We start from the raw sequence: 54,906 nt of genomic DNA, 5'->3' as shown, positions 1-54,906 counted from the left end.
GTGCTATTTTTCAAAGCCAATGGAGCATCTGCAAGAGATAAAGATGGTGTCTATATTGTTTACATGGGAGCTGCAGGTTCCGCAACAAGAGATAACCATGCTAAACTATTGAATTCTGTGTTAAAGAGGTGAATATCATACCTAGTTTGAAAGATAATAAATTTGTGCACAATGAGAAAAGTATGGTTAAGCTCATTATACCGTATTTGTTGTGCAGGAATGCGAATGCTGTAGTTCACAACTACAGACATGGAATCGCAGGCTTTGCAGCGCGTTTATCAGCAGATGAAGCACGTTTACTAGCTCGAAAACCGGGAGTAGTATCAGTTTTTCCTGATCCTCTCTTGCAGCTGCACACAACTCGTTCATGGGATTTCTTGAAGTATATAACTGATATAAGGATTGATTCAACCCCCAGTTCGGACTCTAATTCTTCCTCGGACGACACCATCATTGGCTTTCTTGATTCGGGTGAATCCTCAAAAGGAAATCAATAAGTATTAGTACTTAGCTATAAACTATTTCGATCGTTTGGTGGTCTAAGTTGGTTGAGTTTGATTGTATGGAACATAGGAATTTGGCCGGAGTCAGAGAGCTTCAATGACAAGGGGATGAGTCCAATTCCTTCGCGGTGGAAAGGAATCTGCATGGAAGGGCCAGATTTCAATGCCTCAAACTGTAATAGGTACTCAATTCTGCGAAATATAATTGAACCTAAACTTGATCGCACCTTATGCTTAAGCAATGAGCCTTGAACAAAGTCACAGACTTTCCCTGCAATATGCTTCAAACCTGAAACATCCCGCAATGGAATCCTTTGTATTGCCTTGTCCTTAACATTGATGCCAATGAAGCTTTCTTCTAATCCATCTGATATAACTCATATTATTTCATCAGGAAGATAATTGGGGCAAGAGTCTATGATGACCCTAGTCGTCCAACTCAAAACTCCAACTCGGTGAGGGATGAAGTAGGGCATGGCACTCATGTAGCTGCTACTGCTGCAGGGAGAGCGGTTCAGTCTGCATCTTATTACGGCCTAGCAAAAGGCACTGCAAAAGGAGGTTCACCCGGATCAAGAATTGCTGTTTATAAAGTATGCGGTCGTTATTTATGCTCAGGCTCCAGCATATTAGCAGGATTTGATGATGCAATAGCTGACGGTGTTGATATTCTCTCTGTGTCGATTGGTTCAACTGCTGGATCAACTGAACTTAAAAATGATCCCATTGCCATTGGAGCATTCCACGCCGTGGCCAAGGGGATTACTGTGGTAAGCTCTGCAGGGAATGGTGGACCATACTTAGAAACAGTTGTGAATGATGCACCTTGGATCTTGACCGTTGCCGCCACTACCATTGACAGGGATTTTAAGTCTGATGTTGTCTTGGGTGACAAGTCTGTACTTAAGGTAATCAAGTACATGCTACCCAGTTCTTTCAAAATGACGGCATTTCTAATCAATATATGCTTGTTCTTGCAGGGTGAAGCCATAAACTTTGCTGACATTCAGAAATCTCCAGTGTACCCTCTGATATATGGCATGGCAGCCAAGAAGGCCAAGGCTTATGATTACGACGCAAGGTACGCAACATTAACAGTTTATAAGCACATCCTCAATGTATTAAACATGACTTGTTCAGGAACTGCCATCCGGGTTCATTGAATAAAACTTTGGTGAGGGGGAGGATCGTTTTGTGTGATAACGAAGAAGGTGAGGACGATGATTACACATTGGAAGACAGAAGCGAAGAAGTGAAGAGTACGGGAGGAGTTGGTGCAATAGTGCTAGATGATATGTGGAGATCAGTGGCACGGACATATGGTACATTTCCAACGACTGTGATCAGTTTAAAAGATGGCGCCAAGGTCTTTTCATACATGAACTCAACAAGGTGGTACAACATTAACAACCGACAACCGTTACCATTGAAAGTATATCATTGCCAGAAGCAACTTAATGCTAACAAGTACTTTTGTATTTCTGGCTGCAGAAACCCCATTGCAACAATTTTGGCGACTGAAATGGTAACAAACTTTAAGCCAGCACCTGCAGTTGGGTACTTCTCATCTAGAGGTCCTTCTGGTAACCAGTGGAACATTCTCAAGGTAAACCCTCTAAACTTGCACCAAAATGAGCAAAATTGAAAGCTAGCTATTCTTACTTAATGGTTTTGCAGCCTGACATCTCGGCACCGGGAGTCGACATACTTGCAGCATGGAATGGCAACAACACCAAACCAACTCGAAAGGGCAAACCACTATTCAACATCCTTTCTGGGACTTCTATGGCATGTCCACACATTTCTGGAGTTGCAGCCACAGTGAAATCTAAGCACCCCACATGGAATCCTTCTATGATCAGCTCAGCCATCATGACAACAGGTCAGGAATCAGGATCTAGTTTTTTGAAGTACAGAAATGAATACCAAACTTGAGCACTGAAGGTTTTCTGTTTTCAATCTACAGCATTCCAGACCAACAATCTTAAGGAACCAATAACCACAGATTCGGGTTCAATAGCCACGCCTTACGATTATGGTGCAGGGGTAGTAAGCACTAGTGGATCATTAAATCCTGGATTGGTTTATGAGACGACCACCATTGACTACCTAAACTTCCTCTGTTATTTTGGATACAATGAGTCCACAATTCAGATGATCGCAAACGCCACTGCCGCTAATTTTACTTGCCCGCAAAAATCGAGCAAAGACTTGATCTCAAATATCAACTACCCATCAATATCAGTCTCAAATTTCATAGGAAAACAGACCAGGACCATTAGCAGAACTGTTACCAACATTGCTGAGGAAGGTCACGCAACTTATATAGCAACTGTGGATGCACCTGTTGCACTACACGTCAAAGTGATCCCAGACAAACTGAAGTTTACAAAGACTGGTGAGAAGCATACTTACCAAGTGATCTTCTCCTCCAACTCCTCGCCCTCTGACAAAGACATGTTCGGATCAATTACATGGACTAATGGAAAGATTAAGGTCCGAAGTCCATTTGCTGTGAGCAGCAGTAGCAGTTGATGTAAGAAGCCAAGGTCATTGACTCATTTCTATGACTCCCAAGCTACAATAAGACCCAATATATGTTAACTACATATCTATGGAGCTATGTGACTGGAAACTGATACCTTTGATCAAAGTTATAACTGTAATGACCAAAAATTGTTGGACGAATTGATTAGTAAAATCTACGACTCCATAAGTTTGCTATTCCATTCTCCGACTTTTCTCTACTTCCTTCCACATTGTCTCTTACTTATTTTCGTTTCGACATCAACCCTCCCTCTCGTAGACAACAAGATTACACGTCGAATCGATGTCGACTACATCAACCCCACATCTTTGGCACCAGAGTCATACACCTTCGACCTTAATTCCCTAATCATCTCGACCTCAGCTCTCGTGATAGAACACCTCACCTGATAAGATTCCTGATCGAAAACAATCATTCCGTCTCTCACCTATATCCGAAAAATTCCCTCGTCATACGAACCTTGATCCTTGAACCAGTCACTAGTCAAGCTCCTGTATTATCAATCACCTTGTATTTGCCTCGAAACACACACTTGTGTCATCAGTATCAAACTATCAATAAACCAAAATGTTAGACTTCCTCTTGACAAAAAGTAAACTCCAGATCTGGTGCAAATCTTCATGACCTAGTTAAATCTGAAGATCTATTTCTCAAGGGAAAAGATCACAATCTAGAATCACCAGACCTCCACTATAAAGGGGGATCCCCTACACCAAAGGGAGGGGGAAAATGCGCCTTACCTATGAGAAGAAAGATATTCGTGATGAATCGAAACACCACTGACTTGACCGTCGCCGGAGCTCTTCCGGTCGAGGATTTTTTTTATATGAATTTCGCATTACTGTCGGTGGCCTGAGATACAAATCTTTGTTTCTACTTGTACTCACATGGAGCTGGGCTCAATGAACTCAAAACAAAATACTTGAATGATATGGGCTTTCAAGGATCTGGGCTTGTGAGCATGGGCACCCAATAAAATTTAGGTCCGATGAGGGGTCTCAATATAAAACTACTAGTATTCCTAATCTCAACCTACAAAACCACAAACCACCTTTTTTTTTATTTCTTAACCTACAAAATCAGTTAAATAGCATCAATGGAAAGTGGTGAAGGATACCTAAAAAGCAAAGCTTCGATTGAAAAACATAGAGTAGAATAGAATTAAATCATTAGTAGAAGGGAAGTTAAGTGAAGTGGTGTTATGGGAGGGGACTACTTTGCCAGTATCTTATTTGGATAGAATAGAGTTAATGAGAGTCAAATTACAAAAATATTTTTATTACAGTTGAAATTAATGAAAAAAGTTTACGAATGATCGTGGAGATGATAAACAATATTTTCTCTTAACTCATAAACCCCACAAAGTGGTGGTTACAAAATATTGAGTATAAGAATTAAGTTAGGGAGAACTTCTCCCTTCTTCATTCTACTTAACCATCTCTCCTATACTCCAAGCAAGGCGAAATTTCCCCTTCCTCCTTAACCCTTCTATTTTAACTCTTTAAAATATCAAATCAAAACAGGCCTTTAGTGGTAAGCTACCTTTGGTAAGTCATAATATATTGAAACCTACAATTATAATCCACTAATTCTATTGGGATTCTTTCTTCTTTCTTAGTAGCCAAAAATTCTATTACACAATCCCAAATTCTGTTTTCCCTTTAACCGAGAATAATATCATACAAATTTGTCCTTTGGATATCTTATATGAGTCTAAACTCGGACTATCAGACCCACGCACACATAAATTTTCCACATGACGACATGATAAGTTGAGCCAATACGTGACCACAAGGGTATTGATGCTAGTGAGAATCAAACTCAAGACTTCCTACGATTTGACCTCAAAGAGATTCACCAACTAGACAATCATTCAAATAGTTACGAACCTAGTTTCTCCACTAAAACGTGCTACGAGCCAAATCAGTTGACCCAAAGACTTGATTTCGTAATGTAATTGTAGTCACAACCCACTTCACATTTTTTATTGTACAGAGACCCAAAAGTCTTCCGATATCATCACACTTTCAATGAAATATAACCTTAATGACATCCGAGAAGTATATTCACAAGAGCTAATTTGCTCACTTCACCACATGGACGACAGCCATTTCATTTTGGAACTTTCGACCCACCATGAGCCTAACCTTGGACATGACCTACAAATGTTTCATATATTTTGTCCTTCTCCTTATCCTTCTTATGACCAAATGTAGATAGGGAATGTCCCCCAATCAAAATCACATGAAAAGCACACTTGATCTTCACTTTTGTTTTGTTCCAAAATCACTCTAAATGATTGCTCTCCAATTGCCAAATTAGTGACCACTTCCTCTTCATGGATATGGAGATAATATAAGCCAAATAGTGCTTCAATGAATATAGAAACTATTTGTCTTCAATCTTCACTTATCTCCCCTACCACCACCACCATTAATCCACCAAATCTCCACCCATCAATGGCATTACATATGTGACAACGCACTTTGTATGGACTAGAGAAGTGATATACACAACTCTTCCACTACCATCTCTGCTTATATATATATATCACTATATCTTAGTCCATCAGTGTACAAGCAGAGAGAGCATAAAGTAGTAAAACATGAGAAACCTTTTTGTTTTCTTCTTATCGTCTTTTCTACTTTTTGTGCTATTTTTCAAAGCCAATGAAGCATCTGCAGGAGACAAAGATGGTGTCTATATTGTTTACATGGGAGCTGCGGGTTCTGCAACAAGTGACAACCATGCTAAACTATTGAATTCTGTGTTAAGAAGGTGAATATCATACCTAGTTTGAAAGATAATATTTTGTGCACAATAAGAAAAGTATGGTGAAGCTAGACGTACCTTTGTTTTGTAGGAAAGCGAATGCTGTAGTGTACAACTACAGACATGGAATCTCAGGCTTTGCAGCACGTTTATCAGCAGACGAAGCACATTTGCTAGCTCGAAAACCAGGAGTAGTATCAGTTTTTCCTGATCCTCTCTTGGAGCTGCACACAACTCGTTCATGGGATTTCTTGAAGTATCAAACTGATATAAAGATTGATTCAACCACCAGCTCGGACTCTAATTCTTCCTCGGACGACACCATCATTGGCTTTCTTGATACAGGTGAATCCTCAAAAGGAAATCAATAAGTATTAGTACTTAGCTATAAACTATTTCGATCGTTTGGTGGTCTAAGTTGGTTGAGTTTGATTGTATGGAACATAGGAATTTGGCCGGAGTCAGAGAGTTTCAATGACAAGGAGATGGATCCAATTCCTTCGCGGTGGAAAGGAATCTGCATGGAAGGACCAGATTTCAATGCCTCAAACTGTAATAGGTACTCAATTCTGCTAAATATAATTGAATCTAAACTTGATCACACCTTATGCTTAAGCAATGAGCCTTGAACAAAGTCACAGACTTTCCCTGCAATATGCTTCAAACCTGAAAATCCCGCAATGGAATCTTGTGTATTGGATAGCCCTTAACATTGATGCCTGTAGAAATTTCTTCTAATCCATATGATATAAATGATATTCTTTTTCTGTCATGGTGGTGGTGGTTTGAACTCTCTCAAACTTTTGTGCACTCTTACATAGCCAAGTTTCATTGTCTTTACTGTCAAAGCTTGATTTCATCAGGAAGATAATTGGGGCAAGATTCTACAATGACGCTAGTCGTACAACCATAAAATCCAACTCCGCGAGGGACCAAGTTGGGCATGGCACTCATGTAGCTGCTACTGCTGCAGGGAGAGAGGTTCAGTCCGTATCTTATTATGGCCTAGCAAAAGGCACCGCAAAAGGAGGTTCACCCGGATCAAGAATTGCTGTCTATCAAGTATGCGGTTCTGGATGCGCAGGCTCCAGCATATTAGCAGCATTTGATGATGCAATAGCTGATGGTGTTGATATTCTCTCTTTGTCGCTTGGTTCAGCAATTGGAACAATCGAATTTAAATCTGATCCCATTGCCATTGGAGCATTCCATGCTGTGGCGAATGGGATTACTGTGGTCTGCTCTGCAGGAAATGAGGGACCATCCTCAGGATCTGTTGTGAATGATGCACCCTGGATCTTGACCGTTGCTGCGTCTACCATTGACAGGGATTTTGAGTCTGATGTTGTCTTGGGTGACAAGACTGTACTTAAGGTAATCAAGTACATACTAGCTGTTCTTTCAAAATCACAGCATTTCTAATCAGTATATGCTTGTTCTTGCAGGGTGAAGCCATAAACTTTGCTGACATTCAGAAATCTCCTGTGTACTCTATGATAGATGGCAAGGCAGCCAAGAAGGCTACGGCTTCTGACTCCGAAGCAAGGTATCTGACATTAACAGTTTATAAGCACATCCTTGTTCCAAGTATTGGCTTCATATATTAAACATGACTTGTTCAGGAACTGCTATCCGGGTTCCTTGAATAAAACTTTGGTGGAAGGTAAGATCGTTTTGTGTGAGAACGAAGAAAATGAGGATGATGATTACACAGTGCAAGACAGTAGCGAAGAAGTGAAGAGTCTGGGAGGAGTTGGTGCAATAGGGGTGGATGATCTGTCGAGATCCATGGCACAGACATATGGTACATTTCCAACGACAGTGATCAGCTCAAAAGATGCTGCCAAGGTCTTTTCATACATCAACTCAACAAGGTTGTACAGCATTAGCAACTCTTACCATTGAAAGTATATGACTGCCAGAAGCAACTTAATGCTAACAAGTACTTCTGTATTTCTGCAGAAACCCCGTCGCAACAATCTTGGCAACTGAAGTGGTAACAAACTTTAAGCCAGCACCTGCAATTGGGTTCTTCTCATCTAGAGGTCCTTCCGGTAACCAGAGAAATACTCTCAAGGTAAACCCCATAAACTTGCACTAAAATGAGCAAAACTGAAAGCTAGCTGTTCTGATTAGATCCTTTTGCAGCCTGACATCTCAGCACCGGGAGTCAACATACTTGCAGCATGGAATGGCAACGACACCGGACCAACTCCAAAGGGCAAACCGTTATTCAACATCATTTCTGGAACTTCTATGTCATGTCCACACATTTCTGGAGTTGCAGCCACAGTGAAAACTAAGTACCCCACATGGAGTCCTTCTATGATCAGATCAGCCATCATGACGACAGGTCAGGATCTAGTTTTCTGAATGAATTTCTTATTTTGTCAAACTTAAGCACTGAAGGTTTTCTGTTTCGATTTTTTTTCAATCTACAGCATTTCAGATCAACAATCTTAAGGAACCAATAACCACGGATTCAGGTTCATATGCAACACCTTATGATTATGGTGCAGGGGAAGTAAGCACCAGTGGACCATTAAATCCTGGTCTGGTTTATGAGACAACCACCACTGACTATCTGAACTTCCTCTGTTATTTTGGATACAATGAGTCCACAATTCAGATAATTGCAAGCACCACTGCCGCTAACTTTACCTGCCCGCAAGAATCGAGCAAAGACTTGACCTCAAATATCAACTACCCATCAATATCAGTTTCAAATTTCACAGGAAAACAAACCAGGACCATTAGCAGAACCGTGACCAACATTGCTGGGGAAGGTCAAGCAACTTATATAGCAACTGTGGATGCACCTGTTGCACTAAACGTCAAAGTGACCCCAGACAAATTGAAGTTCACAAAGACTGGTGAAAGGCAGACTTACCAGGTCATCTTCTCTTCCGACTCCTCGCCCTCGAATGGAGACATGTTCGGATCAATTACATGGACTAATGGAAAGATTAAAGTCCGGAGTCCATTTGCTGTGAGCAGCAGTAGCAGTTGAAGTATGAAGTCGAGGTCCTTTCCATGTATCTTTGATCCACATGAATAAGCAAACATAAACCTGTAGATCAATGTGAACTAAAAATTCTAAAGAACAGATATCATTAGACCGAGCTCCTTTCCCTCAGCTAATGTTGTCTAGTAAATTGCCAGAATTTTGGACTCCATCAGCAACTACACAAAAGGTTCTAAATTGCCTTCGCATCAAAATCATTTGTCAGCTTGAACCTTGAAAGCAATTGCAAGAAGTTACTTAACGCGTATAAAAATCTAAACTTCGAATAGGAACCGATACTCCAACAAAAACATTAGCAACCGACACTTCCAAGTTCAAAACTTCAAAAGAAACCAGGCATTTGTAGGGTCAAACCCAAGTTTCAGACAATGCAGTGACGAGGCACCAAAATGGCATATCATTTATGTTACCATGTAATAAACAAATAAACAAGGGTTGGTAAGGCAACCATAAAACAAAAAAAGAACTAAAGACAGATAAAGGGACAACATATACCACCATATTAACATAATTAAAGAGATCCAAGGAACATCAGAATCGACCAGTTTTTGGGGTGAGCACGAGCACCACGGAGGAGAATAGCAGTTGTTTTTCAAAAGAGAGCCCTAGCGCAGGAATTTAACCAGTACTAAGGAGTTTTACACAAGTCAACATTATGGAAACAGCCATCCATTTCCAACACCAAATGAATGGAACAAACAGTACAAATACATTTTTCTTCACTTCATGTCCTTCACTCAAAAGCCCATTGGTTCTCCCGACGAACCTCCTCCTCTTCCTCTGGTGTAAAGTCATTCTTGATGTTGAAAGTCTTGCGGATCTCCTCTGGTGTTTTTCCCTTGATCATATCTGCCACCGTCTGGCAAGTAAGGTCCAGCAAGCTCTTGATATTGAGATAGTTGGCAGCCTGCAAATCAGAGAAAAGCTCACCAATTAAAGATGGCGTGCCAACATAAATGCAGCACAATGATGCAGAAGCTCTACATGCCTACTGCAGAGAGCAGAAGAATAGACCAGAGATCAAAATAAACCGAATTAACCCAAATACTATGTCAATATCATGCATATCCAAACAAGCACAATGTGCATATGGCCTTGAGGGAACCTGATGTGAACGTTAATCTCATCAGTCAATTTCAATGAAGAAACCCAAGCAAAACTTAAGAAACAAGATAGAATATATACACCTGCCACGAGATGAGGAGCCAGTCCCAGAGCAAGTGGCAAAAGTATATTAGACGTTCCATAAGCAAGAGGGATACACAAGTGACTAATAAGTATACAAGCTCTGATATTTCCTCATACAAAATACATTGAAATAATATGTCATGCATGTACAATGACAGACGAGCCCATGATAAATGTTGGCAACAACAAGACACAGAAGAATCAAGCAAAAATGCAAGTTGAAGAAATACAGAAACACCCTACCCTACGAATTTTCTGTTGAATTAACAAGATGCCTTTTCCAAGGCTATTTCATCCTTATGCCTCTTTCGTCACAATACCTTGGTTTAATAAAGAAGAAACCTCCCCAATCGCTGGAAAAATGCTTTGATGAAAATGGAACCTTCTATAGCATTTGTTGCCACATTAAGTGAACCAGCATAAGATCTCAAAAATAAATAAATAAATAAATTTGTCCATGCTTAACATGGACCAACAATATCAGATTCATCTGTCACTATTTACACCCATTTTGATAACTAACCATAGCAACAGGAGACAAAATATAATCAATTAAACAATAGCTTGACCATTTAACACAACATAAAAATCACACAATTCAATCATTGTCAAAAGCTGAATCAGCTGACTTTCCTGCATGGTGGCTGCTTGAAAAAAAAAAATTTAAGACCATCTGACTCAAAGCAAATGGAAGCAATTCACGAATGTATACACGCTAGAGCCAAAAGAAAAAATGAATACTTTGACACTACCCTCCAAACACATATGCAAGTTCATTTACTAAAGAGGTTACATTCTACACATCACGTTTTAAAGCGTATAAGAGTAGAACACAAAAACCCATGATGGCTCTCATGATTTCAAAAAGTAAGTGCAAAAAAAATGTTGACAAAATTGACAATCCATGTTTCCAAGTTCACCAAAAGTACTAGTGTACTACCCCGTTTCTTTAAAGCACAAAAGATTGCAAGTAGCAACCCAGAGACTTTCAACTTTCACCACTAGAAATTGAACTTTCAACATAAAAATCACAATATCTGGAAAAACGAGAGAATACCACCACGAGGGTTATCAAATCAAAAGGGGATAATTCATAATCAGAGAGTATTACTACTGGAAACAAAATCGAAAACCCAAACATATGGATCAAAAGTAAACCAGCTCAGGCAACAAATAGAAACCCTAAAAAAGAGAGATCAACGAGGTACCGACCAGGATGAGATCAAAGAGGGTGGCCTGGTCGACCTTGACGAATTCGGCGTCCCAAGCCTTGAGCTCATCGTCAGCATTTGCCGGGCGCTCCTCGGCCTTTGCAGCGTCGACATGCTTTTTGCTGTACTCAATAACCTTCGAGAGGATCTTGCTGGTCACGTTGGGAAGCGGGATCCCGTTATCGGCACAATCGTCCTCGATCATGTGCTTAATAGTCTGCGATTCCAAGGCCACAGCCTCGTCGACCTCGAAAGTCTCTCCATCGGAGCTCTTCAGAGTGATTTTCCTGCTAGTCGACATGGTTGATTAGAGGAAATGTTTAAACAGTAAGAACCCTAACCCTAGAAGAGAAACAGAGAAGAGAAAGGGAGCTCGTCCAATAACGAGCGGACCGGATAAAGAGAAGAAATAAATAACCATCGGTTCACGGGGGCCGCGTATTTATAGACAAGAGTTTTAATTATAATAATTATTTGAATACATCTTTTGTCATGGCCTCATGGATGGATAGGATTTGCACGTAGGGATACACTCCAAAGTCCAAACAATCAATTTTATTGTATTATTCGTATTGGTGTTCCAATTTCCGTAAATACATAAAATTTATTTCTCCCATGCTATTGCAATAGTGATAATTTACTGGGCCAACAAAATTTTATATTGGGTCTCATTTCTATTACATAAAAAGTCAAGTCAAACACGTCTCTCAATACAACCACATCAACAAAACACATCTCCCAATATAACCACATCAAGAAAACACAAATTTCTATACATTTTCCTTCCCACCAAACATGGTGGCCAACAAATTCTCATGCCCTCCATGTTCTCCCCAATAAAACTACACCAAAACACAATCTTTCAATATAAAACACATTTTCCAATATAGCCACGTCAGCAAAACACAAAACTCAATACAACCACATCAACAAAACACAAAACCTCATACATATTTGTTAGCCTAGACAAAATAACATCATTGCAAGTGCTCTAAACCCCACTCACTAGGAAAAGGTCTAGTTCATTGTTTAAAGAAGGGTTTAATCATATATATCACTCGATAGACATGTATCTAATCGATGTGAGATTCCATCTCATAACATTGAAAGACTAGGCTAGGTGGGTAGCCAGCCAACAAATCTTGATAAATAAAACAATAATGATAGGGATCCCATACACAAGATTTATGTGTGGAATTCATGAAATTAACTTGAATCTTATACGTCTAACTCAACATCGGGAACAATTACGATATCAATTGTTGGGATTTTTATCATTTTCCAATAAACAAAGGCGAAGTTCCTATAAACACATTTTCAGGATCTGAGTAATTCACAAACTACTTAGTAGATCAAATCCGTGCATAGATCCACAACTGATAATACAGTTTGGGATTAAATTTTAACAAAAATTGCTTTGGTTTAACCTCTGGAGGCATCAGAGCTTCAGCCTCAAAGCTGAAACATGTTTAGATGCCATCCATAATAAGAAATAAGCTACTAATAAAACCCAGTAGGTGGCTATCAGAAATGCCCCAACCTGGAGCTCTTCTCCTGTACATACCAATAAGAAGCAGACTTATCAAGCATTTCTTCACACAGACGGTTCCCAAAAACAATATATTCAATCAGCACGCTGCCGGGAAGTCAAATTCATATGATAGTCTGTATTGTTGGAAGGATTTGGGAGAAAACAGCCTTGTACGCGACCTCAGTTGGATGAAGATTATCCCAAAATATATACTTTGTAGGATCTGGGCATGTATGGATTCATTGAGTTGCATACAGGTCCTATTGTCATACAGCATCCATTGTCCACAACTTCAAAACCTGAACAAAGAAAAAACATTATGTGAACGATCAATAAGTCAATCATATTCAATCACTACTTAATTTTGAACAACTTATATTACCAAAGTTTTGCGGATTTTGGCTAATGTTGTCAAGAGCACTGTATATATCAACATAGACAAACTTCGCGCCGGGGAGGTGACTGTTGAGGTTTTGTAGTGCAGATTTCAGCTTGTCATTGAACAATTGTGCTGCGTAATTTGCATAAACGTTGCAACCTCCTCCCAACTGTCTGTCTTGCATTCTCCCCCCATGGTAGGCATCCGAAAGGTAATGTACTAAAGAAAGCGACTCTCCACACTCCAGATCTGAGGATCATATAAATCCTGCACAAATATCGGTTATTTAGCATTGATCATCTCTGACCACCTCGTCCATTCTCGATTTTTCAAAAACTAGAGAAAATGTGTGTACCTTGGTGAACTGTGAAGCCCACACTGCCATTTGGTCAGTGTAGGTGAATAAGTTGAAGAGCTGAGATGATTGACTAGGCAAGGCGAACATGATGTCATTATTGCCTGATGATACAAGAGCTAGGCTGTTTGATATAATTTGGTTTGCTCTGTCTTCTCCAACAACCCCTTTTAGTCTTACCACATATTGCTTGAACGTATCTAATTGTGCCTCAATTGATGGAATTGACTTCATAAAGAGCCAAAAAAATGACAAAATCATGAAACATGGTATTGATTAATGAAAACTACAACCAAATATAAACTATACACACACACACCCCCCCCCCTGTACAGCAGCAGTATGAGGATCAAGTCCAGAGCCACCTGAAGCAAACCCTACCCCTGTCAACAGATCTTGATCTTTCAGTCCAGGATCACCGGATGCTGGCACAGTATCTTTCACTCCCAAAACTTCAGCTGAAGATCAAGTGTATATGCAATTAAAGACATAAGTATATGTGTATATAAAATGAAGTATATATATGTATCGTTTTGTACCAATAAAGTCAGTGGGGACTTTCCCATTGCTCCATCTTCCAGTAGCTACTCCTCCAGGGAAATCTTTTCCATACAGAGGGAAATTGCATCTTGCAAAAGTTGCAAGAAAGGTGTTGGTGCCTTTTTACAATGCATATAAATACATACACTGGTATAGAAAAGTATCTGGGTTGGAATTGCAAATAACGATTAATTAATTACCATTTTGAGGACAAAATTCTGATTTTTATGTTCCATTTTTTCCCCCAATTGAGAGATTTCCAGAAACATATACACATAGGTTCACACACTCGCACACACATATATATGTAAATACAAATCGAGAGAGAGATAATTTAGTACATAATAGGTCTGGGGGCACTTAGCCATTAGAGAACCTTCCAGTTGGTTGTCCTCCCATAAAATCTCTCCCATAAGGAGGGAAATTGCACTTACCTACTAGGTCCGCAGGTGGTTATTGTTCCCTGTGTCAACTGTGAAATCTCCCAACGCAAAAAGCACTGGAAATGTTTGACTTTGATCAAGCTCTATTGCAGCTTTAGCTGACAAGGCGCAGTAAAACAAGAGGACAGCATACAGACTCGTTGAAGAACAAAAATAAGTCTTCTCTATATACAAGAATTGCTTAACTTTTCTTAAAGATTTATGGCTCCGAGCGTCTAGCTTTATAAAGTTTAATTTATGGTACATGTTAGCATTCACACTTGAAGTTTCTTACATGTTTCATGGTATTGAAAGCAAGCCAAAAACACATATATGGGCCTCAATCCTCCAGTTTTTCTTTTGCTATTGACTTTTTCTATCTATGAGAAAGTTTATGCGTAGTTCATGAAAATAAGCAAATAAATAACTGGGCTAGTTGATTGGCAAGATACTATAGGAAATTAGGAATCCCATCCTGCAGATAATATGCCCCAACTCACAAGCATTAAATATGAATGCATAATAAACAAACATCTAACACCCACTTGAGCTAAATCAACAAGGACGCATCTGATAATTTCAAGCAAGCATTTCATCGAACACATGGAAGGAAGTTCAATAACCACCAAAAACTAAAGAGAACAGAATTCAAATAGATAACCCAACAAGACAACACTAAGAGCTTAACGCTAAACAAACTACCAGCACATCCAATCAACAATAATACAACTCATAACATAATACAAATGAAGTTCTCTAAAAGCAGTATTCTTGAAGTACAGAACATGGTGAAGCTTAAGGCAAATCACCTGCACTTGTACCGAAGCACAATGAACAACTGATAGCTGCAAAACCCCAAACTTCCTTCCATCGATTTTGACGCTGAAGAATAAGCGCACCGAAATCGAACCAAGTAAGCAAAAGAGTTGAGAATAGAGACCAAGTATCTCGCAACTCCAATCCAATAGAGAGGATCCACCATTCTCTGTACAGATTACAGAACTCCCTCTTCCTAAACCGAAATTATAGCAAAATTGACTTTATGGGCTCGATCTCTTTGATCTTGGGTCTTTAAAGTCGTTTCTTGGGCTTCTTACCAATGGGCCTATTGGGACCGACCCGGTGTAATATTGCAATAATAGGCCCAAAGATAGGAAGTCCAAGTAACAAGCCCATAAAATCAATTTTACTATTATTCTTCCATAAATTTCGTTGATAGTTATTTGTGCCTACTGATTTCTAAAAGGAAAACTGAGTTGTGTCCTTGTTATTAGAGCCTTCGAGGGTTGAGTTAAACAAACTATGTTCAAATAAATCCTAAATATTCAGTCCAAACATTACAAATCAATATTATCCGTTCTGAACTTGATTCTTCGTATAGACTTAAACCATCATCATTGATTTTTAGGCCCAAAAACCGATATGGGAATAGACTCTTTAGTAATATAAAAACGAACTTTTTATTGAAAAATCGACATGAACATTTGACAACTTTAGTAATATAACATGAAATTAGATTTGTCTTGAATAATGTGGAAATGGGGCCATATAGGGTTTGTGTAGGGTACGTAGCAATCAAGTGAACTCAACAGGGTGTATCACCACACAAGAATTGGTTGACAGAATTCTTGATAATTTCCGTGGTGAGAATCTTGTAAGCCTTCTCTGTGGGATGAAACCCATCCCAGAAAAGATAACCTGAATCATCTGGACATGTGTGTGGGCTGAACTGGTTACAAAACACTGATGCTTCTATTAGTCCTGTGCCACAACATCCTTTGTTCACAATGTTAAACCCTGAAACAACGAACAAGGTGGATGGGTCAATTCAAATCAATCAATTAAATTAACGGAAATGTTAAGCATCCCACTTATTTTGTTCCCGTTATCTCAAATGTTAAGATGGAAGCGTATTATCCATTTGAAATTGTGTGCATTGGGATCTGTAAGACTGCTAGTAAATTAATTAGTCATAATTCAAGATGGGAATGTTAATAAGCTACCATATTTTCCTGGGTTATCGATGATGTCTTGTATAGGGTTATAGATATCAATATAAACCACAGTTGCACCGGGCAAGTCGTCATTGAGGATGCTCAACTCTGCAGCTAGTTTGGAGTTTAACAATTGTGAAGCTTGATTGTAGGTATCATTACACTCTCTTTGTATGCCGCCGGCCACAGTTCTCGACGACGGGATACATCCTAGTGGCGGAGCACCGAAAAGGCCGATCCTTCGTGCTCCGACGCCATATAATTCCTTTCAATACAAATTCAACAATTGTAACTCAACTGTTTATTTTAAAGTTCATCCGGGAAGGGAGTTGAGGGTTCATTAGTATTTACCTTGACGTAATCGGAAGCCGATCGGACAACAATGTCAGTGTAGGTACCGATATCATAATGTGCTTGCCTGATACGCGAATCGAAATAGGTAGTCGCAATATCATTGCTGCTAGCTACCACTAAAACCAGAGACAGAGCTACAAGGTTACTTGCCCCTGCTTCACCGATGAGCCCTGTCACTTTTCCTCTGTATTCTTTGAACTGGTTCAACTGATCCTCTAATGAATAGCACATCTGACTCACATACCAAGAAGAAAAAAACTTAAAATTAGAGTCTGAAATTTCTGAAAAAAAAAAAAAAAAAAAAAAAAAACCAGCTTGATCATAATTTTAGAGCGTCTGTGATGTGTCCTTACGGCTATCTGTGATGTCAAAGGATCAAAGCCTGCGCCACCGGAGGCGAAGTTTACACCGGTGAGTAGGTCTTTAGGTTGCAAATTCGGATCCTGATATGCCGGCAATAGCTCTTTAATCCCCAGTTCTTCCACTGAAATTCAAAAAACATTAATGGACAAGTTTGAATTTGGGATTCTAAATTTCTTGGAACTCAGCATCATCTACCAAGTCAAAATTCAATAAATTCTTACAGACCCAACAACACCAAAAAACATCCCACATTTCATATATATATATATATATATGCACAAAGTGAAGATAACCATACCCATGTACACCATTTAATACATAAGATACCCATACCCATGTACACCATTTAATACATAAAATATATATATACATATATATATATATATATAGAAAAATCCGTAGTGATACCCCAGAGGAAACAATACCTTAGACACTCAAAAAATGCATCTACACACATATTAGAGAGAGATGGAGGTTGTTTGAATACAAACCTAGAAAATCAGCAGGGACTTTGCCATTGGAGAATCTCCCAGTTGGCATCCCACCTTTAAATTCCCTCCCATAAGGAGGGAAGTTGCATTTGGCAGGAGTTTGGAGCTTATTGTTGTTACCAGTATCCACTATTGAGTCTCCAAACAGTATCACTGCTGGTACTGTGCTGTTCCCTGGAAGCTTAATTACACCTTCACTTCTCCTTAAACAAACACCCACCAATACACATATCAACAACAATACCTTGAACAAAGCTGCTGCTGAAGAAATTGGTAAGTAGAATTTCATTGCTTCAAGAGCCTCTTACTACTTCTTGGGATTGTAGAAATGGAAGGGTATAAACATAAATGTGTGTGTGTGTGTGTGTAGATATTGGTGTCTGAATATATGGAATTATAAATTGAATTTCAACAGAGGAGATTATCTAGCTGTGAGCCACACAAAATAAGTAGCTAGGATTTGTATACTCTTTGTATCATGTTTGTTTTAGCATAATTGGAAGCAATAAATGAAATTGTGAGATTTTTCATCATGATTTGGTGGCTGTTGAGCAGTGGAATAGGGAAAAATAATTAAAGCTGAGGGTCTTTAGCTGGGTTTCATAAATGCCCCCAACCAAATTCTACATGTTAAAATATTGTTGAATTTATTACCAAACAAGCCAACCCCAGACCAAGCTCTAGATACAAAAAGATACAGATATGATATGTTGTTATTCTTTCAAAAAAAAAATTATCTGCGACATTGACATATTATAATAACATGTTAGTGCATTATTTTGTACTATTATATTATAATAATTTTATTTATTTATTTATTTATCCAACATAGAATGTGTAACACCCAACAACTACTTGGCGATAGCTTAACTGATTATCTCTACGGACTTAGGGCGTAAAAAATCTTGTCTGATGTGGGAAGTTTGATTCTAAACTAGCGCATTTATTTCCAAGTAGTTTGTACTGCGCCTCGACCCAACTAATCTGTCGAGCAGATTTACACTTGCCTAGTCGGGCTCGAGTTTAGGTTTATTGAGTTGTGCAAATGACACGTCTGTTGAGTTGTTATTGATTATCAAAAAAAAAGTATAACACCCTAACAGGCCTAATCCTATTTTGGGGGGAAACGCCCTCTTCAACCAATAAGGTCTCATGTTTTTGAGTTTAAAAGGGTCACAGGGTTACATGGATATGTTCTCCTAAGCCGTTTAGTGCGTTTGTTATGTGAGAAATAGTTGGCTTTTGTTTATATGTCATTCGATTAGATTATGCCGATTTGAAGTGGGATAAAATGTTTTGACAATTTACCATTGCAAATGATATAATCTTTATGTAGCTCCTTGGGTCAATTGGGGGATCTGAAGAGGTAATGGATCAAGTGACATGGGTCTTGAGGAGGACATCAAGAATTAGTCAATATTGAGTAGGAGTGTCCACGATCGATTTTAATCGATCTTCACTAACATATCTTTCACGATAATCATCGACCAAAAAAGAACCAAAAAAACAGTAAATCCAACTCTCTTGGATGCATGCTCTGTTTTGGCAGTAGATTAATTGATTACTTCAGTAGTTATGATTAAATATTTTCACGCGCTTTTTGATAGAAGTTGCAGAAGAGAAGATGCTTCGCTCTTCCATGTCCCTCTCTCATTGGCTGTGCAGTGAAGAGGACAAAACTGATGTCAGTTGATGTCAAAAGCTACAGAACAATATGATCTAAACTAATGCTCTTGGTTGGTATTTATTGGGCACCCTACCATATCTATCACACCTTAGTCCTCCTTTCCTTTTTCTTTTCGTTTTGTTCTGTGTTATGTCACTTATCATCTTCATATAGGGAGAGACCACTAGACCAGTGCTTGTGTCTTGTGATGTGTTGCAATTCCTTCTTTTTATTTTGCCCCACTTGAAAGAGATGGATGAAAATTGACCTTCTGCCCACATTGCTGTTTCGGGTATATGTCCATTTATACAATCCAATCAGTGACCCATGTATTTTTACAATTTGTCCAATTTTTCAGGTTAAACACACTAATAATATTCTTCTTTTTGAGTTTATTGGTTAGCTGTGAATACATCGAGCGAGTAAAATTTTGTTCTTTGTGGGTCGTCAATACTCCAATACTTAGACTCGTAAAGCACGTTGTTAATGTGAGAGAGAACATGGTATAAACTGTCATTTTTTGATATGAAAATAATTGATCAATTGGATCGACATTTATATGTCATTTGCGGTATGTTATAAGATATTTTCCCTTTGGGTATAATGGGATAAATTAACCGATATTTTTTTCTAGGAAAATAACCCAAAAAAGCTGACCATGACTGCCCTTAAGAAGGCTAACCATGCAGATAATGATGCCGTGGGAACCACCAACTCCAACGTTTATCTCTGGCTCTCTGCCATTAATCCACGACTTTGATCGAAAGCCGCCATTAATAATAGTTGACATTTCTTTCTCACTCTCAAGAGTGAAGCCCTATTGTACTTGTCGTTGTTTATTAATCGTGGGCCAGCCCATCACCTAACTGGGTCAGATACGTTTCAGTGCAGTTGTAAATTGAAGCACTAATGTACTAATGTATTTCTCCAAGGATGCTAACAGGCCACGTCTTCTTGTATCATACTTTATAATTGGGCCTACTTAGTGGCCTTTTTAACCATCGGACTGGGTCCGTTTTGTGTAGTGACTACTGACTAGTCAGAAGTCTCACATTGAGGAAACAGGAGCCCAGTCCACCATAAGGCCGAGATTTTTGAGGCCGGACTATACTTGAGCCTACATAGTGGGCCTCATTTAAGCACTGGACTGGGTCCATTTAGTGTTCAAGCAAATCCTAATTCCTTGGATTGAGTCCATATTTCGCTATATTGATCTGAATTCACATATGTGAGAGCACTAATTTTCTTGGTGACAAAACGAAAACACCCAAAAAAAAAAAATGAGAGTATACAAGCGTGCAAGTTATGGAAATTCATTCAATATTATATATCATTTGATTGAAGTCAATACTTTATATGTTTAATTTCAAAAGAAATTATCAAAGTATTTGCTGAGTAGTTGCTTAACAAGTACACTGTATCCCTTCTCTGTAGGATGATAACTATCCCAAAACACATAACTCGATGCATTTGGACATGCCTCTGAAACAATCTGGTTGCAGAGTATTGCCACCTCCAAATTCCCCGTGCCGCAACAACCTTTGTTCGACACTTCAAACCCTACAAACCAATATTAACACAACAAACAACTTCAACTTTATGCATAAAAGAAAAGAAAAAAACAAAATCATATAATTACGAAAATGATAAAAATCCCAACAATTGGTATCCTAGTTATCCTAATTGCTGAGCTGGACGCACATGATTCAAGTGAATTTGTTGACTTCACATGATGCACATAAATCCTGTGCGTAAATCTCAGGAGTAGCTAAGATAATTGAGATATTAGTTGTTGGGATCCAAATCGTTAGTGTTCATTAAAACGGGTTTGCTTACCATGTTGAGTGGGGTTTTTGATGAGATCAAGCAGAGGATTATAGATATCAATGTAGACAATCCTGCTGTTAGGTAAGGAAGTGGCTAGGTTATCTAACTGTGCAGATAATTTGGAGTTGAAGAGCAAGGCTGCTTTGTTGGGATCCTCTGCACACTCTCTTTGGATACCTCCTCCTAGTGTTCTTTGTGATGGTACACACCCGATCGGTGGTGCACTGAAAACTGCCATTCTTCTTGCCCCCAACTCATATAATTCCTTCCAAATATTTCACCCAAAAATATTAGAATTAACAGTGATCAACTAACGATGAATATGTAGTATTTAGATTAACAAATCCAATCATATTTTTTTACTCGAAATAAAAATCAAATTCAATGGAAAAATACATGACAATTTTGGACTGTTGGGTATAAACCCAAAATATTATACATATTTTTCTTGTTGAATTTAATTTTTGTTTAAGATAAAAAAAATATATCGATAAATTCGTAAAATCGATAAAAAAAAAAAGATTTATCAAAAGAAAATTGGGCAAATGGGACTACAACGGCCTCTGCCATGGTTTATTTACATCATAGTCCGGGCATCTGTCGGGCCAATTGAACCCGATGCGACAGTTTTTACCTCTTCGCCCAAACTAATCTGACCCATTATTATTGGGCCAGGCCCAGGCTTAAAATCTCAAACCCAATTTCTGGCCCACAATTGAGCCACTTTTTTTGGCTCAAGCTTGATCCACAGACCCTATAACTGTCAAGGCCAGCACTTGAATTGGGTGAGCCAGGGTGGGCCTTGGGCCTATGATCAGTTATATATATATATATATATATATATATATAGAGAGAGAGAGAGAGAGAGAGAGAGAGAAATGTCACCTTAATGAAAGTGGAAGCAGAGTTAGCTATGAGATCAGTGTAGGCAGGAACATCATACTGGATTTTTCTAACTCGAAGGGCAAAGTAAGTGTTGGCTATGTCATCGCTGCCTGCTACTACAACGAAGATACTTTTGCTCAAAATGAAGTTTGTTCTCTCTTCTCCAACACTCATTTTCAGCTTCATTATGTAATCTTTGAAGTAACCAATTTGATCTGATAGTGATATCACTGACTGGATCATACATAATTAACAAAAGCAATGTTAATTAGTCAATAATTAATGATAAACACAACATATTATATTTTACAGTATATACTCTAGCCTAAATCAACAACATATACTCTGTACCAAACAAACCCTGAGTAAAATTGGGTGCAAGATACGTACTACCAATTTGGGTGTGAGAGGATCGTATCCTGAGCCTCCTGAAGCAAATGAGACTCCTGTGATAAGATCTTGAGGTTTCAACGTTGGATCTAAATATGCTGGCACCGTTTCTTTGATTCCAAGTTCTTCGGCTGATCATATATATCCAACAGAATTCTTATATGATAAATTAAAAAAAAAAAAAAGACTTTAGAATCACATGCATGCGTATTCTTTATATATATATATGTCGATATTCATATGTTTTCCATGCAATGCTTTTTAAGGTAATTTATAACTACATTAGTTTGACTATATATAGTTTTAGAACCGAAAATAATTTTAAAAATTAAGTCAAACTAATTAATAATATGTATTTTGGGGCATAAGAAGACAGATGCTTGTGACCACGCGTTGATTTTTGAAGCAACTTACTATGTCGTCAAATAAGAAATTTTCGTGCGTCGGATATAACAATCCGAAATTAGACTCATATCGAATATCCAAAATACAAGAAGCACAAGAATAGGGAGTATGGTGTGTGGTACATACCAATCAAGTCAGAAGGGACTCTTCCATCACAAAACCTTCCAGTAGGAAGTCCTCCCTTGAAATCCTTACCATAAGGAGGGAAATTACATTTGATTACAGTTTCAAGAAAGTTGTTGTTCCCTGAATCCACAATCGAATCCCCGAACGCGATTACCGCCGGAACAGTTTCATTGGCCGGAATATTCACTGAAGCTCCTCCCGCTGCCATGTATACAACATTAACATACACACTAGTACTCACTATTATGAACAATAATAGTACTGAAGAACCAGCTGCAGCAGACATATCTGGCTTCTTCACAATTAAGTACTAGTGAAGAAGAAAGAAGAAAGACTAGGATACTGCAGTAATATGGCTCTTTTCTAACCCTTATATAATGTATATGTACATGGAGAAGATTTAGAGTACTGATTTGACAATTATTATGGGTCATTTATTGCACACAACTACAACTCTACAAGTGATTGATATTATATATATGTACGTATATATGCTGTGTTGTGTATAATAATCTTAAACAAAAAAACATAAAACATGATTTGCCTTTTTCATGGGGGAAAAGGGTAAGGTATAGACAACACAATTTTGGGTTATGCAAGAACTATATATATATATATATATGTTGTCCTAATAGATTAAAAATTAATTAATTAATTAATGGTGATCATATGAATCTAGTCCGTGCATGCATGTATGTTTTTCACGGGAACCACCAACATCGAATCACATTATTAAATTACTTGCCAAGATTTCCTCTTACAAGCAATTAAATGATGCTGGTATACATAGCTAGAGAGATATATTGTATCTTCAAAATAATAATTAAGATGATCCGCTCCAATCATATATACAAGAACTAACTCCTTTGCTTCTATATATATATATATATGTATGTATGTATGTATGTATAATTCATTTTGTGAATTTGTTTGAGCTAGTTATTAAACAAATTGGTATATTCCTTTAGGTTTTTTTTGGTAATCTAGAGTACTAGTACACTTGATTAAGTCTTCAAAATCTCTCTTGCATTTACCCAAAGGATCAAGTGCTATTTTATATAAACAAATTAATCAAGTTTACTTTGACATTATACAAATATATATGTATGTATATGCTATAGACAGTTGCTCAATTATTAAAATTGGAAAAATAATTGTACGAGTAATTAAGCAATACGTATATGATTGCGACAACTATCTACATGTCTTTATACGCTGGACAGGTAACCATATTAATAAGTGCACCCATAATTGATTAATTGTATTAATGCAAAGTCCATGATCGACTCTATCTAGAACCTCCTCTAGTATTGTAGACATATATAGTTTGATCTGTAAACCATAGCTTTCATTCCTTTATTTTTCTTTTTAATTATGCACCCTCTATTATTCCTAAAGACTGCATATATATATATATATATATATATATATATATATGTACACATATATGTGTGTGTTATAAATCAAATATTCGTGAGAGTATCATATAAATTCAACCCAAACGGTATTATATGCTCTGGAACTAATATTCGCACAATTTTGTTCTTAAAGGGTCTTCTTAGTTGAGAGGGATTTTATTTATAAATCACATGGGTGGCCGACTTACAACCATCTAATCTTTGTGAGACACGAGTCTTATAATGAGGACAAGTCTTAGATGTCATATCAAACTCCTTGCCTAGCTTAATTTATGCTTCTTAAGTTGTCAAAATATCTACAAATTAAAGTCATGTACGTATTACGTGGAAAACTATTGATCTCACGCTTAAAAGTATAAATTGGATCTTTTAATTTTGACAATTGTTGGTGGGCTACCCTCATGAAAAAGGTAATATACATGGCTACTTCATCATCATCAATTAATTATTTAAAAAAGAACAATTAATTATCACTCATGCTGTGACAGCTTGAGAAAGCAAGACATGGCTGTTGGTGACCGAGTTTTGTTTGGTAAACGACCAAACCCCAAAAATATTGAGTTCGTGAATGAATTCAATGAGTTGTTTATATATGTATATATAATTGTTGAAGTATATGCACTTATGAACAAGTTTAAACAAACATGCACTTAACCTAAAAGATGGTCAAAAAAACCAGATTAAAAGGAAGCCAAACAAGCTACAACAGAGTGATTTACGGTTAAGCTTGTTTATATATAATCAAAACTCCATTAACACAAGATGTTAAGATAGATTGTTGATATCATTGAGCATAAGTTGAAGCAAACATTATAATAGTTAAAAGTAAAGATTGATTTCTAACGTGAAATTGGAATAAGGAAAGTTTCTGAATAAAAATTTTAAGTTAATGTTTTGTCTCATGTTATGCATACTTAATTTACGATCTCTTCCATTCTCCTTAAAACTTCTTTCACTTCAGTCGCCCTAATATGTCTTATATAAGAAAGATTCTTATTCTCAGCAAAAATATGGAGATCTTAGATTTCTTATATGTGGTCACTATTAAGCAGCTTGTTGCAATATTCATCTCTTGTTAGTTTATATGTCCTTCACCAAAACTACTATACCATTCGAAGCATTTTGCATGATTTATGCAAAAAAATTTAAAAATATAACCCATTTAGTTTTAACCACAAAAAAAAAAAAAAAAAAAACATTTACCTTACTTTGTCATGTCTACGTGACTAGCTATGTGAGATTCATACACACAACCAGAAACCATAAAACTATTTATAATGAAGTTAATGTGTACTTTGTGGGGTTAGGCTTATCTACATCTATTAATTACGCAACAAACTATATACATACATACACACACACACACATATATATATAGTATTATTTATAATTCAATGAAATTCGTCATGAATCATTTATCAAAGTACTTTATAAGTAATTGTGGGTTTTGTTAAACGGGAATATATATATCCTAAAGTATTTAGTTAATCCCATCACCTTTACAATTAAGTTTAAAATTATGATTTGATTTGTCAAATCAAATTGTTGTGCAAGAGCACTCTCCTCCGGTCCCAATATATGTTGGATGTTGGTGCAGCATACATGGACTTACTTCCGGCACAATTAAATGTGAGATCCACATATCCCAAGAGCACCCAAGGTTTAGGCTTGGGCTGGGCAATAACACTCACGCATACCGACCCGGGATAGGTTAGGGCGTGGATAGCGAGCTTGACTTTTTTGGTCAACGTTCAGTACATGGGTAACTGATTGATCAAGTCCAACTCAGGTCATTGCAATGTATGCAACTGATCACCTACTAATTCTAAGGTTGCCTTCACAATTTTACGGGCCAGACTCTCCTATATCATTTTTCCTCTGAAAATTTTCGTGTTACTCTGAGAGAGAGTGTCATTCGGTTTTTGGTTTGTCATTACGTTATCTGTGTGCGCTTTTACTATTGTGTTATCAATGAGGCTTGATTAATCATTTTAATGTTAGAGGTAAAAGTACATCGACTTGGTTTGCTTTTTTGTTCTTCTTTTTTCGTACTCGATTCATGTATGCATATTTTGTGAATGTCAGCTAACATGTTTGTTTTCTCAGCGACAGAAAACAAACCGTTATTAGTACTTCCGGATCAATAAAGATGTTCAAATTATAGATGTGAAATTCAATACATTGAAGTACTTTGGTTGAGTCACGTGCTTAGTAAACCAAAAGACCCCATCACTTTTTTCTTTTTGTGGAACTTAAAGTAATATAGACCAGGATAAACAAATAATGTAGAGTCTCCATCGTACTTAGCACTCAATAGACTTTACCTTAGGTATAGTCTTCATCTTATCTCCACCTTCCAGCGATGCACTATCCAGGACACCACAAACAAACTTAGCCTGCTACCTCACTCGTGTTTATTGCACCTCGCCTACAGTTAGTTGGCTTATCTTTTTTCACCACTTGATGCAAACAGGCTCGCTCCATCTCAAGAAAGTTAACCTTTTATTTTCCCTTGTTCAAATTTTTTGGCATGTAGTGGTGTACTGCATGCACCAAATTCAAGTTGAGTTTTAAATACCAATATCGTAATTATATCGGTCAAGCGATTGATATGCAGTATAAATTATAATCAGTCCAACTAATCGAGTGGTACAAAGAAGAAATATTTTTGTATATAATGTAGAGGATAATAGTAAAAAATGTCATGTTGTTTTGGTGGTTGAGACTTTTTTTTCTACTTGAATGTCCAAGTTCCATTCTCATTAATAGTACGGTTAAGTGTTAACATTTTTTTCGATCCATACAACAAATATTCCACAATGAAAATTGAAAGAAAGCTACAATCACAACTCTTATAAATAATATATACAATATTCCCTTGTATAAACTTTTTAGCATGGATTATAATGTAGTAGGGTCATGCAGGCATCATCAATCGACTCGATAGTTATGCAGAGCTACTAGCATTTAACAGCAGTTGACTATGGACGACTCCACCCGATCCTCTCAAATCTCAACTGATTGACATAGCGGATGTGAGTGAAGATAAGCCATGGTGGGGCCGAAGGAAAACGATCTTCGGATGCCACGTACAAATATTGGGCCACATTAAAATTACAAGAAGAAAAAGTCTACATGTCATGCATCAACTATAGTGCCAACCCTTAAATCAACGGTGTACCTGAGTTTTCGGGATCAAAACGAACTCTAAAAAGGATTCTTAAAAAATAAATAAATGTCGTATGTTACTTAAATGAGTTTATGTTACTATAATATTGATATAAAATATAGGACCCTGAGTGGCGGTCCATGTCACCCCATCCAGAGACACCTCTGCCTTAAATTGGGATATTGGCTAGACACCGTAATAACAAGTAGACCATTGCTACATCCATTTCATTATGCTTAACGGTGTTGATTCAACAACTAAGTGTACCTATCTATAGCATTATATCAGAAAGATCAATTCATCTAAGACAACTGTTGAGACTTTATCTCACATCAGATTAGCATGACGAGTGACGTATAAGCAAAGGTCTAGTTCTTCTAACACAATCTATGCGTTTAATTTTCTAGGTCTAAAAATCAATGACAACGGTTAAAAAAAAAAACAAAGTCGTGCGGACCTTTGGACTTAAGCGAACAATATTGATTTGTAGTGTTTGACTGGATATTCTAACGTAATTTAGGATATAATTTGCATGCATGGCCACATAAAAATGGTTGTGAGCGTCAATGGGCAATGACGAGGAATGGATGCTAGCAAACTCCACACTCGATGGTCTCAGAAAACAGAGCTGGGAACCTGGACCTGCACTGATAGCCGTAACATACAGCTTGGCATTATAATTAACAATTACTTGAATTCCAATATTCCAAAAAACAAAAATGGTGAATGGTGAGCAGCATCATCAAATTATACCCTTCGTTTTTCCCGTCGTAAAGTGTAAGGAAAACTTTAGTCACACCCCACTTTTTACTAAAGACACCCCGTCAACTCAGTTTTACAAGGGATGGTCAACTCAAATTGGGGTGTCTTTAGTAAAAGGTGGGGTGTGACTAAAGTTTTCAAAAGTGTAAACAGTTGAGCACTTTGATAGTGGGCCGCTAAAGTGTTCCTAATTGGACCTTTGGCTCATGGAGTCATTAAGTCTCCCCAAGCCCAAATGGGTTTCGTGTAGGGGGCCAGTGGCTCCTCATGCCCAAATTGAACATCTTTCAAGCTCGAGTTCTGTCTGTTTCATTATTTGGTGTCCATTTCGGCCCATAAGTCGGCCCAGGCCCATATTTTAACAGCTTGCCCATTGACCGAGTGTTGAGTTTTGACTTTTGACAGTCGACATTTCAGTGCTCAATTTTTTTGTAAGCTTGACGGTCCCATACTTAACTGATTCGTCTGCTCCGACAGGGTCAAGAGGGAAAAGGGAGAGAGAATGATGATGCTTAACGGAGCGGAAGACGAAGAGAAATGGGTCGCAGAGGGGATCGCCGGCATCCAACACAACGCATTTTACATTCATCGCGCTTTGGTAATGATACCAATCCTCAAATCTCTTGCGATCTAACCCTAGCATTTTGGCTCAAGGAAAACACTTCAATTCTCAATGTTTGATTCGTTTCAGGACGCGAACAACCTCCGAGAAGCTCTCAAGTACTCGGCTCAGATGCTGTCGGAGCTTCGAACTTCGAGGCTCTCTCCTCACAGATACTACGAACTCTGTAAATTCTCAACTCTCTTCTTGATTGATCGAATCGTGTGATGCTTGGAGCTGTAGCTGACTTTTTCTTTCTTTCTTTTTTGGTATTAAGATATGCGAGCTTTTGATGAATTGAGGAAGCTGGAGATGTTCTTCAAGGACGAAAGCAAGCATGGCGTTACAGTCGTAGATTTATACGAACTCGTACAACATGCTGGGAACATACTGCCTAGACTGTAAGTAGAATTGGCTTGGGAAATCATTTGATTTGATCATGGATTGCAACATTTTTCTGTAACTTTATTTGAATTTCAATTATCTTAGATGAAGTTCTGGATAATTGATTTGATGTATGCAAAATAGGTAGTTATGAATCAATGAGGTCATGACATGAGAACGTCAACATAATAGCTAACTTAATTAAAAATTTAACAATTCCTTGTTCCTTGTGTTTTTTCCTTTCAAGAATTCTTCTTATGATTGCTCTGTTTGTTGCCACGATGAATGCCATTGCATCTTAAACTCTTTCTTCATGACTGAAAACAATGTAGGTCGTGACTGAATGCACATTGGTTGATCAATAAAGTAACCTAGGATGAGGTATCTTTAACACAACCGTGAATTTAATACCTCATTGTCCGTTGTCTTTTTCTCTTTCGAGTATTCATCTTTCTACTGTTTTCATTTATTCTCCGATCAAGAATTCTTCATTATACTGCTTTCATAAATTTTGGCCACAGTAGATGCCATTTCACAGTGGAGTCTTTCTTCACAGTCAAGTCTGCTGTCGATTATTTTTCCTGTGGTCAGATAACTGGGAATTTCACATCATTAAGACATGTTTTAGTCCTTTTGAGTTTTCCTTTTGGAGAATATGATAATTATAGAAATGCCAATACAACCAGTTTTCTGTTGCTTATGTGCATTTATAATGTTACCACTCATGCTCGAAATGAGGCGTTTCTCCTGTTCCAATCTTTTCAGGAAAATGATAAAGGAGTTAGATTCAGATGCTGTATATTTGCTAGAATAAGCGATGTAAGAGTGGCTTTGAATCTTAGATCTCTTTTGTGGCAGCTTCTTCAAAGCTGAACCTGATAAACGTCTGGCTTTTGTTTTAGTTTGACTTCTGCTGTTGCTTATGTTTAATTATTAAAACCTTTTCCCCATTCTGATTTTATTTTACGTGTTAACTGCTATTTTTCCATTCTGAAACTCCATGAAGAATTTTCATTTGTGTGTGCAAGTGCATATAAATAATTGCATATTGACTTCGAATCTGTACTGTTGCTTTTATTATACTCAAATGGTGTTTCCTGAGTAGTTAGTTGCTCACTTGCTCTACATTTTAGGATTTGACGTTATTAATCAATAATTGATCATCTACATATCTAGGTAGATTATTATCTAATAATGTTACACTAACTAGGTTTGATGTCTACATTCTACTTTTCTCTTTGAGCATTTCCTCCTAAGTCCTAAAATTTGAGTTGTTGTTTCTACTGAAACTCTCATGCCTATAAACAAATTGAAGTTCTCATTGTTTATTCCCCAGGTATCTCCTATGTACGGTAGGATCTGTGTACATCAAAACAAAGGATGCACCTGCTAAGGATGTCCTTAAAGATCTTGTGGAAATGTGTCGAGGAGTTCAGCATCCAATTCGTGGACTCTTTCTTAGAAGTTACCTTTCTCAAATTAGCAGGGATAAGTTGCAGGATATTGGGTCTCAGTATGAAGGGTAAGAAGATCATCTGGTTAAGTTTCATTCTTTCTGATTCGAAGAGCGAAGTTGTTAATTGGCGATAGTCGATTGCTGCAAGTTCCATTTTTCTTTTGCATTATATTTTAAGCAATCTGTTCTAATGATATAGATAAACTAATATAAAGGTCTCTTAAATGGTCCCCTGTTGAGGAAAGTTGATGCCGGAACAAAGTGGTCAACAAGTAATTAGAACAGTTCCAAGTCTCAGTTGATAAAATTGATCTTCCACATAACCTTCACAACTACAAACAATCAAGGTTAACAGGCAGCTAACAAACTCCTGAAGTTCAGACTAACTCACCACTCAAGAAGATTCGCTTCCTGAGATACAGAGTATTGACATATCAGCTAAGGACTCTGGAGATACAGCAACACCACGCCAGAAGTGACCCTAGGAGCTTCCCAAATAGACACGGCCGCAGCTGTGCACATTCACCAAAATCAACTAACTGCCTCCTCCTCTTTCGCTGCCTCAGATAAGGCAAAAGGAAGGGTTTCCAAGTACCAGGAAAATACTAAAAACACCCCAAAGAAACAAGTAAAGACTTAAAACTCCACTACTAATAAAATAACAACAAATATACTAGCAGCTACTAATTGGCCCTTGGCATCCTTGGTCAAAAGTGCTCAGTTATAGAAAACATGCAATTTAATGTCGTCTATGCTGTCTTATTAAGGATCAAAACAAATTGTGATATGAATGTAATCTCATATTTATACAGTAACTTGAGGAATATATGATGAATTTGATCTCATTCCGATCATTAACTTTCATTCTGTAAGTTCAAACCATATTACTCGATATGTTGAATACTTATTGGGGATCTTTTGTGATTACATTTATCTTTGAATTTGCTGATGAATTCTTCCAGAGATGCTGATGCTGTCATGGATGCTGTAGAATTTTTGCTCGAAAATTTCACTGAGATGAACAAACTGTGGGTTCGAATGCAGCATCAGGTCTAACTATTGTCTTTGAACCGTCTCTTGTTTTGACGTGTATGGCACCACAGTACTTGCATGCCATTTAGGAGAAATGAATTGTGAGGGCATAATTTTTGGCCATGCAGGTGTTTTGTTGCTTGTGAAATCATTCATACTCTTTGGTGATCCTGAGTTGAAGCCTTCAATTGGGATTTCTGGTCTGCAGGGACCTGGTCGTGTGAGAGAGAAGCGGGAAAAAGAAAGAAGCGAGCTTCGTGATCTTGTAATATGAAGGATCTGACCCTATCACTTGGCGAAACAGTATCATTTTTTTTCATGTTATTGCACAAGAAGTCATGCTCCTGAACCTTCATATCTTCCTTACCAGGTAGGGAAGAATCTTCATGTTCTCAGTCAGATAGATGGTGTGGACCTTGAGATGTACAGAGACACGGTCCTTTCCAGAGTTTTAGAGCAGGTGTTATAATCTACTTCACATCTTGGCTGCTCGTGTTTTCTCTAATGCAGAAATCTATGATATCTTAGCATGCTCCATGACTGGTTCTAACTCTTCGATTCAAATTGGTTGTACAGGTTGTTAACTGTAAAGATGAGCTCGCGCAGTATTATTTGATGGACTGCATAATTCAAGTCTTTCCAGATGAGTATCATTTACAAACCCTTGAGACATTATTGGGGGCTTGCCCCCAGCTTCAGGTAGGCAACATGAATTGTATCAAGAAATTCATAAATAGGAGTGGTTTGTTTGATAGTACTTCTACTTTCATTAGAAAATTTCCCCCAACACTTGATAATTACCCTCTGATTAAAAAAAGGGCTTCAAAAGGATATTTTTTTGAATGTATATTTTTTGATCCCTTACTAGTTACTAGTGTTGCATTGAAAAGGATGAGCACCTGAGAGGCTGGTTTCAAGAGATTGATGATAATGATGATGGTGTGGAGATACTTACTCTCCATGCATGCTAGCTGGATTCTCTAGCGGCTACTAATGTCAGTGCTTTATGGAGTTTATGACCACCAACCTCTTGAAACCAGCCTCAAGCTCATCTTCTCGTGTGTTACTGGTAAGGGATTATTCGAGATAAAATGTTTATTAGAGAATACTTTGTAGAATGTGAATCTTTGTACATTTTTTTTAAGTCCATTAGTATATTGTTATCATTGTCATCAACGCCTTTTATCTCCAACAACTTTGGGGTCTGCCACATGAATCCATTAGAGAAATTAGTGTGAATGCGCCACATGAATCTCATCCACCATTCATTTTGATTAAGACCTACAATCTCGTCTAATACTATAGAGTTTGTCCTTCTTTTCACATCCACTTCTTCTTCTTCTTAAATTATTTCAACTCATTAGTTGTTGAAAAAAATTACAGGCGAACATGTGGTCTAGTGGTAGAGTTGTTGTGTTTGCTCTCTTTCGAATTATGAGAATAGGTAATAAGGGACAACGAGCTTAGGCAGTATTGACATATTTTGTGTTGCATCATTTTGGTTTTTAGCCAACAGTTGACATCAAGACAGTGCTATCTGAACTGATGGAGCGATTGTCGAATTATGCTGCTTCCAGTCCTGACGTGAGTTATTTACATGCTCTGCCTTGACGAGACTTACTTCTGCTTTTTTGTTGACTACCGATATTTCTCCAGGTTTTGCCTGAATTCCTGCAAGTAGAAGCTTTTGCTAAATTGAGTAGTGCCATTGGGAAGGTAACAGGCTATTCTGTGAAGCTTCTGCTAAGTTGAGAAACACTTCTATAGGAACAAATAGAAACAAATGAGTATTATGTGAAACAGTTTTGCTTTATGCAGAAGCTTTTGCTAAATTGAGTAGTGCCATTCGGTTATATTTGTTCCTATTGAAGTTTCTGGATGCGGGTTTAGGTTTCTTACTACATAAGTTGAGGGCCTATAATCCAATGTCAGGTCATAGAAGCACAGGTTGACATGCCTATTGTTGGAGCCATAGCGCTGTATGTTTCTCTTCTTTCATTCGCTCTCCGAGTTCATCCTGATAGGCTTGATTATGTGGATCAAGTACTGGTATGTCATATCTCAAATATCATATATTGGCCTTGTCTGAGCATACGTATATTTTGCTTAAAACATTGCACGGAACATGAATGTAGCTGGCCAGCAGCTTTGTTTTCGACTAGCCTTCATCTCCATTTGGCTTTCCATGCCATGTGAATTGCATGGAACTAATTTGACCTGACCATTAGTGTCGCTCTTTGCATTTTATAGGGAGCATGTGTCAAGAAGCTATCTGGCACTCCAAAGCTTGAAGTCAGTAGAGCAACAAAACAAATTGTTGCGCTTCTGAGTGCTCCATTGGAGAAATACAATGACATTGTTACTGCCTTGACACTTTCTAACTATCCCCGTGTGATGGACCACCTTGATAATGAAACGAATAAAGTCATGGCAATGGTTATAATTCAAAGCATTATGAGAAATATTACTTGCATTTCTACAGCTGACAAGGTAATCTTTCTTTAGCTAATATACTATATCTTCTCTTTTTCCCCTTTAGTAATGGGGTAAGTGTGTAATTTGTGTCTATCGTTATGTGTAGGTTGAGGTGTTGTTCGAATTAATAAAAGGGCTAATTAAGGATTTGGATGGAACTGCTGCAGATGAGGTGCATTTCTAGGAGACATCTACATTAAAAGACTTAGTCCTTATGTATTAATTATGTATTTATGGTAGCTTGCTTTGAAATTTCCTCTTGATCCACTTGAATTCTTATTTCATTTTGAATTAACCTTACCTTCTTGATAGAGCTCTCTTCTTTCGTGCTTCAGTTATTCAAATATAACAACTTTTTATTTTTATGTACTTTCCTCGTAGCTTGATGAGGAGGATTTCAAGGAAGAGCAAAATTCGGTTGCTCGCCTTATACACATGCTTTACAACGATGAGCCGGATGAAATGTTTAAGGTATGTGGCTTCTGGTTATATGACTATTCTTTTGGTGCCTGGGTTAAGCTTCTTTTCTCCAGTTCTGCTTGATTTTTAATGGGGTGAGTAGGGTAGTGTACATCTTTATACTTTGAAAGTTTGAATCGGCTTAAAAGTCAAAATATTGCCCTAGCCTTGAAGTGATCAACCATGCGAGTCAAACAATGCTATGAAAACTGTGGCAAGGTAGGGTTCTGGTGAGATTTAATACATGAAAAACCCTGTTTTTTTCCACGGGAGGGTCAAAAGCTTCAGTGGATATCTGGGCATTTTTCTTCTTGTATCACTCACTTTTGTTACTGTACTTGCGGGTTTTGCCATGTGTTAATTGGACCTCGTATTTGCCCTCATCTGTGGCCTGATTTTTTGGTAATTTTCTTTTATGCATAGATCATGTCAAATTAAGACTTTTTTTCAACTTCAGATTATCTGTACTGTGAGGAAGCATATAATGACTGGAGGACCAAAACGCTTGCCTTTTACAGTTCCGCCTCTTGTATTTTCTGCACTCAGGGTATATTTCCTCCTCCTGTGAATTGTGGCAAACTATTTTGTGCAATTTAGCCTGTGCCATAATGCCCATAAATAATATGAGTGCATTGCTTAGATAAAAGCATTCTAGTGTTGATACTTCTAATTGCATGCTTGTTTATACTTTTTCAAGTGACAAAGCTTATATTAGTTTGTTGTGGCCAGACTGTGAATTTGACTTCTGTTGACATGCAGACTTTCGTGGCTCAGGCTCTTAAAACAAATAGTTTGAGAAGGAATATGAAGTTGTACAGAAGTTTACTTACACTTTTTATTATCTGTTGAGCATGACTATCTCTACAATATAATGCCAATACTATTTATGTGCAAGTTTTGTTTGAAAAACTTTAGTATCAAGTTTTAAGCTGAAAGCTGTTTAAAATTCTATTTGTGGCTTGCAGCTGGTTAGGCAATTGCAAGTTCAAGATGGAGATGTAGTGGGAGAAGAAGTTCCTGCTACCCCGAAGAAAATTTTTCAGTTTCTAAATGAGGTAAGTTTGTGTTTTTTTTTTTTTTTTTTTATCACATATATTTTTGCAGTGGAAAATGTGGCGCTTGATTCCTGATGTAACTAGACATTTTCTCTTGTAGCAGAACCTGGAGAATAGGTTTTTGGTTATTGCATGGTCACATTACTACTGATAAAAGATTCTAGCAATTTAACTTCTTTGTGAATCCCCCATGGTCTTATTTCAGACAATTGAGGCTCTTGCATCTATTCCTACGCCTGAGCTAGCATTACGGCTGTACTTGCAATGTGCTGAGGTATGGTCCAAGTTGGTATCCCCAAAAAGAGAATGATTTCTGTGCAATTTCTAATAAGTAACTCTGGAGGATAAACTTTCTAAAGTTAACTGCTATTACACTTCCAATGCATGACATGTAAACACCAGTGTTGTGCCTTCACTGTATTTCTTGAAGCACACAACTCGAGATTACATTCTCTTAAACGACTGTTGTTGAAATTTAATTTTATGTTCTGACCTTATTTTGTTTTGCTATGTTACCTTGTTGATCAGGCTGCTAATGACTGTGATCTTGAGCCTGTTGCCTATGAATTTTTTACTCAGGCATTCATGCTATATGAAGAGGAAGTAGCGGTAATTGCTCTAGAATCAGTTTTCTCTTTTCAGATTTAGTAAATGGTGGATGGATCATATTAAGCCAGCTTTAAGTAACGGAAAACTTGCTTTCAGGACTCCAAGGCCCAGGTGACGGCAATACATCTAATAATTGGGACACTACAGAGGATGAATGCTTTTGGTGTTGAGAACAGGGATACTTTGACACACAAGGCCACAGGGGTATGATGCAATATCTTTGATCTTATTTGGGTTTGTCGATCTCTTTTCTTGAATATATATTCATTTCCTTTTGCCACCTATGGCCAGTATTCTGCAAAGCTCTTGAAGAAGCCTGATCAGTGCAGAGCTGTTTATGCTTGCTCGCATCTATTTTGGGTTGATGATCAAGATGGAATCAAAGATGGAGAAAGGTGCATTGCCTTTTGCATAACATCAATTCACAGTCTTTTCTTTATCGAAAAAAAAGAGTAAAATTGACAATGCTTACATTTTTAGTGGTGCTCTTGTTTTTGGAATGGTTACTCATCAGTCATAGATGCGACCCTTACTGAAGCTTTTCCATAATCTTAGGGTCTTGCTTTGCCTGAAGCGGGCCTTGAGGATTGCAAATGCTGCTCAGCAGATGGCCAGTGTCACAAGGGGTAGTAGTGGGCCAGTCACACTGTTCGTTGAAATACTAAACAAGTTTGTATCTTTAATTCTTTACTGTATACCCGTTTGTATGTGCTATAGTTGCTGCTGTTTGATTTAATTACAATTCACTGGATGCCTCAGGTACCTCTACTTTTTTGAGAAAGGAAACCCTCAGATCACAAGTACAGCTATTCAGAGCCTCATTGAATTAATCACTAGTGAGATGCAAAGTGACTCCACAACCCCTGATCCAGCTTCAGATGCCTTTTTTGCTAGCACGTTGCGGTATATTCGGTTCCAGAAAGATAAAGGTGGTATAATGGGTGAGAAATATGATTCTGTGAAGGTCTGACTTGCCAGACTGAAGGGAAATACGAGAAATGAGGCCGACTATGTTGAGCAAGTTCATTGAATGGGAAAGAAATGCTAGGCAGAGGCCTAATGTTTATCCAGCTCTGGCGGAATTTGCCATGTTGAAATGGCTATGCATTTTGCCATAGTAGAGAGCAGGTAACTTAACATTGTTGTCGCATGTTCTCTTGTAAGCATTCTTGTGAATGGACGATTGGTTTGTGAATGAGACGATAAAATCAAACTACAGAGTGTATCATTCATTGAAGTTCCGAAGGTTGTGTTTCTGTTCATTTGAAACTCGTGTGCATGTAGTATTCTTCTTCAACTTACGTATTTGCTTGAATGTGGGGGGTAGCAGGGGGCGTGTATAGTTTGCTTTTTACTCATCCGGTGGTGCTCGTCATTCTCTCTCTTTGTTGATGTCCATTCTAAGATTTCTTTGGTTACTAGCGATAAGGCCCATAACGACTTTACCTCTCCCAAGTCAATATCTTGTGGACGCTGGAGAGTCTAGACCCACTAAGCTTCTTTGTAGCCTAGAAACCTAGTGTTCTAATTTATAAGTGCTAAGCTCACCTTTATAACAAGCACTTCTGCTTGACATCTAAGCAATGTCAGACTCTATCAGTTGTCAAACGGAGCCTCTGCTTCTGGTCGAAGTGTCGAACTATCTTTGTGATCACCAGCACCCTCTTTCAATATCTTGATTTACTGATTTGGACCAACAATGAACAAGCCGATGGTCAACCTGCTATAGATACCAAAACCGGTCACAAAACCTTGTTTTGACTTTTGAGAGCGACATACCAAAACCAAGCAAAAGCCCAAAAGGTTTCTATACCTTCCAGGCCCACAATTACACAACCGTTTCGTGGCCCATTAGCCAAAATATAAAAGCTGTTAACTAGGGTTTAACCAGGGCAGCACGACGCCTCCCGCAATACCACCGATTACTACCGCCTATCACCCTCTTTTCTCACTTCTCCTTCCCTCCCTGACGCATCTGTAAGTTCGTGAAAAGATCTATCTATTTAGATCGGCAACGACGCATACTGTATTGTATTTGTATCTCCTTGTCTCTTCCGCTAGCAACTTTGATTTTTTTCTCTGTATATTGATAGTTTTTCGATTAAGCTTTCGGTTTCAGATTCGCGTATTGTTATCGCTCCCTTTTGTCTTCTTTTCCTCTTACGTGCGGCCTGGTGTTTTTTTTTCTTCCTGTTTTTTTCTTTGCTTTTTCAGAATTGTGAGTGTGTTTGCTTTCGTGTTTCTGCTTTTAGATGCGATTGAGTGCGCATATTCTTTTCTAATTGGACGCGAATTCAACGATATGTTGTATGATTGGGCGAATTGTGTGATTTGTGTCTTTTCTTGTTAGTTGTTTGTTTGGGTCGGTGTTCTTTATTCTGTCTGCGAACAACTATTCAATTAGTTCAGAATTTTGACTTCTGATCTGCATTCTCATCTAGCCTCTCCTTAAGTTCCTTTTGCCTTCATATTCCAGCTCATCCTTAGTATCATAACAGAGAAGCTTAAGCCTCCAAAGCCAAAGGTGCAGCTCGTGGTTTTGTGCTTGCTTCTCCTCTGCATCTAATAGCACAACTTTTTAGATGCGAAGGAGAAGCAAACACAGAACCACGACCTTAAACAAGACAAACTTCTTGCAGGGCTAGAGAGGCTATCTTGCAGGGCTAAACTTTTTCTGCGACGCTGAACAAAGATGATTCAGCCATTCTATTTTCCAAGAGAAATTTAAGGAACACAGAAACTGATCTGAGAACGAGGGTTCTGGTTTTACAAAATTTTCAATTTTAAACTAGCAAATAAAATATAACCAGTTGCTACTCAACCACCACTTGCTGAATCTCCATTTTGTGGTATTGCTTGGACAAGTTATAAAGGCTGTCTGTCAAGTCCTTCCCAGAGATCTGGTTCTGTACATCGTCTTTTGGGGTTGTCTGCCATTGTTCTGGGGTTTTTTGTTCAACCTCCTGGCTTCTATATGGTACATAACTTTGTGTTTTGTGGCATTTCAACAATAATTTACCTTCTGAGATGTCTGACTGATTTTTTAGGCGAGGTGGCATTTCCTTGTTTTTGGATGGTTTTTTTTAACCTAGTACTGATGGTTGTACTGAAATTATGGTTCTGTTCTCATTACCATATTGTGTTAGTATGGCTCCAATTAATTTTTTTCCTCCATTGGTGTGCTATTTACAATTCAACTGGATATTTGAGTGCTAACGGTATAGCATTTTCAATAATGAGTTGTTACTAATAATATGTATGTTTCTGTAGGGGATTGTGGTGTTAGTGACTATTAGCGCCTAATTCTTGATTGTGTGGAGGATTACTTATGAGTGTGACACCTAGCAGTTATTCTAGTTACAGAGCTGTTCTGTGAGTTTCTCTCGGCACTGATCGCTTTGTTTGTGATTGATTGTTACCAATCCATGATGTCAGATACCAATCCTACCTTGCCAGCCATGTCTTTATCTTCTGATCCATTTAGTTTGCAACTCACTACTACTAAGTTTGATGGCAGCAATTATCTGTTGTGGGCCTGGTTAATGGAAATGGCTATATCAGCCAAAGGGAAGTTCAAATATATTTCTTGTGATCCGCCTCCATGCGACAGCGAGGAATTTAAGGAATGGAAATCAGATAATAGTCTTGTGATGACTTGGCTGTGGAATAGTATGGAAATGTCAGTGAGTTCTAATATCACGTTCCTTAACACTGCAAAAGGAATTTGGGATGCTTTACGTGAAAAGTATTTTCTTAAGAGAAGATTTTCCTTGTTGTATGATCTTTATGATAGACTCTTTAGTCTCAAACAAGGTGAAAGATCTGTTGCGGAATACAGTGACATTTTCATGTCTTTGGTCAGGGAATTAGAAATATACCATCCTAAAACAGATGATGTGGAGGTGTTAAAGCAACAACGGGAAGAGTTTTTCGTGTGCAAATTTCTACATGGATTGAATCCTAATTTTCACAATATACGGAATCAGATCTTGGCAGCGGGTGATGCAACTGGGAGCATTCCATCTCTTGATGATGTGTTTGCTCAAGTTCTTCGTGCCGAATATTTGCTGCAAGTACCAACTTCAGTTGTTTCAGAAGAAGGTACCACATATGCTAGGGTTCGTGGTGGTAATAGAAAGCAAGGTCGTTATAGTGCTAATCGCAGGTATTCTTGAGGCTCATTCAGGTATCTCTTCTGGTTCAGCGTTATCTGTGGAAAGTCCATTGATCTTTTTTCTTTATGAAATGCGTTTATTATCTGATTTGCCATTATGCTAGGCAATGGACAATCGCGCTTCTTACCTTGTCCTTTGCTCTATCCGTACACCTAAATTTCCATTTACCCTATCAGTTACTAAGGTATTTAGGTTTCCCAATTGTTGTGTAATCTTTCTCATGGTGTTTCTACAGGACTTACTGACGTTTCTAACAAGAAGTGAAGTCTTTGAAAGTTATGCTGCCATCTCTAAACTCAAAAGTTGGAACCTAGTCCATCATGGGAAGATCATAGAGTTGCTTTTGCACACTTGGAATATAAACTTGGTGAAGTTTCTTTTGTACTGAGTGCATACTTCTTTTGTCGAGAATCCGTATTCTGTTTCTCTCGTAGATGGTACTCTAGGATGATGTTTTGTTCTTATGTAGAGCCCGATGACATCTCTTCCATCAGCATTTTGCTATATTCTCTATTTGAAATTGCAGATAACTGTTCTTATTTTTTTTTTCCTTCTGTGCTGCGATAATGGGAAATGTTTTCGTTCATATGTCAATACATTTGATCATCCTGTATAAAATTTTTTTATGCCCCTTCAGATCCATGTATAATGTTTTCAAGAATGGTTGTAGATAAGGGCTGTCCAAAATTGACAGTGAACTGATCGATAACTGAAAATTTTGACAATAATTCTTTGATTGGAATATTTGACAATAATTCATGGATCGGTAGGTTAAATTTATGTAAAAAAAAAATGATCCATAACTGATCATGGACGGTCAATGCTGGCTATTGCTGAACAAGACCAATATTTAGTCTTTAGTGATCTCAATTTCAAATCAGAATTTCACGACACAGAAAAGGTAACATCCTTGGGGATATTACACGGCGTCGTTTGATGTTGTTGGTGTCTGAAGCAAAAGTGATTTTTTTTGTCCAAGGAAAAGCCCAACAGGTTTCTTTACCTTCCAGGCCCACAAGTCCACAACGGTTTCGTAGCCCATTAACCAAAACTTATAAAAGCTATTAACTAGGGTTTTACAACGCCAGCGCTACCGCCCATAACCTTCTCTTCTCGGTTCTCTCTGTCCTTCCTTCCCGCCCTGACGAACCTGTAAGTTCGTAAAATCCATCTATTCATCGGTAACCACGCATACTGTATTGTGTTTGTATCTTCTTGTTTCTGTTGTCTCTTCTGCTAGTAACTTTGATTTGTTTCTGTGTATTCGATTAACTTATCCTTTTCAGATTCTTGTATTCTTATCGTTCGCTTTTGTCTTCTTTGACTCTTATGTGTCTTTTCTTTTCCTGTTTCTGCAATTGTTTTTGCTTTCTTAGAATTGTTAGTGTATTTTTTCTTTCGTGTTTCTGCTGTTCGACGCAATTACGCGAATTCAACAATGCATTGGTATGATTGGGTGCATGGTTGTGTGATTTGGGTATTTTGGTCAGTATGAAAGTCTGAATCATGTTTTGTAGGGTTTATATCCAGGTTACACTTCCGGGTCGGTTTTTAAAGCACTGATGCTAACTGCTAAATAGAGGTGTAGTTACCATCCCAGGACAACACATTGGCTCTAGGTAGCTAATAGCTATTAGGTTTTTTCGATGGGGTAAACTTTAATTAAATTATAATGATCTACTGTTAAGATTCGAAGCTGTATTTTTATTCTTTGGCCATAAACCTTAATTAGTGAAAAGTAAAAAGTGAACTTAGTCTTGTTTAAATTTTAGCTTGTGCACACATGGACAACTTGTTAAATTTTCTCTTCTTTTTTTTTTCTTCAGGTTTCTAGCAAATAAAGAATTTATTTTGACCTTTCCATCTTTTTCTTTCCGCAGTATACATGAAAGCGTATTCCATGGCATATTCAAAAGGAAGAGATTTTTTGTTCTGCGGCTTGTGTGGGACAATGCTAACTTTAGATTCGACTAAATATGCTAAATGTCCTTTGTGCTATTATAAGCGAAACATAAAAGGTAAAGATATTGAGCCTTAGCAGTGTTTAAATTTTTGTTCCTCTCTAGGATTGTATTCTAATTGACATCTTTTATGCCGGTAGCTTTTACTTCGTCCTTGATGTGAAGTTGTGAACATGAAAAAAATTTAATACCACCTTGGTATTTGGTATGGAATTGTTCATTATCATTTGTGTGAATCCTCTTTTGTCCATAAATGGTACATGTTCTGTTCCATCTGAAACAATTATTTGGTTAGAAGCTCAGCTTTTTCTTGGCTCGTTTTATTTATGCATTTCGCATCAATTTCTTATGCAGTTTTGCACTGTGCATGCAATGATGTGCTTTTGTGTGGTGCATCCCTTGCACGTTAAATAAGGGGAAATTTTGATAGACGCCCCTTTGCTCTTGTCCATTCTCATTTGCCTCCTTTTTTTGTGTGTGTGCGCGTAATTTTATCTCCTCATGGCTCCTTGTGTCAGATGTGTTTAACTTAAAGTTTAGAGTAAGGTGAAGTTACACATGGTGGGATAGTGATAATAAATGATTAAATGGTAACTTCACACAAGGTCTTATATGAAAAATTCTCTTATTATTTGGAACCTAGATACAAGATCTGTTTGATTTAGAGTAAGGTAAAGTTACACATGGTGGGATAGTGATAAAGGGTAAATTCACACAGGGTTTTATATGAAAACCTCTCATATTATTGAGAACCTAGATACAAGATCTGTTGGACAAATACTGTAATGGTGGAGTTAAGGAAGAGCATGCTGACATATATTGAAGCATTTAGCGTCAAAGTGAAAATGGCCACAGTGGTTTGTGAATTTTCCCTAATTAAGATTTACATGAACTTGTTTGAAATGCTTACATGTTAAACTTCAAAATAGAAACCATGCCTTACAGTTGTATGTTGATAGAGATGTTTTGTAAATTTTGGTTTGGAAATTTGTGCTGGCAGCTTGGCACGACTTTGTGTTTGTGATTCCTTCTGGACAAATCATGTTCTCGGTTGCTTAAATAATTTTGCATCATGTTCACAAACTTGTAACTTATCTGGTCTATTCTTGATTTCGTATCTCACTGTTTTCAGAAATTTCTGGAAGAGAAATATCTTATAGAGTCAGTGCCGAGGTATGCCTTTAAAGAACTCTGTGATGAATAGATGTTACCAACGTTTTATTACTCCCATAACAGATGTTATTTAGCAATTGATAGAATTTGTCAATACATAATTCATCTGTTTGATCATCCTGTATGGAATGTTTTATAATTGAACTAATTCATAATTTCTTTCCTGACCTTAAGATCTAAGAGTAGTTCATTATTTGTACAGTTGTGCACTGTGCTTATCATTCACATGGAAGGGCTGATCTATCTCGGTCTATGTTGTACGTTTTTTTTTTTTGCTGTCTTGCAGGACATAAGAAGGGAGTTGGGCATATCACATTTTGATGAAGGGAAGGTGCAAAAGTCTAAGGTAACATTAATTATACAATTCTGGTTAAAATGGTAAAGAAAACCAACCAATAAGCAATGTCAAACTAAACATAAGAGGTTATCTGTTAAATTGTACACTAATATCTAACATTGTTCCATCAACAGATCAACAAGCAATGTGAAAGATGTCCGAGTACAGAACTTTTATATTTCAGCAGACAAGTAAATGATATCTCAATGCACATTCTGTTTACTTGGTTCTTCCCCTCATTCTCCCTCTCAGTCTCATCACTTGATATTTATGTTCCTTTGTTCCCTGTTAACAGATGAGATCAGCTGATGAAGGCCAGACTACCTTCTATGAGTGCCCCAAATGTGGGTATACATTCTCTGAGAATTAGTAACTCATCAGATATGAGACTTTTCATTCTTAGCCAATCGTTGGCACTTTCTTCTTGGTTTGAAGGCCAGTTGAATCAATTGCAGGCAGAGAAATCATTCTATTTTATGTTGTATTATGTCATTAGTATCCTTAATGTTGTTAAACTTACAGATGTGTGCAATTGATTCGGCTATAAGTTTTGAGTTTATGACAAAAATATCAGTACAGGTGCTGAGTGCATAGAGATGGATAGAACTGAAATTCATACTTTCAGTGGGCAGAAAACCCTAGAAGACAATATTTAGAAATGAATGGAAGATCAAAGGAAGAAAAATAACTGACCGAGCAGAAAAGCAGCTGGCTGTGCACACTAATTCAAAAACAGCTGGTGCTGGTTGCAGCAGAAATTTCTGCAACTGATACCAAAACAAAGGAATTAAAGAAGGTAGAAACCATGTCTATATACCAGACACAACTAGATAACAAATGAAGCATACCATTAAGTGCGATCTTCTTCAAAGGAGACGCAGTATTCGCCGGAGACTGTCTGTTGCTCTGTTGTCGATACCGGCAGCTTCAGCGTTGCAACTGAGTTTAGACCTAAGAGAGAATTTTGGCAACGGCAAGCTGCTCGGAGGTGGCGATAATGTAAACACAGAACCAGAAAACTTCTCCGATTTAGGAAGATCATTCGTGTCGGGTCCTAATGGACTAACCGAGACCATAACCCCGCTTTCATCATCAGATTTTGAATCTTGCTTTTGCTCTCTTTTGTTCGGCGGTGGTTGTTGTTTTGATTTCTTCGGCGTGAGAGAATGATCTCTGGTGGCTTTGTTGGTCTTTCTGGTATTCGGTGGGCACGAGAAGCTTCGACCTCGTGAAGAGACGAAGTTGTTGTTTGGCCTAGAAGAGATTGGCATAGGAAGGAGAGGCGGTTGTTGTTGATTCATCAATTTTTGGTAGTTATGGAAAGATTGATTGTTGAACGAAGTCGATGGAGGGTAAGAATAGGAGAGAGAAGGTGGAGGACAAAACAACAGACCTCCATCGCCATTGATGACGTCTTCAGCGTGTTTGGAAATGAATGCACTTGAGCTTGTATTCTGAGTTCCTCTCATTTCCGTAGTCAGATTCTACAGAGAAGTGAAGTAAGTGAACAATAAGAGCCAGGAAAAAAAAAGAAAAGTGGGATGATCTCAGAAAATATCACTATCAAGAAGCCTAAAAACTTTCTTCGGATTTTCTCGAGAAAGTTAAAATTATAAATTACAGAAACTGTGTATGAGTTGAACCTAATAGAAAACCTTGATTGCCAAACTACTAATCAAAAAACAAAATCTAGTAAATGTAATAAAATGAGATGTTTCTTTCGATCCAGAATGGATTTTTGTATGGGCAAGGATATGGAACGATTTTCAGCGCCTAATCGATATTCATGAATCTCTGATGCGTCAAAACCTTGGCCTTGTTATATACAACAGGAATGGCCGCCAAGTGCCAACGGCTACTTCGTTATTATTTATTTTATTCTTTTTATATTAAAATGTCATTGTTACCCCTGATTCAGCGGCAACCGTCGATGAGAATCTTGACCGTTGGATTGCTACCTTAGAAATAGCCGTTGGAGAGATTTGACCGTTGATGTTCTCCTCGGGTTCTTCGAAGTTGGCCGGGTCGGATTAGGAACTCGATTAATCCTGGCCATACTCCATAGACGTCGTCATATGGTGGGGCCCATAGTTTGTATTTTTTTTATGGGCCTGGACTTAGGAACGTGTTATTAAATGCGCTTATAAAAAGAAGGCCTATCTCATTGGGCCCATAACGGCGCTTTCGTTTGTTTTTGGGTTCAAAACAACACCATTGAGTAATGAGTATTGAGAAAGATTCGGATGGGTTTGTTTGTCGTTGGGCTTTTCCTTTTAAAATGGTTAATTGGGTTGGGCCTCAACATATAAATCCAGGCACTATTGAATATTGATAGCAGTGAGTTGCTTTCAAAAACTTTGGCACAGAAGTCGGCAGAATAGAGACACTGGCTAGAGTAGAGTAGACAAAAGCAAGTGGTAGCTACGCCATGTGATGATATATTGACAAGACCAACTGATATCTGTCTAATTTCTTATGAACAGATAATGCAACATTCATTTAGATATTTATATGTCCAAAATACATATTTATATGAAAAATACTATCGGAGAGTTTGTGGCCACAAAAAATTTCTCCCCCATCATTGAATTGCCCATTTTCCAGCATCCATAATGTCAATTCCACAACTACCTACTAAGTGGTTGCTCCCTCCCCTGTTGGCTCTTCATTGAGTTAAGGGATTTGAAATGGTGCAGTTTTCTATATAGTTTTAATCTAAGACATTCAATCTGTTTTTTATTGTGGTGTCCACACAAATTTTTGAATGTCATAAATAGAGCAAGAGCCCTCGTCTGCTCATTATAGTTCATATTCAGTAATTCTGCCCCCAAGGAGGGAAAATTAAGTAAATAAAATCCCAATTTTAGATTTAGTCCTTAGTCACCATTAATTTAAGTAAATACTTTAAATAAAGAGTAAAATCCAAATAAAGACAAAAGCCAAAATAGTAGGAAGGCCAATCATTTTCATCCCTTATATAAGGGGCCTACACTGCACAAACACAATGGCAGCAACAGTAAACTGGCCCCTCTCCCGCTTTATGCCTTCACTATTTTACACCCACTCGATTGACTCGAACGTTACCGACACTACCCACAAACATCACGCGCTGGAAAGTTGCCTTTTTCCAATCCGTTGTGTATAACTGCAAATCCCAAATGGGGTCGTTGAACTTCAACGTAAAACACTGGCCACAAGAATTAATGCCATCTTTATTGCTGTTCCTGATAACTACAATAAAGATTCAGAAAATACAAATTAATGGGTCCTTTTTGTTTCCCATTTTTTCGCATAACCAAGAGTCTTGGTGCTTTTGGCATCGTGGGTTTTGCTTCAGTTGAAGTGTTGTCTGGTTTAGTGATTTGCGAGCGGCTGCGAAATGGGTATTTTGAGTAGTATTCTGGGGTTTTTCGGGTTTGGAGTTGGAACTTCAATTGGGATTGTAATTGGGTACTACATGTTCATCTACTTCCAGCCAACTGATGTAAAGGTCAGTTTCTTTATCTTTCTCTTATCAACTAGCCGAATTTTTGTTCGTCTTCTTTCATTTGGTATTCTTGCTTTTGTTCTGAATGTTTTGTTTTCAAAGCCAGTGCTTTGAATTGGGTCGCCGTAGTTTTTTTTTAAAATTTTCCCACAAGAATGGGGTTCTTGTAGTTGTTTTATAACTCCACAAGAAACAGAATAAGTGAATGCTGGGAATACCTTAGGAGTGTATGTAGATTATTTAGAGACAGATATATCTGCTTAGATCTCCATATTTGTTTGCTGCGTAGTGCTTTCTAGTAGCCATTTTGAATCCACTCATTCTATCTTCAATTTAGCTGATGATGAAACTTCAGATCCTTAAATTACTTTCCACTCAATTTTTGGCCCCTTGGTGCTGGTGGAAGTCAATAGCCGCCGGAAGAAAGTTGTACTAGCATTAATTTCGGAATCAGTGCATCCGGGAACTGCATCAGCATCATTCTGCAATCTGAGTGATAGGAGTAGCTGATAAGGGGCATTGTTCTCTTGTGGATGCTTTCATCAAATTGATTTTGTTGTTTTAGATTTTTTTGCCGTGTCAGAGATGAAATGTGGAGTAGGATGGATATGGATAGAGAAACAATTTGTTTGAGAGTAATTCAAAGTAAACAAATTTGTTAAAATTCCCAATCATGTAGGCAGATTGAGCACATTATACAGTTGTATGATATATTGGATTTCAGTTATATAAGGAATTTCGTAAGATATATACGATTATTTTTTTCTGGCTGTGCTATTGTAAATATTGGAAACTCTGTGTGTGCATGTGTGCTCACATGTGGGTGATGCAGGCATATTTAATACACGCGATTGTTTGTTTGGGTGTGTTGTTTCATTGCCTATCTCACTTTAAAAATGATATCTAACTAGCAGGTACATAAATTTTGTTGCATCCTGGAATTGATTCAATCTGACTGTGTTGTTAGTAGATTGCATTGTTATACGTTTCTTTGCTTCTCCAGGATCCTGTAATTCGACCTCTGACTGAGCTGGACTCCAATGCCTTGCAAAAGATGCTTCCAGAGATACCTCTTTGGGTGAAAAATCCAGATTATGATCGTGTATGTTGGTACTAGTTATCTTTTCAGACACTTATGTTGGGTTCCAAACATAGTTGTCAAAAGCGCACGAGGCGCACGCCTAGGCGCAAAGGCGCAGCGAGGCGCAGTGCCTGCGCCTGGACCAGTAGCAAGGCGCTGGCCTTGCAAAGGCGACGCCTAGGCGAGCGCCTCTGCTCAGGCGAGAAGCGCAAGGCGCAGCGCCTCCTGCGCTTTCTCAGTTTTTTTTTTTTTTTTTTAAAATAAACAACCAACACCATGTTTCCTGGAAAAAAAAAAAAACTAAAACTAAATTCGAAGAAACCTAAACTCTTTTGTGTGCCGACTGCCGAAGAAGTGAATCTCTCTAAGGTTGCCGAACACGGAAGGTTGCCAAAGGTAAGTCATCGATTCTTTCTTTCTCCTCCTCTTCTTCCCTACCATTGTTGGCTTCTCTTTCTCCTCCTCTTCTTCCCGATTCATGGTGGGTTGCTCTTTTCTTTTTCTTTTTTAAAGTTATACAGTTGTCTCGACCACATGGTCAAATTATGGAATTTCTAGTTGCTTCAATCCAATTCTTGTGCAGTTTCTATCATCATCATGATAGCCTCTTGCATTCTTCCGTGGAAGCTTGATGCAATTTGTTTGTCTGAAAAGCTTGATGCACAATACAACTATAGAGGGGGAAAAAACCGACTCTGTATGTAGCAAGTTACTAAGTTATCTGTTCAACAATGTGAATACAGAGAGAAAAATCATGAAAGTTGAGTTTATTTTTGAGACTTTTACTGTGGTTGATGTTATGACTTATCACTTATGTGTTTGTTATGTTGAATTTCTCTATTATTAGAATTATTTTTATTTTTATTTTTAATTTTAATTTTGCGCCTTTCTTCGTTCGGGCGTGCGCTTTAAGTGCGCCTTGCGCCTAGGCGATATAAGACCCTTTGCGCCTTGAGTGCGCCTTGCGCCATTGACAACTATGGTTCCAAATGGATTATGTAGGTTTTTTCAGCAAGATTCTTACAGTCTTGTTGTTTTGAAGGTTGACTGGCTCAATAGGTTTATTGCATACATGTGGCCTTATCTGGACACGGTATGTATTTCCAGATCAATGTTCAATGTTGTATCTTCTCTTTGTAGCTGTGACTTTTCTTTCCCGGTTAACGGTTTTAGATCCATCCATTGGGTGTTGACGTTTCAAATTATCTAGGCAATTTGCAAGACTGTTAAAAGTATAGCAAAGCCCATCATTGCCGAGCAGATTCCAAAATACAAAATAAACTCTGTTGAATTTGAAGCACTAACGTTGGGTTCCCTACCACCCACCTTTCAAGGTTAGTTGCTCTCTCTCTCTTACACACTCATAGTTCCACACAAGAATAGAAGCACAGCATGCAATTATGCAGGCATGTGGACATGGATCCATGCACAGCACTCATAAGCCATATCCAAGCACTCCATTGTATATAAGAATTTATTGTCCTTGAGATCTCATTACTTTCTGATTTTGCAAGTTTTCCTCCCAGTGAAGCTTTCACAGTCTCCTCATGATGCAAGGGTAAGGTTGGTACATCTTATCCTTGCAGGAACCTTGTGGAAGAGTGTTGTTCGACCCGTTAACTGCAATAAAAACAATGTTTGTTGAAGTAATGGGAGAAGATATTTGGAAAATTTGAGTGATAAACTTAGTTGTATGCAGTTAAATAATTGGATGACATTCCAAAAATTGCCTTATTGCGAATTTTACTTGCCACAGTAAGGAGATTATTGTCTGTTTTAGTTGGAGATGAGTATATGAGTTGGAATTTCATGCCTGAAGTTCTTCTTTAGTAGAGGCTACAATTCTAATTATACATATAAATATTGTGAAGATTGTTGTTTCCTCAAACAATTACCCACTGAGGCACTAACCTATCAGAGAGAATATGATCATCTTGTCGACAACTCTATCGAGGTACTTTCTCTAGAAGTATGCTCTCAGCAAGGAAATGCATGGTAAATAAAACCAATTTGAATGAGTTTGCAGTCATGCATGATGTATTGATGTTGATACATACTCATCATACCTTGGGCTATTGCGATGTGAATCATTGTTCTACTTAAACCAAATCTTTGCATAGTTTTTTCTTTCGCTTGGAAGTAATTGATTATTCTTCTAATTCGAAGAAATTTCTACCACTCACATTTTCTTGACTCTCTAATATCTAGTTATCAGTTTTGATATTGGAAAAGAGTTTTTGGGGTGCTACCTGTGCTATTGAAGAAAAGTCTCCTTGGATCTTTTGAATTTAAAGTTCCAACCTTGAGTTATGAGATTGGATGGATAGGATGGTTGCTTCCTATTTGCTTTTATTTTTACCATCACATTGCTGCTAGTATAGGCATCTGGCCATTGTTGCTTGCTGTTATCTCTAGCCCAAAATGCAAATTCAGATATTTCTTATTACATTTTTTCTTATCAACGTATCTGAGGTCCTGATTCCCAAGGGAAATAACTGATGTGCTATTAGCTGCCTGGGTCATATACTAACAAAATGACAATATTCAAGTGGTTACTTAGTGGTTTCCACTACTGACTTTCATATGCTCTTGTTTTCGTCATTGAGATACATGATCCTAGAACTGGTCTCATTCTCATTTCTATTATATGCTAGGGATGAAAGTTTATCTCACTGACGAGAAGGAATTGATTATGGAACTGTCAATTAAGTGGGCAGGAAATCCAAATATTGTTGTTGCAGTTAAAGCATTTGGATTAAGAGCCACTGTTCAGGTATTTGTTTGTGCTGTTTATATGTGGAATTTTTTCCCCTTGTTTTCCAGAGTGTGCGTATTTGTGGTAAATAACTGCTTAGATGTACATGCTAGTGAAGAAGTTGCAGACATGAATAATAATCTTATTCCCCCCACTCTTCTCTCTCTGCCTCATGTTCACTCCTAGAAGTAGATTGTTCTCTTTTTTTTTTTCTTTTGAAAGATATACTTTGGAGCGTGGAGGCAAGTGATAAATGTGTTCCATAGAGATAAACATTAATAATTGAGAAAGTGTCTAATGGCGAGTACTGACATCTTTGAAGTATTTCAGGTGGTCGATTTACAAGTATTTGCCACTCCACGAATCACTTTGAAGCCTTTGGTTCCTACATTTCCTTGTTTTGCCAAAATTTTAGTGTCTCTCATGGAGAAGGTATGTGGTTGCTTGAAGTACATATGTAGCTTCTCGTTACTTATATTCTATATTGTTGGATCTCTCTCTCTCTTGCTTCTCACTTCCTTTTGACTATTCGACTTTGCAGCCACATGTTGACTTTGGACTAAAACTGTTCGGTGCAGATGCGATGTCCATTCCTGGTCTATATAGGTTTGCCCAGGTACTACTTCTAGGATGAAATTTCCTTGTTGGAGTGTCTAGTTGTGGATGAAACTTCTTTTTTTTGTTTTTCTCAAAAAAATCTTCTGTGGTTGCGCACTTCTTTGGTCATAATTTTGGCTCGTTGATTTTTTGGAAGTACTCGTATTTTTGGTTGCTTGGAGCATTCCAGTTTCGTAATCGTTCATCTGCATATTTTCTGCTGCATTTGCATATTGAGGATGATGAATACTTGCCTTGGATGATTAGAAGATTGGATTGGCTGCAGTCCCATTAGATGTCTGTAACAATATTCCCAGTTATTTGTTGTGTCCATGATAGCTTTTCTTAATCTCTTTTGGCTCCTCTGCGACTTCCCCCAGGAAATTATCAAAGATCAAGTTGCAAATATGTACCTGTGGCCCAAAACACTTGAAGTTCAAATAATGGATCCTTCAAAGTATGTTGGTAGTATTCTCCTTTTGTATAGAGTTCTACCAGAAGCTTGATGATATGATGTACTAATTTCTGCCTGAAAATTGACAGAGCCATGAAGAAACCTGTTGGTATTCTTAATGTGAAAGTTGTAAGGGCTATGAAACTTAAAAAGAAAGATCTATTGGGGGGATCAGACCCCTATGTGAAACTAAAGCTCACTGAGGATAAGCTTTTAACAAAGAAAACAACCATCAAATACAAAAATTTGAACCCAGAGTGGAATGAAGAGTTTAGTATGGTTGTGAAAGACCCTGAAACTCAAGCCTTGGAGCTTATTGTCTATGATTGGGAACAGGTATATCTCCTAAATTCATATTGTCTCGGGGTTAACCATAAAGTCTTCAATTTTTGTTTTATAGCCGCGTGGTTCCTTGTTTCTAGATAGGAAAACATGACAAGATTGGTATGAATGTTGTTCCGCTGAAAGATCTAACACCTGAAGAACCAAAAGTCATGACACTTGACATACTAAAGAACATGAATCCAAATGATGTGCAAAATGAGAAATCGCGCGGCCAGTTAGTTGTTGAGCTAGTATACAAGACTTTCAAGGATGATGAGATACCAACAGAGAGTGGAGATTCAAATGCGGTTGAAAAGGCTCCTGAAGGAACACCTGCTGGTGGTGGCTTGCTTGTGGTTATCGTACATGAAGCCGAGGATGTGGAAGGAAAGCACCACACAAATCCTTATGTGCGTTTAACCTTCCGAGGGGAGGAGAAAAAAACCAAGGTATGTCAGATGAGGAATACAATGATTTCGTGAATGATGCAAGCTTACTCCCTATAAGATCGTCATACCCATTTTTTGGAAGTCATTGTGAAATGATCTTATTTAGGTGCACAAGTTCCTGAATTCTGCAGCTTATCTGTCCTTAATACAATGATATCATATCGTAAAAGGCATTGGATGAGCTACTTTTTTAACAAGAAAGTTATCTTCCAACCCAAGTTATTCCGAGTAAAGGAAGCTGCAGAGTTCAGCATTTCTAGTGCATTTACCCATGGATATTGTCATCTGCAATAATTAACGATGAAAACAGATTTGCTGTTGATGCATATGCATGATTCTGTTCAAATCAGTAATGTTTATCAATCATGGTCCCCCTGGTCTCAACCTGATCAACCAGTAGTTCTGCTGCTTCTAGATTGCCATAAGTTGTTCTTGAATGTGCCTTTTCATTTCTTACTTTTGTCTTTTGGTACAGCCGGTAAAGAAAAACCGAGATCCAAGATGGGGAGAAGAATTTCAGTTCGCACTGGAGGAACCGCCCACAGATGATAGACTTCATGTGGAAGTAATCAGTAACTCCTCAAGGATGGGGCTGTTGCATCCCAAGGTACACGTTTGCATATACTATAATCACCTTTACATACGTTATATATTATGTTGCGATGGATCTATTCATTTGACGATTTCATCTGGCGACGTTATCCTCACTCTACAATCACATAAACACGAATCCATTACGTTTTCCGCAAATGACTTTTATCGAAAAGTAATCATGCTTCAGTTGTGAAACGCACCCTTTTCTTTTCTTTTCTTTTCTTTTTTGAATTTTCAGTTTGATGATTTGTGAATGGCTCAGCAGCTCAATACATTGTGCATTTCAAGTGTTCTAAGAATGACAACTGAAAATAACAATCAAATCTTTCTTGTCTTCCATTTGTAGTTCTCTATTGAGTTATATTTCCAGCTATTCTTACTGGACAATCTTTTGTTCATTCAGGAATCTCTAGGCTATGTGGTTATAAACCTGTCTGATGTTGTGACCAACAAGAGAATCAATGAGAAGTATCACCTCATCGACTCAAAGCACGGCCGGCTTCAAATCGAGCTGCAATGGAGAACTTCATCTTAAGGCGGAGCCACATTTGCTCTCTGTTATCGATTCGAATGGACCGCCTTTCCTCATCCTTGCTTCTGTTAGTGATCTTAGTAGTAGTCATTTGTGCTTGGTAGTTGACTCTTGCATTCACCTTCAGAAGGGTTCCTGTAAATCTATGCTTGTTGACGCTTCTACATGGAGTTCTTAATATCAATAATTAGTCTTGTACTCTCTTTTTTCTTGATACAGCGTTTGGCCATGTATTTGCATCCGTCAAACGCACTGTTTTTGGCTTGAACGCATCGAGTTCGTACAAAAAATATTTTCTCGAGTTGTGCGTTATGATATTACTGCGATGAGTTCAAAGTTGCAAGGAATGATTCCAATCATCTCGCAATAGTGTTTTTTTGGTAACTCAAATATTTTTTTGTCATCACAACTCATCTTATTTTCACCATAATTTTGAAATTCGTCTCACCTCATCTTAGGATGTCAAAACACAACACTATCAAAGGGACCCAATAAAACTCGAGGAAAAAAGCCCATTACTGAAGGGTTAAAAGGTGAATGAGGCCGGACTTGCCGCTATAGCAAGTTTCAGGCCCGTTTACGGCCCAGTTGA

The 54,906-nt window shown here is 37.9% G+C and overlaps 10 protein-coding genes across 20 annotated transcripts in view; 6 read left to right on the top strand and 4 right to left on the bottom strand.

Annotated features, from left to right (window-relative positions):
- The window catches only part of LOC120009338 (CO(2)-response secreted protease-like), a 3,777-nt gene extending 544 nt beyond the window's left edge, over positions 1–3,233 (top strand). Inside the window, exons 1-9 of the mRNA XM_038859893.1 lie at positions 1–128; positions 218–471; positions 574–685; positions 898–1,411; positions 1,484–1,584; positions 1,644–1,895; positions 1,995–2,109; positions 2,181–2,385; positions 2,470–3,233. The exon at positions 1–128 is cut by the window's left edge and continues 544 nt beyond it. Coding sequence (XP_038715821.1) covers positions 1–128; positions 218–471; positions 574–685; positions 898–1,411; positions 1,484–1,584; positions 1,644–1,895; positions 1,995–2,109; positions 2,181–2,385; positions 2,470–3,038 — 2,250 coding nt within the window. The 3' untranslated portion in view covers positions 3,039–3,233. The remainder of the gene's footprint in view (positions 129–217; positions 472–573; positions 686–897; positions 1,412–1,483; positions 1,585–1,643; positions 1,896–1,994; positions 2,110–2,180; positions 2,386–2,469) is intronic.
- A 2,374-nt stretch (positions 3,234–5,607) lies between these two features.
- Positions 5,608–8,987, top strand: LOC120009456 (CO(2)-response secreted protease-like). Of its 2 annotated transcripts, XM_038860069.1 has the most exons (10): positions 5,608–5,829; positions 5,915–6,168; positions 6,271–6,382; positions 6,687–6,949; positions 7,028–7,197; positions 7,269–7,369; positions 7,446–7,697; positions 7,786–7,900; positions 7,972–8,176; positions 8,265–8,987. In XM_038860069.1, exons 1-10 carry the CDS (start codon positions 5,657–5,659, stop codon positions 8,831–8,833), a joined length of 2,214 nt encoding a protein of 737 aa, XP_038715997.1. In that variant the 5' UTR covers positions 5,608–5,656; the 3' UTR covers positions 8,834–8,987. The 2 variants fall into 2 exon arrangements, with proteins under 2 accessions (XP_038715997.1, XP_038715996.1); XM_038860068.1 differs by having other exon boundaries at positions 6,687–7,197.
- Positions 8,988–9,320: 333 nt separating this feature from the next.
- Positions 9,321–11,652, bottom strand: LOC120009457 (SKP1-like protein 1B). Its single transcript, XM_038860070.1, has 2 exons — positions 11,249–11,652; positions 9,321–9,755 (listed from the first exon to the last, which is right to left on the bottom strand). The coding sequence occupies exons 1-2, from the start codon at positions 11,546–11,548 to the stop codon at positions 9,582–9,584; spliced, it is 474 nt and encodes a 157-aa protein (XP_038715998.1). The 5' UTR covers positions 11,549–11,652; the 3' UTR covers positions 9,321–9,581.
- Positions 11,653–12,496: 844 nt separating this feature from the next.
- Positions 12,497–15,507, bottom strand: LOC120008954 (GDSL esterase/lipase At5g42170-like). Of its 2 annotated transcripts, none has more exons than XM_038859355.1 (6): positions 15,284–15,507; positions 14,052–14,140; positions 13,834–13,970; positions 13,513–13,740; positions 13,161–13,424; positions 12,497–13,077 (listed from the first exon to the last, which is right to left on the bottom strand). In XM_038859355.1, the coding sequence occupies exons 1-5, from the start codon at positions 15,454–15,456 to the stop codon at positions 13,377–13,379; spliced, it is 675 nt and encodes a 224-aa protein (XP_038715283.1). In that variant the 5' UTR covers positions 15,457–15,507; the 3' UTR covers positions 12,497–13,077; positions 13,161–13,376. The 2 variants fall into 2 exon arrangements, with proteins under 2 accessions (XP_038715283.1, XP_038715284.1); XM_038859356.1 differs by having other exon boundaries at positions 13,894–13,970.
- Positions 15,508–15,947: 440 nt separating this feature from the next.
- Positions 15,948–23,326, bottom strand: LOC120008416. Its single transcript, XM_038858723.1, has 10 exons — positions 22,976–23,326; positions 22,445–22,575; positions 22,055–22,288; positions 21,179–21,434; positions 20,726–20,902; positions 17,677–17,949; positions 17,176–17,306; positions 16,820–17,053; positions 16,478–16,733; positions 15,948–16,271 (listed from the first exon to the last, which is right to left on the bottom strand). Exons 1-10 carry the CDS (start codon positions 23,259–23,261, stop codon positions 16,060–16,062), a joined length of 2,190 nt encoding a protein of 729 aa, XP_038714651.1. The 5' UTR covers positions 23,262–23,326; the 3' UTR covers positions 15,948–16,059.
- A 5,432-nt stretch (positions 23,327–28,758) lies between these two features.
- LOC120008413 (vacuolar protein sorting-associated protein 35B-like) lies at positions 28,759–37,664 on the top strand. 2 transcript variants are annotated; one of them, XM_038858716.1, is made up of 22 exons: positions 28,759–28,922; positions 29,016–29,112; positions 29,203–29,326; positions 30,646–30,831; positions 31,728–31,815; positions 32,006–32,062; positions 32,168–32,257; positions 32,374–32,496; positions 33,307–33,381; positions 33,454–33,513; positions 33,730–33,846; positions 34,048–34,287; positions 34,379–34,444; positions 34,654–34,743; positions 35,189–35,278; positions 35,697–35,786; positions 35,992–36,060; positions 36,315–36,395; positions 36,492–36,599; positions 36,687–36,790; positions 36,951–37,064; positions 37,155–37,664. In XM_038858716.1, the coding sequence occupies exons 1-22, from the start codon at positions 28,827–28,829 to the stop codon at positions 37,363–37,365; spliced, it is 2,376 nt and encodes a 791-aa protein (XP_038714644.1). In that variant the 5' UTR covers positions 28,759–28,826; the 3' UTR covers positions 37,366–37,664. The 2 variants fall into 2 exon arrangements, with proteins under 2 accessions (XP_038714644.1, XP_038714645.1); XM_038858717.1 differs by lacking the exons at positions 28,759–28,922; positions 29,016–29,112 and adding an exon at positions 30,075–30,128 and having other exon boundaries at positions 29,221–29,326.
- Positions 37,665–38,247: 583 nt separating this feature from the next.
- On the top strand, positions 38,248–41,206 carry LOC120008414. 5 transcript variants are annotated; one of them, XM_038858722.1, is made up of 3 exons: positions 38,248–38,372; positions 39,666–40,560; positions 40,806–41,206. In XM_038858722.1, exons 2-3 carry the CDS (start codon positions 39,821–39,823, stop codon positions 40,813–40,815), a joined length of 750 nt encoding a protein of 249 aa, XP_038714650.1. In that variant the 5' UTR covers positions 38,248–38,372; positions 39,666–39,820; the 3' UTR covers positions 40,816–41,206. The 5 variants fall into 5 exon arrangements, with proteins under 5 accessions (XP_038714650.1, XP_038714646.1, XP_038714648.1 ...); XM_038858718.1 differs by having other exon boundaries at positions 38,249–38,372; positions 39,666–40,581; XM_038858720.1 differs by having other exon boundaries at positions 38,283–39,372; positions 39,666–40,581.
- Positions 41,207–41,656: 450 nt separating this feature from the next.
- Positions 41,657–44,598, top strand: LOC120008531 (DNA-directed RNA polymerase I subunit RPA12-like). 2 transcript variants are annotated; one of them, XM_038858887.1, is made up of 6 exons: positions 41,657–41,722; positions 42,451–42,588; positions 43,664–43,704; positions 43,991–44,050; positions 44,176–44,232; positions 44,337–44,598. In XM_038858887.1, the coding sequence occupies exons 2-6, from the start codon at positions 42,456–42,458 to the stop codon at positions 44,409–44,411; spliced, it is 366 nt and encodes a 121-aa protein (XP_038714815.1). In that variant the 5' UTR covers positions 41,657–41,722; positions 42,451–42,455; the 3' UTR covers positions 44,412–44,598. The 2 variants fall into 2 exon arrangements, with proteins under 2 accessions (XP_038714815.1, XP_038714816.1); XM_038858888.1 differs by having other exon boundaries at positions 41,683–41,751.
- Positions 44,599–44,702: 104 nt separating this feature from the next.
- Positions 44,703–45,846, bottom strand: LOC120008530. 2 transcript variants are annotated; one of them, XM_038858886.1, is made up of 3 exons: positions 45,685–45,838; positions 44,890–45,525; positions 44,703–44,808 (listed from the first exon to the last, which is right to left on the bottom strand). In XM_038858886.1, exon 2 carries the CDS (start codon positions 45,508–45,510, stop codon positions 44,908–44,910), a length of 603 nt encoding a protein of 200 aa, XP_038714814.1. In that variant the 5' UTR covers positions 45,511–45,525; positions 45,685–45,838; the 3' UTR covers positions 44,703–44,808; positions 44,890–44,907. The 2 variants fall into 2 exon arrangements, with proteins under 2 accessions (XP_038714814.1, XP_038714813.1); XM_038858885.1 differs by having other exon boundaries at positions 44,890–45,846.
- Positions 45,847–47,218: 1,372 nt separating this feature from the next.
- On the top strand, positions 47,219–54,604 carry LOC120009657 (synaptotagmin-2). 2 transcript variants are annotated; one of them, XM_038860318.1, is made up of 12 exons: positions 47,219–47,531; positions 48,532–48,630; positions 49,652–49,702; positions 49,820–49,943; positions 51,264–51,382; positions 51,695–51,796; positions 51,906–51,980; positions 52,342–52,418; positions 52,505–52,751; positions 52,838–53,188; positions 53,664–53,795; positions 54,186–54,604. In XM_038860318.1, exons 1-12 carry the CDS (start codon positions 47,421–47,423, stop codon positions 54,315–54,317), a joined length of 1,620 nt encoding a protein of 539 aa, XP_038716246.1. In that variant the 5' UTR covers positions 47,219–47,420; the 3' UTR covers positions 54,318–54,604. The 2 variants fall into 2 exon arrangements, with proteins under 2 accessions (XP_038716246.1, XP_038716247.1); XM_038860319.1 differs by lacking the exon at positions 47,219–47,531 and having other exon boundaries at positions 48,608–48,670; positions 49,592–49,702.
- Positions 54,605–54,906: the final 302 nt, after the last annotated feature.

Source organism: Tripterygium wilfordii, chromosome 11, assembly GCF_013401445.1.
Source record: "Tripterygium wilfordii isolate XIE 37 chromosome 11, ASM1340144v1, whole genome shotgun sequence".
NCBI classification, from domain to species: domain Eukaryota; kingdom Viridiplantae; phylum Streptophyta; class Magnoliopsida; order Celastrales; family Celastraceae; genus Tripterygium; species Tripterygium wilfordii.
Note: the sequence above shows the minus strand (reverse complement) of the source record. Positions and strands in the feature narration are given on the sequence as shown.

Coding starts and splice junctions, on each gene's coding strand:
- LOC120009456 (XM_038860068.1), top strand. CDS start 5,657: ATGAGAAACCTTTTTGTTTTCTTCTTATCGTCTTTTCTACTTTTTGTG. Junction 6,169..6,270: donor CATTGGCTTTCTTGATACAG/GTGAATCCTCAA, acceptor TATGGAACATAG/GAATTTGGCCGGAGTCAGAG. Junction 8,177..8,264: donor ATCAGCCATCATGACGACAG/GTCAGGATCTAG, acceptor TTCAATCTACAG/CATTTCAGATCAACAATCTT.
- LOC120009457 (XM_038860070.1), bottom strand. CDS start 11,548: ATGTCGACTAGCAGGAAAATCACTCTGAAGAGCTCCGATGGAGAGACT. Junction 9,756..11,248: donor CCCTCTTTGATCTCATCCTG/GTCGGTACCTCG, acceptor TCTGATTTGCAG/GCTGCCAACTATCTCAATAT.
- LOC120008954 (XM_038859355.1), bottom strand. CDS start 15,456: ATGGTGGATCCTCTCTATTGGATTGGAGTTGCGAGATACTTGGTCTCT. Junction 14,141..15,283: donor GTGCTTCGGTACAAGTGCAG/GTGATTTGCCTT, acceptor AACTTTTGCAAG/ATGCAATTTCCCTCTGTATG. Junction 13,425..13,512: donor GGGCTTCACAGTTCACCAAG/GTACACACATTT, acceptor ATATTTGTGCAG/GATTTATATGATCCTCAGAT.
- LOC120008416 (XM_038858723.1), bottom strand. CDS start 23,261: ATGTCTGCTGCAGCTGGTTCTTCAGTACTATTATTGTTCATAATAGTG. Junction 21,435..22,054: donor CTGCTTCCACTTTCATTAAG/GTGACATTTCTC, acceptor AATATTTGGAAG/GAATTATATGAGTTGGGGGC. Junction 17,950..20,725: donor GCAACTACTCAGCAAATACT/TTGATAATTTCT, acceptor AATTCTACTTAC/CAATTTCTTCAGCAGCAGCT.
- LOC120008413 (XM_038858716.1), top strand. CDS start 28,827: ATGATGATGCTTAACGGAGCGGAAGACGAAGAGAAATGGGTCGCAGAG. Junction 34,445..34,653: donor ATGGAACTGCTGCAGATGAG/GTGCATTTCTAG, acceptor CTTTCCTCGTAG/CTTGATGAGGAGGATTTCAA. Junction 36,791..36,950: donor GGAATCAAAGATGGAGAAAG/GTGCATTGCCTT, acceptor CCATAATCTTAG/GGTCTTGCTTTGCCTGAAGC.
- LOC120008414 (XM_038858722.1), top strand. CDS start 39,821: ATGATGTCAGATACCAATCCTACCTTGCCAGCCATGTCTTTATCTTCT.
- LOC120008531 (XM_038858887.1), top strand. CDS start 42,456: ATGAAAGCGTATTCCATGGCATATTCAAAAGGAAGAGATTTTTTGTTC. Junction 42,589..43,663: donor TTATAAGCGAAACATAAAAG/GTAAAGATATTG, acceptor CACTGTTTTCAG/AAATTTCTGGAAGAGAAATA. Junction 43,705..43,990: donor CTTATAGAGTCAGTGCCGAG/GTATGCCTTTAA, acceptor GCTGTCTTGCAG/GACATAAGAAGGGAGTTGGG.
- LOC120008530 (XM_038858885.1), bottom strand. CDS start 45,510: ATGAGAGGAACTCAGAATACAAGCTCAAGTGCATTCATTTCCAAACAC.
- LOC120009657 (XM_038860318.1), top strand. CDS start 47,421: ATGGGTATTTTGAGTAGTATTCTGGGGTTTTTCGGGTTTGGAGTTGGA. Junction 48,631..49,651: donor AAAATCCAGATTATGATCGT/GTATGTTGGTAC, acceptor GTTGTTTTGAAG/GTTGACTGGCTCAATAGGTT. Junction 49,703..49,819: donor TGTGGCCTTATCTGGACACG/GTATGTATTTCC, acceptor CAAATTATCTAG/GCAATTTGCAAGACTGTTAA.